At 35.4% G+C, this 72,089-nt stretch overlaps 1 pseudogene; it reads right to left on the bottom strand.

The window, feature by feature from the left end:
• Nucleotides 1–39,452: 39,452 nt before the first annotated feature.
• On the bottom strand, nucleotides 39,453–50,540 carry LOC108534215 (putative inactive deoxyuridine 5'-triphosphate nucleotidohydrolase-like protein FLJ16323; annotated as a pseudogene).
• Nucleotides 50,541–72,089: the final 21,549 nt, after the last annotated feature.

The raw sequence follows: 72,089 nt of genomic DNA, 5'->3' as shown, positions 1-72,089 counted from the left end.
AATGCTTTATATGTATAAGGTGCTAGATTGGCAATGTGAATAAAAAGTGACTAAGATTTTGTTCATGTTTTGAGAAGCTTGTAGAATAGTGAGGGAGATAAAATGCAAATATAGCGTTTGGGATTTTTGATAGGTGCTGAGATAGAATTAGAAAAAGTGAAAAGTAGAAAAGGTTGGCAAAATACAGCAAGAAGAGGAAAGTTCACCTTGGCTGAATCTCAGTAAAGTTAAGCCTTGCATGAAAAATAGTAATTAAGGGGAACTAATGCCAGTTATTAGATTGTGCAACTCAAGAACCTGGATAAAGAGATTCTATTGAGATAACTCCTAATTCATAAGATGGTAATTTAAAATTTCAGAAAATATCAGGAATAACTGCAGATGAAAGCTCTCCTTCAAGAAGTTCTTGATTAGGGTGTTCATAAATTCCTTAAAATGGTAGGTAACAAATTGTATACATAAGCTGAAGAGCATTTTTATGGGTAAAAGGTCCATAGCTTAGATCAGAGTCTCTAGGAAGTTTATAAGGTTAAGAATTTTTGACCTAGATAATTTGGCAACCCATATGTGTCACTATTGAAAGTTGAGTATTAATTTCTATCATTAATTTTACATTTTAAGAAAAAAATGATCTGGAGTATGGAGTACATGAAGTTGTAGTGATTTATAAATCTAGTAGGTCAAGATTTCCACTATTCCCGATCTGTTTTCCCCAAAAGTAACAGAATGAGATAATTTTATTTTTTGACTTTTATACCTTTTGTACCTTTTATTAAAATAGTAGAACAAACCTATAGTTTGATTTACTGTCCAGCAGCTGTGAGACTAACAAAATTTTCCTTCTACTGATGGCTCAATAGTTAAGAAAAAATAATTTTCTGTATTTCTTACCTTGAGAATAGTATCATTTTATGATAGTAATAAATTAATTCTAACATTGCATTTACCTATTACTGGATGGTAAATGTTTACTATTTTCTTCTCTGTTCCTTCTTACAATTGAAATTAGGTGATTTAAATTTTTTCTGTAACAGTATATTCTATTTTCTATTTTTACCAAGCCTTTGTATAAAGTTATGGTAGCAGAATTTTTATGATTGTGTTAATGTGCATCTTTATAATTAAAACATAACCATAGGATATCAGGCAATTAGAGTATGAAGTTATTAATGTATTGAGAAACATTATTGAAATTATGGCCCACCTGGATTTGTTAAAACAACACAAACCTTAGGCTTCAGTAATTTCCTATTAATTTCGTTCACCATTTTATACCAGTAGTATTATTAGTTTCATCATCAAAAAAAAAAAAAAAAAATGCAACCATATGTTGAAGCAAATGATAGTTTCACTCTGCATCTATTAGTAAAACTTAGTCCATGTATGAAATAGTTCCCAGATGGATGTTCCCTCCTTTTAAGTTATGTCTGAATCAAATGATACGGCCAATTGAAGTGGGACCTAGCATGGCACAGCAAAACAGTACAGGCTTTGAAGGTCCTGTCCTACCATTTACTGCTATGTGGGGCTTGGGAATGTAGTCTCTCTCTCAGAATCAGATTCTTCATGTATAAAAATAAAACATGGACAATTATAATCATTATTAGTAATGCACATAAAGTATTCTAGTATTTTACACATACTGATTTTTAGTAATATTATTACTATTTATTGTCATGTAGAGAGAAACAATTCCACTGATTAAACAGAATGGTACCTAATAAAAGTGTATGACAAAGTCATCCATTTTCTCTAGACTTTAGTTTTGTCATTTACAAAATGAAATTATTCGAGTTTCTAGTATGTCATCCAGCTCCAATTTTCCTACTTTTCTAAAAAAAGCAACAGAATATGCATCAGTTGAATTCAGCTCAGTGATTTAGATCAATAAGGTAGATCTGATCAAAGGCTAGGAAAGTATATTGTTCACGTAGATTTAAATGGATTGTTTGATACCAGAAATCAAAAATTTTTAACTAAATGTGCTTTTAAACATAAATTGTTTAGGTATGAGTTAACCCATTTTTCTACTATAACCTATGGAAAAATAATACACTTTCTTCATTGTGTCACTTTTAAAATATATTTTCAGGACTTAGGCTGTTCCATGTCTTACAGTGTAACTTGGGAATGTTCTCTTGACAAAATAAGATAGTTATTAAATGTCACAAAAAGCCAAAAGACAGAATCAAGTTTACTTTTAAGCAACCATTGAGTATTAGATATATTTGATTTTTGCCACTATTCCTTATTTGGTCTTGGACAATATAATGCTCCAGGAGGCTTTATTTAGCATGACTTCCTCAAGAAAATGGGCTGATCCTCATTGTTTTGATGTGAAGGTAGGTGAGTAGCAACATTATCAAGCCAACTTGATAATGTGTTGTTTCTCCTCTCAAGAGACTCCCAGGTGAAAATAAGTTTTCACAGCAAGTAAAGAAATGAGAATCAAATGGTGCACTCATTTCAATCAAAGTGACTTATGGAAACACAGGTTTATTTATTAATGATTATTTTGGCAATGAGGTTACTGAATGTATTAATATAATGTGAAATAATACTACATTTCCGAAGCAAGAGGTGACTTTGTTGAAGAAAATTTTCTTTTTTCCCTGTCACAATTTTGATTTCTCTATGTATTTATAACTGTACTTAATTTCAAATTAATTTTCTTTATCAAATGAATAGTTTAGGAATAACTATGGAAATGTTAAGAACTACTAAATATAAAGTGAGTCTCTCTTAGCTGAGGGAAATTCCCAGAAAAAACCCTAATGAATCAGTTCATGAAAATATATCATTTTACTCTTTACTAATTTGTTCCTTAATTTACAGAAACAAACAAAAATATTTCAAGAAGGGAAGGATTTTCATTTGAATAAAGGGGGGGTTAATTTAAGCTTTTGTTAATTGAACTGTATGGACTTATTTCAAATGATAAATGTAGAACGTGTCCAGGGTTTTGAATTAAACAGATCTACAAAGCTGAACATAAAAACCAGCAGATTCTTGGTCAAACCCATGGTGACTATCTGCTTATCTCTCCCTTCCTTCCTTCTTTCCTTCCTTCTTTCTTTCCCCTCCCCACCTCTCCCCTTCTTTCTCTCCCCTCCCCTCCTCTCCCCTTCCTTCCCCTGCCCTTCCTTCCCCTCCCTCCCCTGCCTTTCCCTCCCTCTCCCTCTCCCTCTCTCTCCCTCTCTCTCTCCCTCTCCCTTCCTTTCCCTTCTCTTCCTTCCTTCCTTTCCTTCCTTCCTTATTTCTTCATTCCTTATTTCCTTATTTCTTCATTCCTTTCTTTTTCTTTTTCTCTCTCTCCTCTCTCTATTTCTTTAAATTGCAGACATATCTTTCAGGGTTCTCTGTCCCCTTCCTCCAATCTAGATTGACTGATTCCCAGGCCTTCTGCACATCTGTATTCCAATAACACTCATTTTCTGATGCTGGAAATTTCTTTCAGCTCTCATTGTTACTTGAATCTACTTTTTCTTTTTCCAGAACTCCTGCTTTGCCCTTTTTTGCTCTTTTTTACCTCATTTCTAATAGTTTCTTAAGACACAGTGCTTTGAAGGTAAACATTGAATTTATCCTAATACACAATTGCTACTTTGGCTAGGGATAGAATTCTGAGTTCAATATCATTTCCATTTAATTTTAATGGCATTGATTTTTTTAACTTCCAGAGTGCCACTGAAGAGACTGATAGCATTCTAATACTCAGCCTTTTGTATGTGATGGGATTGTTTTTCTTCCTGCAAATGATGATTGGTGTTCTGAAATATCAATGATGCTTCTTTGTGTGTGTATGTTGTTATTTGTATTTCTTTTATTTTCTTCAATTGACCTTTTCAATATGGGAACAAATGTGTTTTAGTTTTGGGAAAGTCTCTCATGTTATTTCTTTCCTTTATCTCCCATTTTTTGTGATCTTTCTTTTAAGGTTGTTAACTAGTCTGATGTTGACTCTTTTGAATAGAGATTATTTTATTTATCTCCTGTTTTCCTCTTGTCTTCTCTCTGGTTAACTCTCATACTTTTAAAGGCTCATGTAATAAAATTGAGCTCACTTAGATAATCTTTGAAGTCAGCTGATTGTAATGTTAATTTCATCTTCAAAGCCCTTTCATAGATAGTACTACCCAAATTAGTATTTTATTAAAATAACCATGGAGTGAGATCCCTGAGGTGGGTATCTTTGGAAATGTGCTCGTATATATTCATATCTCATCAGTATTCATCATCTGAACAGTGGAGACTTCCAGATTTCCTACAGTAGAATTTCTCTAGACCAATTGCTGTTAGACTACAGTGTGTGTCAGAAAAATCTAGAGAATTTTGGGCTCAGAGGCCCAAGTTTTTAAAGTAGCAAAAGGCCTGGCCCTTCATATTTTTACCAAGTTTCCCTGGTAATTCCAATACCCACCAAAGTTTGCTCAACCTTGGTTCAGAAATACAAATACTTGGGGAGCTTTTAAAAACCCCGACTTATGGGATACACCCAGACCAATTAAATCACAGTCTCTATGGGTGGTGATCCATGTTTCAGTATTTTCTAAAGCTCTAAGGGAAATAGTTTTCTGGACCAGCACTTCTCAAATGTTAATCCATATATAAATGACCTGAGAATCTTGTTAAAATTTAGGTTCTGATTCAGTGGTATGTTGGTAGCTAGTGAGACACTGCATTTCTTCTTCTTCTGTTTTTTTTTTTTTTGTATTATAGAAATTTATTCTGAGCCAAATATGAGTGACCAATGACCTGTGACACAGCCTCCAGGTGATCCTGAGAACATATGCCTAGAGAAACTGCATTTCTATCAAGTTTCTGGTTCATGCCATGTGTGCTGCTGGCCCAGGGATCACACTTTGATTAGCAAGACTATCGCATATTTTAACATTCTGTATTATCCAGAAACACTGCTAGGGTTTCTGTGAATATTTCCTTTTTAGCAAAATTGGAAATTTAATGTGCCAAATTATAACTCCAGCATTAGGAGTTACCAGGAGACTTGGTTTAAAATTTGGCGGAGCTTGCAGTGAGCTGAGATCTGGCCACTGCACTCCAGCCTGGGTGACAGAGCGAGACTCCGTCTCCAAAAAAAAAAAAAAAAAAAAAATTTAAGCAAAGCTTAGAGGTGGCAGTAAGTTTAATTATGTGTGTGGTACACAGTTGCAGGCATACATATGCATTTACATGCTTTTTTTTTTCATTCAAATACATTCTAACATCTTGGAAAACACACGGTAGTATTTGGTCTCAGAACAGCCATACTCTCTAATACCTACTTTATCAGTTAAAACACAGAAATTCACCTATTGCTCTGTACTCCTTTGTCTATAGAGTTACTCCGTGTGATATCTCACACTTAGATATCTCACACTTAGATATTTAGCTGTCATGGTATTTGCCATTTATACAAAGAAAAAAATGCAATGTAGAACACTTGTGGTAGGTTGCTGAAGTTATATTTATAAATCCAAGCTTATTAAAATAATATTATGGATGTTTTATGATAATTCATTATTAAACAAAGATGTTGAATCTCTGCTATGCTCACATCCCCTAAGTTAGAGAAAGATTCACAGGTAAAAAAGACATGTTGCACCAAGTGCTGAATAACTATTGGAGAATGAGGTATTTGCCAAAGATATATATATATATATATATATATTTTAAAAGACTGTGGAAGGGTTGAGAAGGGACTTATCAAGAATACCTGAAGAGATCTAGCATAATCAGATAGAGGAAATGGCATTTGAGCTGGACTTTGATATACAAGTAAGATTTGGACCACTGACTATTTATGAATAAAGGTATAGAGAAGGGAAAATGCAATATTGTATAATATAAGAAATAGTCAGTACTGTAATTACATCTAGCATGGAATGACAGAGAAACAGTAAGGGATGTTTGGAGCCAGCATTGGCAAATTTTTAATGGCAATCTTCAAAAACCTTGGACTTTATTTGCCAGACAGTGGAAAGAAATGAAGACTTTTAAGTAGAGAACTGATATCATCTGACTGTGCTTTTAAAAAGATCACTCTGACAGCATAGAGGATGAGCTGGAGCAGTGCTACAGAGCTGACTTCACTAATCCAACACAGAACTCCCTACTGAGCCCAGGTGTGTTCTCAGAATCTTTCTCAAGGTAGCATTCTGGGCTTCCATTACCAATTAATTGGAGTTGGCACAAGGGATGAAAACAATTGACCATTCTGGAACAGGAGACAAGGGGGACACATTGGGAGATTATTATAGGAGTAAAGATGTAAGGAGGGCATTCACAGTACCACCATAATACCAAAATCCAATACAGGGATGGTTCTATAAGAATGTCCTTAGATGTGAAGACCTATAATTTAAACAATCCTGCATATTTTATATCTAAAGGAAAACCTATGAGCAATGTGATATCTGTGTTTAAATATATGGGACAGATTTTGACCAGGAAGATTCAATTTGCACTGACATTTGAACTAAATTAAAAAGAGGAATCAAAGAAATGGTTTGAAAATGTGGCAAGAAAGGTAAATAGCTGAGAGAGCTATGTGAAGGTTTTATATTAATTCATTTCTAAGTTTTTATAATTTGTGCACTGGTAGGTACTGCTATGGTCAAGAAAACAAAACAACAACAAAAAAAAACATATGCAAAAGTTCAAGTGAAGTGGAAGAATAAGCCATTTAAAAAAAAAAAAAACACTTTGGCAAATGTTGAAATAGATTATGGAGAAGGTTTAAGATTTCTGGAGATAGTAAAGATAGGCCAAAAAGTCATCTTCTACATGTTTTAGTTTACATATTGTCCAAAAGCCATAGGGTAATTGAAACTTCATAGCCATGGTTTTATGACATATATTGCCAATGGTTGATGCATAGGTTAGATATGAATTCTTGTCTGGCCTCCACCTCTGACTGGTAAATGTCAATTCAATTGCACTTGTTAGAGCTGAATATAATTCAGATTTCAAATTTTGTTTATCAACAGAATCATAATTAAGAGTAATTCAAGACTACTGGATGAACTTGGCTATTACAAGAATTATGAAATTTCATAGCTTCATATTATTAACAGAGGTCAAAAAAATTGAGGTTAGAACATTAAAATTATAATTTAGTGTAATTTAGATCTTGCTAGAAATATTTACCACATATTTTTATCATTAAATATTGTAGTAACTATAAAAACCCATAAAGCTGAATGTATTAACCATATCCAAAACATACGTGTGAAAGGGTCAACCAGTTTTAGATTTTTCTTTATTAAACTATTTTATCCTATTACTGATTAAATATTAAATTAGTGATTTGTGCTGAAAACTAATAGGATTTGTGTTGTTCATTACACCACAGAACCAAAAGTTATTTGTAGTATAGAATTACTAAGGGCCAAATACCTAGGCTCATTCTTCACATTCCACATTGTGCAACTTTAGACACTGTCCATAGTGACCTTATGGAGTATAAAGCATGGCACAAATAAATGTTCAAAGCATATATTTCTATTTTTAATCTGTTTTTTCAGTTGAAATGGATACATGAGCATTTTATCTTTTTAAGGTGCATATTGGTAATATCTAATGATATTACCAGTATATCTAATGATATCTAATGATATTAACAGTATCTAATATCTAATGATATTAACAGTAACTCATTAAAGAGATAAAGGGTTCTGTAGTTGTAATAGTCAAATATAGTTATTAGCAAGTGATATTTACACATTTGGGGAATAAACTCTGATGGATATTAAGAATATACAACATTATGTATTCATAGAAATTAGATTTTATATTTCCAAAGTGTCAAATGCAATCAGTAAATATTTAGAAATATGCTGAGGATCTTTCACAAACTATCCATATCATATTTCTATAAATAATACAGTAATAAATTTATAAAAGAGTTTCTTTTTTTTTTTTTGGAGACAGGGTCTCGCTGTGTCACCCAGGCTGGAATGAAGTAGCATGATCATAGCACGGTATAGCTCTGTCTCTCAGGCTCAAGCGAACTTCTGGCCTCAGCCTCCCAAGTAGCTGGAACTTCAGACATGTGCCACTACACTTGGCTACTTTTTCAAATTTTTAATAGAAAGCAGGTCTCACTATGTTGCTCAGGCTGGTCTCGACCTCCTAAGCTCAAGTGATCCTCCTGCTTCGGCGTCCCAACGTGCTGGTGTTACAGGCCTGAGCCACTGCACCTGGCAGTTACTCTTTTTTGTACTGCTCTGTTGATTCAACAATCTTGTCATTCTAGCCAAAAGGGAAAAGAAAGAATGATAGGAAAATTTTATTTCATAAAACTTAAAACATAATTCTTGAGATCACTCTTCAACCTTCTTTGTTTAAATTCTTTAAAATAGAAAACTTAGATTATGTAATGTGAATAAAATAAGCCTGATTATTCCTGTCGTCTTGAAATTTCAGTCTTTGTGTTATTGGAAGAAGTTTGTTTCAGTTTCAATATAAAATGGTAAAAGAGAAATTTAAAAACACTTAAAATGAGTCTCCTTGAATTTCCAAACATATAATTGAATTTTCTTGCAATATCAAGTAAGAATGGTGGAAAAGAAATTTCAGCACTGTTATAAACTCTTGAAAAATGTGGTTAATAACGAAAGTGCTAACCTACTCTTAAACTATGCAATAAAATCTTACGTGGAAACATAGCTGAAGTAGAAATGAAAGGAAAACTTTTTGTTATATTTTCTAGAATGCCAAATATTTGTAATGCATTGCTTATATAAGAAAAGCAGTTTCTTTAGAGCAGTAACATTTAGTTTTAGTTATTTAGCTTTATTTTTTGCCCAATAGTTTTAGCTCTAGTTTGCTTAATAGACATTCTAAGTGGATTCTTCTTCTTTTCTTTATGAATTAAAGATGTAAATACATGGCTATGGCAAGACCGTACGCTATATATGCAGAATTATGTCTGAAAGAATATTTTTCTTAGAGACAACATGATTGGAAAATTGTATTGGGAAGATGGAATACATACAATTTGTATCTACATTTCTGAAAGGAAAACAATTAAAACTGGATAATGGTGAGATATGAACATTTAAAATTGTGTTTGATTTTTGCAACAAATTTTGGCCTCCTGAAAGTTACTATTTGCAATAAAAGATTTGATTATTTTTGGCAGAAAAAAATAATTTATTCAGTCTATATTTTGATCTTGTGCTTACATGGAGAAGCTTGTTGAACTGATTTCATTTTGAATTAAATCCATCTTTCAAATGTCTTTTTTATTTCTATATGATCAATGGAGGTTTGGAAGTATTTTTCATATGGTCAGTTTAGGTGGATAAATTTAGAAAGTGGGTTATTTTCTTTTATCAAAAGACCGTGCTTCTGAATCAAACCATCAAGAGATGTGAAATTAGATAAATGCTTTAGTTTTGTTTAATAAAAGAGTGATACAGTTTTCTTAATACAAGTTTTGTAATAGGAATTTAAAAAGGAATACTTACTAATAAGATACTAGGAGAGTGACTTTTTATTTATAATCTTGGATACAAGTCCTGTCAACTTATTAATGAGGCAGCCGGGTGGGAGGGCATCCCCAGAAAAACTCCAACCACGCTGTGCACTAGAAAGAACGCACACTGGGGTGGAGCCACAGAAGTTCGCACTGATTGCAACCAGGAGGAACCTGGTCCTTCCTCTACCTGTGTGGAACCTGGAATTCAAACTGCGAGGTGAGAAGTGCACTAGCAGGAGCTCTGGCCTTGTGGAGAGTCCCTGTTCCCTCTTTTTTCTTTTTTGCCCAATAAACCCCATTATTCTCACCTTCAATTGTCTGGAAGCCTATATTTTCATGGCTGTGGGACAAGGACCCCATCTTTAGATGAACTAAGGAAAAGTCCTGCAACATTATTTAGCATCAGTTTGTGGGATTTGTTATATAGGCTGCCTACTTTGAAATGAAAACAATTTAAAGTTGTTTACATCTTTTAAAAACCTTACCATCTCATGACTGCCAGTTTTCTTCATAAACTGTTTCATTTCTTTTGATGTAAGGGATATTTTAGCTCCTTTTCTGACACTTTCAGCCCTGTTCCTAGTCTTCTACCCCTCTGCTAATCCCTCTTCTTGGTCACCTTCTCTCCTCCAAGACTGTTCTAGAAGAAGAATTGACCAGTCTGATTGTCATAAGATGGGCATTAATTAGCCCCATTTTATTAGTGGTTGGGATTAGTGTGCCTCAAATTTCAAACCAAAGTTCAGACTTATGAGGGAATGCTCATTTCCTTTCTGAATTTTTAGGTTAAGCAGCTCTGATCATCTTGGTTTTGAGAGAACACAGAATATTTTGTTCTAAGCTGCATTCTCCAGTCCAGCTTTTATTTAAGCACATTGTGTTGGGTGAGGATCATCCTAGGAATGTCTTGGCATGTGTTCAGCTACTAAGAAATCAATGAAATGCTCCCCATTAGACAACCTGCTCTCACGTTTTCAGTGTCTTAGAGGATATATGGTAGAGTTCAGGCACCAAAAGCCCACTGGTTCCACAGGTTCTTAGAGAAAAGGCACATTTTCGAAGGGTACAGTCATGTAAATAGGGAAAGAACCCTCTCTATTCCCTTTACTTCTGATTTGTTTAAATATCTTATGCTTTAAATAAAACATAAAAAATAGGAAATATCCAGTTTTGTTTTTTATAGGACTGAAAGTAAACTGCTTAAAATATATTGCCACTTAAAACGTATTTAATATCAAATAATAGCAGGAAATAATTCAGGGCAAAATTTTAAAAAATTAGGCAAAGCTAAAAAATGCATTCATAGATCATTTTATTGCATTAAGATTTAAAAGGTAGATTGAAATTTTTTGAATATAAATAAATAATATCATGAATTTAAAAGATAGTTACTAACACTGTATAGAAACATATTAATCATAAAACATGATGGTTTATATAGACACACATATATGTCTTAAAAATAATTTTTCTTGGGACTTCATTCTTGGAGAGATTTGATTCATAGCTTGGATGCAAAAATTAACATAATGGATGATTTCCCCAGCCGTGGACAAACTTTTAGAAGAAACCTAACTCAAGCTTCCTTATTTTATAATGGAATCAAATATACTGATGGGAATTCTGTTTACATTTTTAAGTGTTTCACTCAATACTTAAAAGTGTAGGCTGGGCATAGTGGCTCACGCCCATAATCCCAGCACTTTGGGAAGCCGAGGCCGGTGGATCACCTGGGGCTAGGAGTTCCAGACTAGCCTGGCCAACATGACGAAACCCTGTCTCTACTAAAAATACAAAAATTAGCCTGGCATGGTGGCATGCACGTATAATCCCAGCTACTCAGGAGGCTGACACAGGAGAATTGCTTGAGCCCAGGAGGTGGAGGTTGCAGTGAGCTGAGATTGTGCCATTGTACTCCAGTGCCTGGGCAACAAGAATGAAACTCCATCTCAAAAAAAAAAAAAAAAGAATGTAGACAGAGTATCTATTCACCGAATGCCTATTTTGTAAGGCTCTGTGTTGGAAATAAAGTAGAGAAGAAAACTGATCTAGTTCCTGCCTTTATAACATATTTGTTAATTAAAGGATAGAAAAGTGGCAAGCACAAGTCTTGAACTCTTTGTTTTCTAATGCAAAACTAAAGAAGAAATTAATGAGAAGACTAATTCAGTGGTGGAAACCAAAAGTGGAAAAAAAAAATCCTACAAGTTAGTGAAAAGAAACACTAAACATGAAGTTGTGTGAGAGACATTGTGAAAGTGGAATAACTAATCACATTTTACTGAAGATAGTAATCCATGCTCTGCATGTCTTAAGGAGACATGCATTTGAGACATATGTGAGCTGCTTTAGAAAGAGTGATCTCTCAAAGAAGATCTCTGAGAGACACTTGCATCTGCTTATTTCTCAGGATCAGACATTAATCTATAAATTTAAAGAAATTAGTTCTCCAAGGATGTTATAGAAGTTAGTAGCATTGTAATTTGTAATTTTCTACTGAGGAAGTAGGTGGTTAAGGCATCAGAACTCTAAAGTGGTAGGTGTAATGTTCTTCCTACACAAATTACAGGTATTTTCAAGTTAAAACTTTTGACTTTCAAAGTGCTAGTTGCTTGTACTGCCCACAAGTCTATGGTACCTGAAGTACATGGGAGCAGAGATTTGTGTTACTGTTTATTCATGCAAATAGCTTTTAGAATAACAGAAGTCAAGGTAATTGAATGCAATTTTGGTGCTGCTGTGTAAACATAGACAATACATTTAATCTCTTTGAATCAGTTTTCCTCAACTATGAAATGAAAAATTTAGATATATCACCTTCCGGATCACTTTTATTTAGGCTACTGTTATTATTCTGTGACTCTGCAAATATTAATAAATTTATTCTCTTATTTATTTCTGTGAAAGCTATATTGATCCAAAGTATATTGTTTAGTGACAAGCTGTTCCCCTTTGAGTTTGATAGGGGGTTATTTATGTCTAAGTCTAAATCTAAAAAATGGATTTGTATACACCTGGCAGAAGGAAAGAAAGAAACAGTTGAATAAATTTAGATAAAAGAAAATAAAACCAGGAATAAAATCAGTATGAATTAATACCATATATTCATATATTATTGTTACAGGTGGGCAGCAAATTCGGCTCTAATTTTCCAGTGGCCAATGAAATAAAGAAAAACAAGGATTTAAAAGACTCATTGAATAAAAAGGTATGACTTTTCCTGAGGAAAAAAGCTTTTTTTTTTTTTTCTCAAAGAGAACAGTGTTTAATATGGTAGATAACATCCTCAATATCTCAGAATTTTATACAACTGAGTCTCATAATATTTTCAACAGCTTGACAGTGAATGTAAAAGCACTCATTTGGTGTGACATTATACCACTGAGCTAGACAGGATTTCTGCGCATTAGCTCTAATGACATTTTGGGCTGGATGATTGTGGTATAGGGCTGCCCTGTGCATTGTAGGATGTTTGGCAACATTCCTGACCTCTACTCTCTGTATTCCTGTAGCAACCCTCCCTCAACCCCTGTTGTGATAAGCGAACATGTCTTCATACATTGCCAAATGTCCTATAGGGGGCAAAATCACCCATAATTGAGGACCACTGAACAGCAGTAATTAACTAATTTCCAATTATTCAATTACAATGGTAAAAAATGCAACAGTCAAGAAATAAAGAAACTGGTTTTGGGCTTAAGAAATGCTTGTCTGAGGAAGTAAGACCCAGTTTCCTGAAGAGGGAGGAGTGGTTAACTACATCAAATGTAGGATAAGGAGTATTCCAAACAAATGTAATATGTAGAACATGCACTGGCCATGAAGTGGGAAGGCAGATGTGGCTTGCCAAGAAAGCAGTGTTAATGACTAGGATGACAAAAGCAATCTCCTTTTATTGTGCAGTCAAGAAATGTTGACTGAGCAGTGGTCTCCTGGTAGACTTTAGGAAGATGGTGTCTAGATTTTTTACCTAGGAGCTTACAATCTGGTAAAGAAAGCAGAATGACATCAACAACAACAACATAAAACTGGGTAATAATCAAAGCTAATTTATGAGGTACTTCCTCTAAGTGCAATGGGATAATAAAACAGAAAGAAGCCAATATATACTGGGGAGATTAGGAAGGGTTGTGATGAAAATTGCTGCTTGAAGGACTAGTCTGATTGTCACAACTGGATGGTGGAATAAGGGTGTTTAGTAGGACAGGAACAACATAAAGAATGACCAGAGGTGCAAATGAATTTATAAACTGGTTAAGGACACAACGAATTCCAGAAATAGTTAGAAATTCTGGAAGTTTTGAGCTTCCAAAGCCAGCACTATCTATTGCATGGCCAGGAGAATATGACCTGATTTTTTTCATCATTTTAGAAACAGATTAAAACTGATAATGAAGGTTAGCAGTGAATGGGGAGGAAACAAAACAAAACAAAAAAGCAAAATAGCTGCTATGTTAGAAAGCTGGAGCAATGGTAGAATCTTTACAGTACTGTCTGTCTTAGTGAAGTTGATAAATCAGTGGGCTGAATGAATGCATAAAAGTTTCTATCCCCTTTTTTAGGTAAGATCCTAATACTGAGATCCTAACACTGAAAAGCTTGGGGTGCAGAGCAATTACATTAATTACTTTTCTCCTAGAGATGACTCAGAATGAAAGTGGGGTGATGTATTAGGTACTGGTCAAAATTGGGGTGATTCTCTTTATTAAACTGAGACTAACTTCAGTTTCTAAAAATATAAACGGGCAAAATTTAAAATAAAAGGACCTGGAGACTAGTCAGATGCTTTTTGAACCAACTTTTATCCGATCCATAAAAGTTTACTATGCAGCTTTCAGATATTGCCAAATTGGTTTCAGCTCTAGCTCTCTGCTTTTCAAGTGGGAGAGTTGGGACCATCACATTTTTGGGAGAGTTGATACAAAGAGCTTTGCTGTTTTAAAGAAAAGGAAAGATGTTAGCCCTGTCTATAACCTCTTCTGTGGTAGAAATGATCAACAGTGATGACATCCAAAACATAGGCCATTATTTCACATAAGGAAATTTCAGTGAGCAGGTGACTCTCTCCTTTCAGTTATTACCTTAACTACCAGAAATTTTTAACAGTGATTTCTCACAAAGATTTTACAATAATTACATAGGTAACTTACTGCAAATATGTGGAATGTATCTTTTAAGCAAAATGCACACATTTTATGTGACTTAGGAATAATTTTAATAGTCAAATTATTTCTATTTTTGCCAAGGATTAAAAAACATTAAAATATTGTGATAATCAAGGTTCTTCATGCCTATCAACAGGAATTGATGAAAAATCTTTTTGAATAGACAGTTAAGACAGGAGTAGGTAATGAAAATACTGAAAATCAGAGAGGTGAGTTTGAAAATGATTTGATGGGCAAGAAAGAAGCATTGATGTTTTCTGACTAAAGTAAGGAATACAAAGTTTAGGGGAGGTAACCTGGCAGGTGCTCATGAAGAGAGAGAGTATGAGGACAGGAAAACCTGCTAGTATGCTCTTGAAATAATAGAGTTTTTTATTTATGAGTTCAAGGATTACTGGAAAGTATTGGGAATGGGAGTAGAAAGGGATTTGAATTGCTGTGTCAGTACAAATACCTCCCTAATTATGTTTTCTGGTCTGATTTCTTAAATTTTGTTTTTGTTTAACCAATGTTTTGTTAGATGTTGTGTCAGTCAAGGTTTTCCAGAGAAACAGAATCAATATGAGAAATGTATAAAAGGACATTTGTGATGCAGAATTGACTGACATAGTTATAGAGGCTAAGAAGTCTCATGATCTGTTGTCTGCAAGTTGAAGACCCAGAAAAACCAGTGTTGTAATTTGGCACAAGTCCAAAGACTGAAGAACAAGGGAAGCCCATGGTGTAGATTACAGTTTGAGGGCAGGAGGAGATGAGGTGAGATGTCCCAGCTCAGCAGTGAGGCAGAAATAAAAGGGGGCACATTTCTCCATCTTTAACCTTTTTTTTTTTTTCTATTCTTTACCTCAATGTATTAAATGATACTCAACCACATTGAAGAGGGTAATCTACTTTACTGAGTCTACTGATTCACATGCTAATGTTATCTGGAAACATCTTCACAGACATAACTAGAGATAATGTTTAATCTGGGCACTTTGTGGCCCACTCAGGTTGACACATAAAATTAACCATTACAAATGCAATCTCTTTATGTTGTATTTCCTTCACACTCACTGTATCTTAATCAAAGCTGATAGGGGTAATTGGTTTTTTTTGGCTGGAAGTAACAGAAACCGGTTCTGGCTGCTTTAGGCAGGAAAAGAAAATCCAAAAACGTATTGCATAGGCAAGCCTCAGAAAGTAGAAAAACAGGCCATCTTTGGGATGCTCAAGAATGTGATTTGGTGAACCAACCCCTTAGCATGCTTTCATTCTAATCCCTCAGCTATCAAGACTCTACTCTTTCTATACAATTGGTTATCAAATTCAGGGAGCAAGACTCTTATTAACCCAGTGGAGTCCATGAAATTTCACTATAATATAGACACATGACTGTATTATAGTCCTGCTGAAAATCTAATCCCTCTTCAGAGGAGAAGGTAATTTTCAGAACAAGAAGGCATTTTGAGCGTTAGAATGACGACCACATGCTAGAGAGGGTGGAGTGGTGAATGGAAAGGAAATGCCACAGCAGCATGTTACCTGCTCTGGGTACACAGTACATCTAGGTTTACAGTAGCAGCATGGAAGAAAAAACACAGGGGTGTCAAAGAGCAAATACTATGTATCTTTTAAGATTTCTCAAAAGCTTTCTCAGAAGCTGGCTGGCAAACACAGACTTTATTCTAGGTGGCAGGGTTCCCTAGACTCATTACTGGACACTCATTACTAAAGAAGAAGGATAGAATTGATAATTGACATAAAGAACTGACAGTTTCTGCCATACCTGGGAAAGTAAATTTTCTGTATATGCATATACAAAGACACATAAACACACATACATATGCATAAATATCTGGTTTTACCAGAAACCATAAAGACTGAAAAAAGTCACTTCATGATTTGTAATTAAATCCATATTTATCAATATGTTTACTGCAAATTCTGGTCTAGGGTGATGCATCATGGAAAGGAGAAGGTGGTTAACTCTTATAAAGAAATACTTTATATAGTAGCCGCCAGTACAGATTCATAATGCACATTAGCATATTAAAAGTCATGGGAAGTTTCTGCAATAAACTAGCTTACTTACTGTTAGCCAGAATATTTTAAATAGATCATGGAACCCAGTTTTTCTTCTGTAAATTCCTATCTTTACGTATGTATGTTTCGGAAAACATTGAGCTAGTAAAACCAAACTAGAAATCAGATTAAAGAATAAATTGTTAAATTCATAAATTTAGAAAGTATAGTTTAAGAAACATAAGATAGTAACCATATTTTGTGTTTAATCATATAAATAATATTTCTCTAATATGCTATTGTTGAAAATACAGAATTACAAAGCAGAGAATAACTGCTTGGTTTTATATCAAAATTTTTATTTTATTTAAATAATTTGCATAACAATGATAATTTATTTCCAAATTATTTCAAAATCAAGCTTTTAAATATTAAATCTATACTTTCATTTAAAGCCAGCTGAAACGTCGAAACGTAGTTTAATATTACCTGTACAAATTACCTGAAAAAGAGTTGTAACTGCGTGTTTATAGAGACAGCTCTAAGAATTTAAAAATGTTTGTGTTCATGCACTATTCTTTCTGCAAATCATTTGTCTTTAGTGGTCCTTCATCATTTTAAGTGTAAAAGTCTCATTGAGAAAGCTGTCCTTTAATTTTCTTTAACAAGATGGAAGGGTCATTAAGCTTAATAGGTCTTAAATGTCCCTGTACCTCACACCTTTGGAACTGACAAGGAAAACTGGTTTAGTGGTCTGAAAACTCTGAAGACAGTATTACATTAAATGTATGCTTTGTAATTGCTTGTGGCAAATTATCCTATTGATAGAGAAATATATATCCAAGTTCCATGTGGATATTAGTTCTTTGAACATTAGAAATGATTCTAAGTGAGTGTCTTCAAAGTAATCTTTTGAAATGGGTCAGCTATGTCTTTAGTTTGTAAATTACATAATATGTACTATTTCCAATCAGTGACCACTAGAAATCAAAGAATTCATATATCAGAAGGATAATTTTCAAAGTTCACTGCTTGAAAAATCACCTAGAAATTAGTTTTGTTTTATCTTCCCAGACACAAAGGTTTTTAAAAGATGTGATATTATTAAAATTATGTTTCAGTTTTTTTTAATCAGCTTTTTCATTTTCTTTAACTTATGTTTTGTATCAGCATAATATTGGGAACAGACTTTATAAAAGCTTGAAATTCCTAAGTGAAACCTCATGTAAATAAATCTGCAATTAAATTCTGAGGGAATGTCATTTTTTTTGGGGGGGTAAGACCTAAAAAAATGTTTTGTTATTACTCCTATTTCCAAAAATATTCATTGACATAACTATAAAGCCATGACTGGAATTTGTGTGGGTTTTGTCTCTTTACTCAGAAGGTGTTTCCCTTGCCTCAGTACATATAATTTCGTGAGCAGAATCAAATATTTCCTTGATAGCATTAAATTTTGTGATATTTTAGAGACATCAGGAATTCATTGATGTAAATGTCTTTGACTCGAAGTCGAGTCTAATATTTGAGTTTTGGATTAGCCACTGACTGGTTATTGGCCTTGAGTTCTGAATTAGATCACCAATTGGTGACCACTTCACCTCTTTGATCCTCCACTTAATCATTTGTAAAATTAGATTATTCATCTCTGAAGCCCTCTCTAAACTCAAATTTCCGAAGACTATAATTGTTTATATTGTTAATTTGTAGGAAATCAAAGATTTGAAAGATTGTGACTTAGGTTTGGACATCCTTTAGAAAACTTTTTTTCTAAATAACTACTCAATATTAATTGATATTCTTATGGTTTCCTTTTCATCTATATGCATAATGTCACAAACAATGTAAAATGCATATTTGAGTAATTGAAGATTTGTTAATTTTAATGCTGGTGTTATTGTAGCTTGTCTATTATACATTATATTAGATCTAGTTAGCAGTAGTACAAGTTCAAATCAAAGGGCCTATACTTGCACATGGTTGTAAAATAAACAAGATATATCTTTGGTATGCTTTCTACTGACCTTTAGTGTATTTCTCACTCCACTTGTGAATTATCAAAGTTAGCTCTTAGCAAAATACCAGCTGTAGATGACAACAGTTTAAACCATTTTATTTCTTAAAACTAAAAAGATGAATTTGCAGTGTATTTTCTGGTAACAGCCAATGTATGAAAATGACATGTTTTAGGCAATGTACCTTCCTTATTTTTATTAATTATACAAATTGCATATGACTTACAAGGTGTGTGTTGTAAAAATGCCGGAGATAAGCACTAAGTAAGACATATATAGTCCTTGCCTTCACATGACCTCAAAAAGCTTACATCCAGTGAAGAAGAAAGACACTGAACTAAGTCATCATCACAAAGCATAATGACTTCCATGCTGGGTATATGACTTCTGTGATGGTCTGATACAGGAACACACACAATGATACTTAATAATTCTATGTTCCTGGTACTTAATATTTTGTATAACAGGAGAAGTTATAAGGCTCTTCTCTTCTGTTTAATGTTAAAAAATAAAAACAATAGTAAAGAATATTTTCATCAAGGAAAATATCAGTAATTAGACCACCCTGAATTAACAACTTTTCATGTCTTTGCTTCCTTTTGTAGGAGCTATATGAGGTTATATATATTTTATATAGTTATTAACACAGCCTAATTGAAATTTTTATATGCTACTGCTTTTGCCAAATGTTTTTTTCATAAAATATTATAATAATATCTTTGTAATTATTTCTTTTCGTGTGGACATAATATTACATTATGAGGGATGCCATAATCTCCTTGAGCAATGCTGTTTTGTTAAATATTTACACTTTTCCTAATAATATTGCCCAGTACAGAACATCATCATGAATACAGCTTTATTTTTCTATTGAACTATTTCATAGAAGTTAAATTACAGGGTCATGGGGAATAAGCATTTTAATATCTCTTGTTATAAATTGTTGCTTTCCAAAGAAGTTATACCAATTTACTCTGCCATCTTGACTATATAGTTATTGTATTTTGAATAAATCAATTATTTTATTCAATAAACATTCTCTGGATACTTAGTATGTCCAAGGTCTGGGGTTGAACAAATTAGTGAGATTTAAAGCTAATCATCTTTGGGATTATCTGAAGGGGTGGGACAAAATAAAGAATAAAGGCTTTTTGGAGCTATAAAAGAATCCTGAGGACACAGGGGGAAGAATTTGTGAGTGTTTTGGAAAAGACATTTCACAAACTATCACAGTGAAGCATTGAGACATGATCTCTTTAAAGTCTGGTTCCAGACAACATTGACCTCTACGCAGCATTCCGGTAATCCATCTAGCCTACTCTGTTTCTCCCTGAGGACTGCTCATGGTACAATCGTCTTTTCAAAGTGCTCTGCCTGTTTATTGATGTCCTGTCTAAAAAATTCAACAGGTAAACATATTCCTGGCCCAAACAGTGATAACAAGGTGGCATGGCTGTAGCTTGGCCAGATTACTTCAAAATAGTCTGGGAAGCTATTTTTATTTGAGGGAGAATCACCAAATAAACAGAGCATCTTTCATATCAACAGCTATGGTGGGCCAGTCCATATACAAACGTTGCACTAATTTTACCCTTTTACATTTTCCTCTTGGGGTTTATTAAATTTCAGGACTTTACATATGCTATCTCCCTTAATTCTCACAACCTATGGGGCAGTCAGGTCCTTTATATAGATAAGAAAAATGGAGGCTCAGAAAACTTAAGCAATCTGTTTAATATCATTCAGCTTGTAAATTGTGAATCTGTGATTTAGAACCAGAACTGGCTGATTGAAAATCCTTTTCACTGAGTGTCACTGCTTGGTTTTCACTTTAAGGTTCAGATGATGTTTTCTTAGACACTTTCACATTTATAAAGTGGCCTTTGCTTTTTATCCTACTTTTCATTTATTCTCCTACTTGGTGAAGTAATCACTATCTAACGTTTACTGAATATTGACTGTATTCAAAGTCCTAAACAATTGTCTCATTTAATACTGAGAACAACCCTGAGAAGTAAATACTGTTATCATGACTATTTTATAGTGGAAGTTTTTGAAACTAATGCTAGGTGTTCAGGCCCACATAGAGGATCAAATAATTACATTGATCACCATTTAGATGAATAGATTTGGGGCCTTGACTACATTATCTTTAGCTCCCAATGAGGGCTGAAGAGGTTGGCCAGCCAGGCAGCAAGTAGCCTTGGACTTAATCTTCAAGCAACTTTAAAACATTGCTGAGATAAACCAGAAAAATAACTGTTGCCAATTAACTCAAGTTTCTACCTATGACTGCTACAAGCTATGCCACAAAAGTCACAGTAGATACATGAGACTCATCTGATGTTTGCATGAAATAAAATTTTGAAACTGAATAATGAATAATGCTGTTTATATAGAGTGAGATTTTAAAATTTCATTTCTATAGTTATATATATCCTGAGTTAGAGTTAACTGATGATATCTAATTAGGAGTTAATAAATACTGAACGACAACTCCAAATATAGTCATGTGTTGCTTAATGATGAGATATGTTCTGAGAAAGATGTTGATAGGTGATTTTGTCATTGTATGAACATAAAATAGTGTGTTACACAAATCTAGATGGTACATTCCATTATACACCTAGGCTATATGGTATAGCCTACTGTTCCTAGGTTACAAACCTGTACAGCATATTACAGTACTGAATATTGTAGGCATTTGTAAAACAATAGTATTTGTGTATCTAGACATATCTAAGCATTGAAAAAAATACAGTATTTTAATCTTATGGGACCACTCTCTCAAATGTGGTATGTCATCAGTTAAAACATTGTTATGAGGTGTATGACTGTAATTAAAAATGTCATGCTGAGTGTTTATAACATATTCCTTTTAAACATAAGCAGATTCAACTTTTTATTAAAACAGGTAATTTTTTCTATACCTCAGCAGACAAATTTTGAATATATAATTTAAAACATTTATTTTGTAGGTCATTAAAGTATCACCTTGCCCAGTAGGCCTTGACATCTTCACCAGATGCTGTTCTTGGTAACAAGGAATTTGTTCCACCCTCTCTCATTCCTCACACGGTTCAGTGATGCCCACTGCCTGCAAGATATGTGGAGTCCAGGTTATGTTCTTTCTTGTTAAAGGGAAACTTAGAATTCCCTGTTTGAAAAGAATCAGAAAATATGAGATATTAGACTCAAGTAAATAATATGCAAATAGAATCAGAATTGAATTAATGTCTGTAAAAACAAAATGCTGAGAAGTTTTAGAAAGTCATACTATCCACTGGCTTAAATTTTTTATCCTGGGATTCACTTCAGTCCTACTACAAATTTCTTAATGCCTGTAAAGTACAAGCCCCTGAACCAGGCATCACAATGGATACATTTAATAGAATCTAGTTCCTTCCAGCCTGGAACTTATATTCTAAAGGGTTTGACAAAAACAACTGGTGGATCAAGGAGAGCTTTTCAATTGCCAGTTGGAAATGCAAACAATGTGCTGCATAAGGAGAAAAGCTGTAGAGATAATTTACATTGGTCTGAGTAGGGAAGACAGCAAAGCAGGCTTGGAAATATATCTTAAAGGACATGGTATTTACTAAGGCTCAAGTTGGGGGGCAGAGTAGAGAAGTGAGAGTAGGAAGAGAAGGATTACTTTAGGTGGAACATTTGCGTGAGCAAAGTCACAGAAAAAGTAACTGTGCAGGACTGGCTGGGGAAAGGCTTGTTGTGTGTGGTTGGGAGTGCTTAGTAAAAGGAGGCAAGACTTAGAGACAGTGGGGTAGTGGCTTCTTGGGTTATATTTGTTTCGTAAGGCCATGGAGTGATTCCATGCCAAGAGTATTTGATTTTCTGTTTTTCCAGCAATGATAGTGCAGTCCCTTATGGACTGCTTGCCAGATGGGAAGCCATACAATAATGGAACATAAAAACAGATGTTATACTTCCCTTTCTTCACCTTTCTGGAATAGTACTATTTAGAGAATCATTGAAATGCTTTTGTTGTATTCCAGCCCCAACGATTTCAAGGGCTGAGCCATAAACACCCAGCCATTCTCTTTTTCTATCCATCCAACACATCTTGAGTACCCACTGATTTTCAGATTTTGTGCTAAATGCTGGGGTTTCAATGAGAAAGGCCCTGACCTCAAGAAGTTCACAAGAGTCTACTGGCAGAAACAGATATGACACCAAATAATTAAAATGTGGATGATGTTTCATGGAAAATAGAGGGGGGAAGTGCATAGCTATGATTCACAGGAAAGGTGACCTTTTATTTGAGTTATGATGAATAAATAGATATTCTTTATATAGAGAAGGAAAAGAAAGAATGAAAGTCATTGATTAAACTTTTTTAGAAAATAAAGAATGAAAGTCATTGATTAAACATTTTTATATGATAAACACTGGATTGAGGTTCATTTAACATAACATTTAGTTAATCCAGGAGCAGTATTATCATCATCTCCATTTTATAAATGACAAAATACAGAATCGGAGAGGTGAAGTGACTTTTTTTAAGATAATATGGGCAGTTCTGTAAGAGCCAAAACATGTTCCCAAATCTCCAAAATCAAGAGGCTCATAGTATTTCCACTATGACATCCTGAAGAAGGGAATATCATTTTTCCAAGTATTGTTTAACTTGAACTGAAAGAAGAAAACAAGAACAAGAATGACTCTCAGATATGAAGCAGTCAGAGTTTATCCAATTCATGTCACTAGGTACAGTGGTCCAGAATTGCAGCCCTGTTCCAAACCAAAGAAATGTTCCATGATCTAGACTCGTCAGTGTTGCCTTCAATGGAAGCATTCGCCTGTCATGTTTTCCATTTACTCAAAGTCTGTTGCTCTGCCACTATGGTAATGGAGCTAAAAGTTTTAAATAGGCTAATCTGTAAACAAATCAGGATCAGTACAAATTTCCCAAGCTAGTATCTTTTCCATATCAAAATCATTTCCCCAGAATAGCAATTTCCAGTCACATATGTAAATTTCTATTCACTACAATACAAAAGTTTAAAAGGCCAAATGAAATTAATTTTATTAATAGATTCTATTTAATCTATATCCCAAGTATTATTCCAGCATGAAACCAGCATTAAAATTATTATTGTGGTATTTATACATTCTTTATTTCCTACTTAAAGTCTTTGAAATCTAGTGTATACTTTACTCTCACAACACCTCTCAATTTGGAGTAGCCACATTTCTGTACATACACATTTGTGTATCTAAACATATCTAGGCATAGAAAAGGTACAATAAAAATACAATATTATAATCTTGTGGGACCACTGTCCTATATGTGGTCTGTCATCAACTAAAACATTGTTATGAGGCATGTGACTGTAATTTAAAATATTATGTTGAGTGACATTACTGTATTTATTTGTCAATGAATACAGCCTGTAGGAAACACAAAATGAATTGTTTTCATGGTGTAATATAAAGCACTAGAGCAAGCTAGTGGAAGGGATGGTTTTGGCCTGGAGTGCTTTTCTTGCTTCTCATATCACAAGTTAAGCAGTTAAGGCTTTTAACCTTAGCTGAACTTTAAAATTACTTGGGGAGCTGAAAAGTCCAAGTGTCCCACTGAAGTTCACATTCGGCTGGCCTAGGTTGGGATTCAAACACAAATGTGTTTTCAAAACCCTTTCAGATGATTCTGATACGTAGCCAAGGCTGGGAATCACTGAGGCACTGAAGTGAATAGAAGCAGTTCTTAACCTTGTTATGACAGGTGCCAAGGATCGGGACAAATTGAGGAAGAGCAGGAACGTCCTTATTATCTACCATAGTGAAAAATAAGCGATGACATCTTTCCTTGGAATTTCTACTGACTTGTCATGCCAATATTTGCTCTGGTTTGAAGATATTGAATACCCATTATGGATTATATAGTTCAGTGATCCCATCCTTACCAACCTTTTATTGATATTGGCTTTTTTTTTTGTAAAAATCAAAATAGAATGGACTCAAATCTAAAAAAAGACTGTGTTGTAAGTATTTGATGAATTACTGAACTAAAAGGCTCTAGTTAGATGATCTTTAAAAATTATATATATGCATATAATATATACATGTATGTATATATAATTCAGGAGTATGTAGACTTCTGCAGGAACTTATTTATTTAACGTTGTGGAAAAATAATGCTTCAGATATTTGCACTTCACATAAAGCAATTCAGCCTTCTGCGTTTGTACTTCTCTGCTCGGTCTGCGTGGTGTATGTTTTGTGAGTTGATGAGGAGCAGGAAAAGGCAGGATGCCTACTGCCTGTGCCACAGGCCTGATCCATAACAGAGCATAAAAATTCATGAATGTTCTGCATTTCATCCTTAGCTAATGTACCATTTGTGTATACTGTTATAGATGCTATTGTAAATTACCCTTAAATTAAGGATTGCAGTCTCTCAATAGCAGGGTCAAGTTAATAACTCGAGTTTAAAAGGAAGACATCAACCTTCCTGATGCTGAAGCAAATACTGTCCAAATGAGTAGACCAATATGACTTTAAGTCTTCATTAATATAGTAAAATTATTAGTACCTGGTTACTTAGAGCCTATCTAACACCGACATGCAATTGCTTTTTTATGATTATTACAATAGTGATTTATTCCCTCTTAACTTCTAACCATTCTCTTTAGAGAGTACTTTCTTCTAATGTGTGTAGAGAAGCCTTAGGCTCATGACAATGATATTTACTACTCTCAACATTAGGATATTCTCCATTTTGTACCCATTTACAACATTCATAAAACATCTGCTAAAATGCTGAAATCAGCTTTGGGAGAGTAAACTAATGGTGCCCTGTGAAATGAGGAGGTTTGAGAGTTTAGGATTTGGCACACTATAATTACTCCAGTTCTCACACTGTAATCTGTATCTTTAGCATTGGTACACATGGTGAGTTGTGAAATGAAACACTGATGCCCGTGAAAAGTCTCCTGTAAAGGAAGCTACTGTGCTAAATGTAAGCCAGGCTGAAACCTCTGTACAGATGCACACAGACACATATGTGTGCATACACACACTCACCCACTTCAGCAGCAGAATTGAAAATACTTTAAAAGGACTTTTGAAGTCATAAGCTTCAAAACCCACAGTCATCCCGTCAATAGTGAAGTAATGTATTATTAGTGATAGCCTCTATTTTCTTTTTTTGTACTCTGATGACATTTGCTAGTGGTGGTCGTATGCCCAAATCAAGAAATTAGAAATCAAAACTTTAAGAAAATAGTTTCCTTTCTTAAATTTGCAGAGAACCAAACATAGAAACATGCTATGACAAGTAGTCCATAGTCTATAATATTATGATGTAGCCAATCAGATTAGGGACAATTTAATATAGCAAGAAACCAGTCAGCTGCATTGAGTCAACAATCCCCAAGGGTTCTATTAAAATCAGATGAATCAGAGCAGTATGGCTGCTAATCTTGTGCTCATCCAAATTGTATGTGGATAGCTTGAGTCTGCAGATTCAGGTTGAGAAAAACCTAAATGCAGTTTCTCAGATATTTAACATATAAGCTGATTGGTACATTTTAAAATGGGCCTCAGTTAGATTAACTGAACACATTTTATGAAGAGCTTCCTGGTCTCTTTCAAACACACATTTGAAGAAGTTTTCAGTCATTTTTTGAGGGTTTTTTTTTCTCTGTTTTTTACATTTGATGATTCAATAGGAAGTTGATGTAGGGAACTTACAAAGATTCAGTCCGTTTCTTCAGTTGGTTTGGTCTTTCGGAGTATGCCTGAGTCCATCAAAGGTAAAACACAGCTCTAAAGTGTTTTGTTTTGTTTGAATACTTGTTACTGTGTTTTTTGGCATAGACTTCATCAAGTCTCTTTGGATTAATCTTCTTTCAGCTAACAACTGTAAATCATGGCACTATAATCATTAAAAAAGATTTTTTTCCTTGTGGAGATGAATATCTATTTGAAAATGCAGCAGCGTGCATTGGGAAGCATTCTTATCAGCAAGGATAATGGAAGATTTCTTTATAAATCATTTCATGGGAGACAAGCAGTCAGAGTTTAGCTTTGCAAAGAATAGTAGGAATTGAAGTAGCACTCAGGAGAGTGCTAAGGTACATAGGATACTTAAAAAATAAAAATATATATCATTTTTTCATTAAGTACCCAATTGTGGTATATTACAATGCAAAATTCCTATTAATTTTAAACTATCTGAAGTATTGCATAGATTTAAATTTGATTTAGGCCTGCATGTACATTTTTTGATCCCTCAGAAGCTGATAATATTGATGAGAGAAAACATATGTAGAGATTTCTAGGCAAGACACATGACAAATCTCACAATGGAAAATTCAAAAGTGTTTTTTTAAGTCAAATTTGCAACATTGTCTTTCATTTTGCCAATATTGTATCTATAGCAATTTATTTTAAGGGAAAGGCACTTGATGTATGTTAATTTTAACAACAAGTGATTATGTTTTCAATCTTTTAAACAGTCCTTGTTCTAATCTTGTAGAAACAAATTGATTTCTTGGTTTCAAAATCTAGTTTAGAATTTATCATCATTGGAATGTGAAAGAGACAGAAAACAGTGATTCTGAGAGAAAAATAGCATTTTTTGTAGATCATCTGCTTTGTACTGAAATTACAATACATATTTTCATGCAATTATCATTTCAGTTTAACTGATGAGGGATATGATATCCATCTCAATAAAGAAATACAAGATTTCCCAATTATATAGTGTAGCAGAGCCAAGATTTATCTAGAACCAGTATTTTGGTTAACAGGCACTGTATAAGGGCACTAAATTTGAATTTCTAAAACTCTAGCTTTATTTTTGACCAATTTCACTTAAACCAGCATTTACTGGGCAAATATTTTGTGCAGGGTGCTATGTCCTCAGAGTTTACACTCGAGTAGGTGATAAGATAATTATGAAAATAACATATGCATGTATATGTCATAAACAAGGGAACATTTCCTGCCCCCCCTCCAACGTTTGGATTAAGTGCACCTTCTATATGTCCCGTACAAGTCAAGATAGTTTATGTTATGCTGCAGTAACAAAAATCCCCAGATTTCAGATGGTTAAAACATTAAAAGTTTATTTCTTGCTCATGCTACATATTTATCATTGATCTGTTTTGAACCTTATTCAGCCTTAACTTCATTTCAGAACCCAGGCTTCCAGATCAGCCACCCTTGGGAATGATGTCAGTTACTTTGGGGTCAGCTGGGCAATTTAGGTAATTTTCCAGTTTCTGGCTTCAAATCTCAAGAGAAAACAACAATGACAAACAAACCTTGGGCAAGTCCCACATACATTGCCATAAGAGATATTGCAGAAAAAAAAAAGTCAACTAAAAATTCTGATACCATATAGACAGTGTCTGAGTTTAACCTTGGAAAATGATTGGAAAATCTCCACCCATCTTTCATAAAATGATGGTTTATTTTTCCTGCTTGTCTAATCGTGGTACACCAATCACATATAAACAGACTCATCCAAGGGACATTATCATCAATTACAGAGCGTTCTAACAACATTCTATCTCGGAAAGCTTCATAGCTTTCTCAAGTGTGATTTCTTTCCCCTTTTCATCTTGAGATGAAACACAGATCAGTATAGTCTATATCAGTGCTGTTACTCGGCAGAAAATCATTTTCTGTCTCACCATTACCCTATAAAATAATCTCATTATTGCGTGAATTTTAGAATTGACTTTATCCTTTTTCAAACCTCAGTCCCTTAAGGCAATCTTTGGAGTAGATTTTAGTACTAAATAGTCTTTTTAATATTTGTAAAACTTTAAAAATTTGTCACATTTACATGAGATAAAGTTAAACATACTAATACAAAGGTCAAGTTCATTTGCTTTAAGTTAGAATTATATTAATAAACTTCATAAACCTAGTTGTTTGACAAAAGTCTCTGATTAGAAGTTGTAGATGTGATTAAGAAAACTTTTGGAAAACAAATTCTTACAGATTTCAGATTATTTAGAAAACAAATGTTTTTAAACATTGAGATTGGCAAGAGTTGTATATATGATGTGAATGCTACACAGAGGCAACTTCTGATTGATTTACAGCGACAAGAATGCTTGCTAGGTAGGGGATGGAATGCTTGAGAATGTCTGTCCCATTTGAACCTCCTTCTCAGAAACTCTCTCCTGTTGCTCATCTTTGTTGAGTGGGTAATAGGTTGTATAACCCAGTGCTTTTGACCATAGATCATTGAAGAGAGAGTGGGAGAAAGAAAAAGAGAGAGAGAAGGAGGAGGAGGAAAACAAGAAAAGGAGAGAGTGACCTTACTAGAATACTCTCTTAGAAATAATGAACTCTCCTAGACCATTTAAATGGAAAAAAATATGTACTAATCCTGTTAGGCAACATATCTTGTAGACAGTTGTTTCTAGACTGGATTTTTTTTCTTGCCTCTTGGCACATTCTTATGGTAGTAATTTTGTCACTCATACAACACTGAGATTTGTTATAATATATTCTTTTTTTTTTCTTTGATATAGAGTCTTGCTCTGTTGCCCAGGCTGGAGTGCAGTGGCATGATCTCAGTTCACTGCAACCTCCCCTTCCTGGGTCCAAGCAATTCTCCTGCCTCAGCCTCCCAAGTAGCTGGGACTACAGGCACCTGCCACCAGGCCTGGCTGATTTTTGTATTTTTAGTAGACACGGAGTTTTACCGTGTTGACCAGGTTTGTCTCGAACTCTTGACCTCAAGTGATGTGCTCGCCTTGACCTCCCAAAGTGCTGGAATTGAAGATGTGAGTCACCGCGCCTGGCCGATTTGTTGTAATAGATTCTTCTTTACACATATTCAAGGCCTCTAAGAAGAAAAGAAGAGAAAAGAGAAGAAAAGAAAATACAAAAGCAACAGCATTAACACACTCCCCCTTACCCATAAACAACTGGCTTTGCTTGGCTTAAAATGAGTATGACATTGTATTATAAGCTCTACAAGCAATAGCTCTGGGTTTTCATTTTTCTTATGAAATTTGGGTTTCTCATTAGTAAAGTTTTAGAAACATTTGTTTAGTTAAAAATAGGAATAAGATGAATACTAGCTAATATTTGGATCACATACTATTTTCCAGGTAACTGTGCTCCCAGAACTGTAATTTGAGAAACTGAGGCTAAGTCACATTAAAGATGTGCAGCTAATAATAAATGCTGGGCTTAAATTGGAAGCCAGGTAGTCTGACTCCAGAGCCCACCAAGCAGCTATGGTTCCTAGAATATTTGACCATGTATGCCTCTAAGAGTCTTTAGAGAGTGCTAGAACTCAAATATTGACAGAATTTTTTGTTGCATATTTTTAACCATTTATATATCTGAGGAAGTTAACATGTGTGTTTTATATTCTCAGGAGTAACCTCACTTTCAATTTTTTCCTTTTATTAAGCATAGGCTTTTCACATATTTCTTACAGAATATGAATCCCAATTTTCAGATAACCCAGGCCTAGCCAGTATTAGTAGAAACATGTCTGTCTTATTCTAGATTTAATCCGTTTTTGAAGTAACTACAATAGTGTCTCATTAAATTCCCACTTAGAAGGTCAAAATGAGAAAATAATTCAGAGTCCACTGTACTTGGAGAGCAGCTTGGATGTATTTACTCATCAAGCTAGCATAGCCTCTTCTTCACAATTGACCTATTTAAGTCTTACATCTATCCTCTTATTTTTTTTTTTTTCCAATATGGATCAAAGTTTTAGTCTGTAGTATTGGTAAACAATGACAGCTGTTCATAATATGGATCAATGTATGGAAGGATTAATAATTATTAAGAAATGTTTAAAACCATTGCTTTTACCTCTCTTGGAGTAGAACAGAAAGTGAAGGTTAATTGCTTAAGTAATTGGTTTGACTACCCCGGGTAATAAAAAACAATTATTTCTTCACTTTGCAACTTTCAATGCAAGGCCAAGACTTTCATAACTCATTAAGTCTAAGTAACTGGCAGTTTACAAGTCACCAAGAATAAACTTCAATGTTCTCTGTAGCCCTCAAGATATATTATGTGATATATATGCATGTACTCAAAGGACAAATAAATATTTACATGTGTGTCTTTGAATACTCTTTCTTTTTAGAGACAGGATCTCACTCTCACCCAGGCTGGGTACAGAAGCATGAACACTGCAGCCTTAAATTCCTGACCTCAAGTGTCCCTTACCTTCAGCCTCCCAAAGTGCCGGGATTACAGCTGTGAGCCACCATGCCTGGTCTGAATACTCTTTTTATATGAAGAAATTTCTTGATCTTTTGAGAAAAAAAAAAAAAAAAAGATCACTTGCTTACATCTTATCTTACAGCTGGAGAAAGGACAACAAAAATAGTCCTTAACTTTTATCTGTTTGTTCATTGAGAATTTCCTGAACGTCTGCAGGGGTGGTATTTACACAGTGGTCAAGCATGTGGGCTCTGAGGTAACAGAGACCAAGTAGGATGTTGCCAATTCGGGACCTTAAGTCCACGGGCCATACTCTCTACTTCTCAGCCTCCCAACTTACAAAACGGGTTTAATAATGTGACTGATTTTGGGTAGTTTCGAGATTGAATGAGATCATGTTCTAAAAGCCCTTATCAGATACTTGTGGCAAAGAGGAAGCACTCAATAAAATATAAGTGATTATTATGCTAGAGTCTAGAACACATCAAATGCTTAATACAACTCTGAGGAAGAAGCTACTCATGTGAGGAGCTTATGTTAAGGTCCGTGTAGAAATAAGATGCATAAAAAAATAGCCCCTGTGTTCTTGAAACTTGTGCTATGAGACTGACGGAATACAAATAAGGTGGAGGGTGGAGAGAGAGAAATAAAATACTGTATGAATTTAGGAAAAGAACCAGTTCACACATCTGGGTGAAGCTACAGGGAAAATTTCACAAAGGTGATTACTTTGAATGGAAACATGAAGAAAAAAAAAAAAAAAAAAAGAATAGTATTTGTATTTGTGGAAATAACACCCTGAGAGAATGAAGATTTTTCCCGGGGTTCTTCCTGCAGCTGAAGGTGTGTATAGTTATGATACCTGGAAGGAAATAAATATATCTTTCTAAGAATTCGCGTGAGTTCCTCACCTAAGTGTAATGGTTGTAGGAATTACACAAATCTGGGGAGTTGGCTAAGACTTTTATGGACTTTAGTTAGGAAAATTAAAACCAACATTAAAAAATGTCTTTCAGGCTGGGCGCGGTGGCTCACGCCAGTAATCTCAACACTTTGGGAGGCCGAGGCAGGTGGATCACGAGGTCAGGAGATCAAGGTCATCCTGGCTAACACGGTGACACCCCATCTCTACTAAAAATACAAAAAGAAATCAGCCGGGCATGGTGGTGGGTGCCTGTAGTCCCAGCTACTTGGGAGGCTGAGGCAGGGAAATGGCGTGAACTTGGGAGGTGGAGCTTGCAGTGAGCCAAGATATGTGTATTCACTATATATATATATATATATTGCCTAAAAAAGCATAAAAAAGATAATCAAAAATATGTCTATATATTCAGACCAACAATTTTCCAAAATTACAGCTAGAGAATTTTTGAAAAAGTTTTTTTTTTTTTTTTTTTGGGAGATGGCGAGTCTCAACTCCTGTCCACCGCAGGCTGGAGTGCAGTGGTGCGATCTGGGGCTTCACCTGCAGCCCCACTCCACCAGGTTCACGGCCAGTCTTCCTGCCCTCAAAGGCCTCCCGAATAAGCAACTGGGACTAGCAGGTGCCCGCCAACCAGCCCCAGGCTGAATTTCTTTTTGGCATATATAGCTAGATATATATTTGTATATATAATGATACATTATATCTAATATTATATATATTTATAGTATAATATTCATAGAATTTTAGTATATAATATATCAAAAAAAATATATATACTATATTATATATTCTTATAGATTGAATTATATGTATTATATATAAACACACATATAGAATATATAAGTGTTTTTATGTATGTATTATTACATATTATATATTTTATATATATGTATTATATGAGGCATAACCTAAGTAACTTGTGCAAGTCTCATACCAAAAACTGGCAAGGGCAGGATTGAAACTCAATTCTGATTTTAAAGAATGCATTCTTAATTACTGTATCTCCCAGGTTGCCTGTGAAGGAATTACTCTTAAAAAAAATCACACAGTATATTCATACATGTATACATTTACATAGGATAAAGTTTTCTTATTTATTTTCATTGTAATTTAGCTGTCCACTTGTTTAAGAGATCAAAAGAATCTTTCCCATTTTGATTGAGTTTTAAAAATCGATTCTATACTGGTACATTTTTGCTAATGTTCAAATCAGAATGTTTTGAGAGAGACTTGGAAATACAAGGATCTCTTTATTTCTGGAGAGATGTAAGTACATATAGCTGATTGTGACTTAGCTAGTAAGTATAATCAACTAAACTGTTGAACCAGTGATGCTGTTTATCGAAATTATCCGGTAATTCTGTTTTGCTGTATCTTCATGTACTGGCCAATTCCCTGGCAGTTCTGGTTCCCTCAAGGGACAACGTGGTGCAGCAGAAGGGGCATGTCTTCAGCTGAGAGTCAAGTCTGGATTTAAGCCCCTAATAGTTGTGTTACTTTCAGCAAATTATTAAACTTCTTTATGCTGCAGATTTCTCATCTACTAAGATGGGGTAAAATATATATTTTATAGTTATTCTAAAGTTAAAGCTGATATTCCATATGCAGTACTTAGTAATATATTTGGTACATATATATTTTAATAAGGTACTTAAAAGTGAAAATATTGTTTTTTTTAACCTTGAACTTCTGTTCCACTTTTGCAACTTTTCTTACATACTTATATTTTGTAACAAATAATAACTACTTTGTTTTTTTTGTAATGACTAAATATAAATAATAAATGTAGACAGCCTAGCACCTGTTAGAGTGTCTGTGAACATTAGACCCCTTCTCTTCTCATAATTCACGTTAAAACGAATTCTAGTCATCTTCATTTTTTCCTTATTTGTGTATATATCTCTACTGTCTATGACAATATGCTTAGCTTGTATGCAACTTGAATTTTCCAATTTTTAACCTTAATAGTAAAGGAAGAGAAAAGCCCATGCTAAATGCAATCTTAACAGTAAAGAAAGGAAAAATATCATGCAAAATGCAATCTCAACAGGACAAGAATAAGCCACTTTTCAGGCAAAGAGATGATGAACTTAAAAGGTAGGTTCCTTTTCAATATTTCAGGAAAACATTTTGCATATGGTTCTGGGAATGTAGCCAAAATGAGAAAGCCAAGAGTTATATCCAATAGATATTATGAGAGGGTAAGAGGAGTCACAGGTATCCAATTACTTCTATAATATAATTACAACATCTTATACCTTTCTATCCACATCTTTGTTTTAGAAGAAAAGGCTAGGGGTGGAGGCTATGAAATAAATCTTTACAACTTATTTGAAAAGCTTCTCTCTTTTTCTGTTACTCTATTCCATTTTATAGTGCAGGCTGAAGCTAAAATGCAAGGAGAGTCCCAACCCAGAAAATTTTCTTAGGAAGTTTTCTGGAAGCAGATTTAATAATGCACATCCATTCATTCAGTATCTGGTTTGAGCACTTACTATGTGTCAGGCAGTATTAAAGTTATTGACTATTCAATCAAGGAATTGGGGGAAACTTTCTATGTGCTTACACGCTGAAACCACCAGTACAAGGGCACCCATACCCAACCACCCTCCCTTTTTCCTGTTACAGTGAAAGAACTCTTCCAGTTCCTACCCACAGTCTCCTCCTTCACTTGGATAATATGTCCCATCCTCCATCGTGTTCAAGGACTTCACTCTGGTGATTGTCTCCTATAACATCAATTTTCTTTCCTTTTGTAAACGTGCTTATTATGAAATACATGCCAGTAACCTCATAGCCCTCTCCACTGCAGTCCCATCTCTCTAATCTCTTTTTTGGCAAGATCCTTTGAAAAAGTTGTGTGTATTCCACTTTCATTCCTTACAAACTTTCTTGAAACTGTTCCATTTACCCATTCAACCCTACAAAACTGCTCAGATCAAGGTTATCAGGCACTGCCATATTGCCAGACCCAGTACTCCATTCACAGTTCTATTACTTAACTAATCAGCTGCTACAGACCCTTGGTTTCCAGGACCCCACATTCTCCTGGTTTTTCTCCTACGTCAGAGAGGAATCTCTGTCAGCCTGCTCTGCTATTTTCTCATCATTCTCCCTAGAACGAAATGTTGGAGTACTCTGGAGTCTGTCCTCAGATCCTTACTTTGTTTATCTTCCTCATAAGTGAATCCATCCACTGTAATGACTCTAAATGGCATCTATATTCTGATAACTTCCAAATGTATATTTCCAGTCTCAAAACTCTTTCCTTAACTCCACACTTGTTGGTGTGTATAGTCAACTGCTTACTTGGGTTTTCTGTAGTTGAAGTTTTACCTATCTCAAACTGAACTCTCAATTTCTAACTCCTAAACTTTTTTTTTTTTTTTATCCTAGTAGTTCCTAACCTGGTCAGTGCAATTCCAATCTTTAAATTTCAAATGCCATAAAAGTTGGAATCATCTTTGGTACTTTTCATTTTGTTATGCCCCCATCCAATTCCTCAGCAAATTCAGTCATCTCTACTTTGAAAATGTATACAGAACCTGACATCTCTTCACCTTTGCAACAATCATTATATTCTATGCCACCAGGATCTTTCACTTAAACTACTGCAATAGTCTCAACTGTTCTCCCTTAACCACCCCCTACCAGGCTATTCTCTACATAATGGGAAAAGCAATCCTTTTAATACATAAGTCAGATTCTGTCACTTTCTGCTTAAAACTACATTGTTAATCCCCCCTCACCCAAGATAAAATCAAAGGTCTTATTACAGCTTCACGATGCCCAACAGTCCTTCAAATCTCATCTCTTCTTTCTCTCCTCCTTGCTCACCATGCCCTAGCTATAAAGACTGATTGTTGTTTCATGAACACACGCAACAAGTTCTTGGTCTTTGTACTTACTGTTCCCTCTACTTAGAATTATCTTCTCCTACTAGTTATTATAGGTCAGTACATCAGGGAGCCTTTCCTGATTATCTTTGATGAAATGGAATCCCAATAACTTTTCATTGTTGCAGCCTTGCCACTCTCCCTTTATTCCTTTGCATTGCTATGTGGTTCATAACATCACCACCTGCATTTTTTTTGACTGTTTGTTTCTCACTGCTAGAATGTCGGTTCTTTGCTGTATCCCAGTGCCTAGAACAATGCCTGGTGTCTACTGGTGCTTAATGAATATTTCTGAATGCAGAAGAATACAGAAATGGTTTCTGCCCTCACAAAATTTACTTTGTAGTAAGGACTAAAGGAAAATACAAGTGAGCAGACAAACAAAATAGTATGCAAATCTTGAGGAGTAATTTTCAGAAGTACTTTAAAAGCAATGCCTAAGGCAATCAGATGGAAATTAACAGGGAAAAATAATTTAGATTGGTTAGTTGAAGGCGCTTTTCTAAGAAGGTGACATTTCATGATGAAAAGGAGTGAACCATTCCTGAGTTAAAGAGAGAGTATTCTATTTCCTGCAGATGCAGAAAAGTGTGGTTATTATGAACATCCAGTCAACAACCTTCTCACAGCACATGTGCACATAGCATTCAGTAGAAATGTGTGTAAAAAGAGAAGAGTAAAGAGGATGCTTTACTCTCAGTAGATAGTAGAGAGAAAGAAGATTCTGGACACCAGAAAGAGGACTGCATGCATAAAGGGGAAATTCTAGCTTGAGATACACAGCAATTATAAACCTTGTCTGAGCTCAAGGTGTTTGCAGCCGATCTACATGTTTTGCATGCCTTTGGGAAGGAGACTATCTGAAATTTATGTACGGAATAGAAATAAAATCCTTCCTTTCCACTACATGACCCCCAACCCCATTGGACATCAGAATTGAAATAGACATCCATTAAAAGAATGTTTGAGAATAGGAATTAATTAGCAAAAAAGAACCAATACTAATGGGATTTCATTTCATCAAAGGCATTATTAACAGTAGCCATCATTTATTGAGTACCTGGTATGAATCTGGTACCCTACAAAACTGTTTTATTATGGTAACTCATTCGGTTATTATGTGAGTTATTATAGAGTAATTTTGTGAGAGAATTCATTTAACATGCTTAGCACAGCATGCAGCACGTATTAAATGCTTATTAGAGCACATATTTTAATAGTAATAATATCAACTATAATTTATTTATTATCAGCCACTTATTACAAATGAGAAAACTAAGCTGATGTTTACAAATGATTACAGAAGGACCCATAGTCATATATTTTATAATATATAATCTGATATAAAAATCATATTGACCTGATTTTCAGTATGTATTCATGTATTATTTTTCCCTTCCTCAGGTAATGATTTTGTTTCTCTACTTTCATTCTTTTCTGTACCTGATACTTCAATGTAATTGATACGACATGAACTAAACCAAGCTGCCTTTTCAGAAATGTGTTACCTAGCTGGCTTTCTTAATTAAGGCTGTTTCTCCTTTCATCCCCCTTCTCTTTCCTTGCCTTTGTCCTGCCTTCTGTTTTGCTTATTTGCATCATTGCCCTGCCTCTGTTTCCAGTCCCATGTCCACACTTCAGCCATCCTTGTATACCTCAGAAATTATTGTTTGGTACCTCCATAAAAGCTCATCTCCTTCTTTTCACAGGCAGAATTTTTCTAGCTGGCACCACTGTCTTGCAACTTGTTTCCCCCTTAGTCTTGGTGCACAAGTGCCAATCTCCACTGGCAGCTCTTTGGGCCACCATTTGGTGCCAGCCTCCTTCCAATTCATGTAGAGCCCCAGTGACTTGCCCTGAACTATTCCCAGCTGCCTTTTGACTCCTGGGGCTCCCCAAAGTTTTCTTCATAGCAGCTAAGTATCTAATATTCAGAAAATTTCTCAATGACTACAGATAGATCTGTATTCCTCATGGGATTTGTCCTTTCGGAACCACTACTAAGCAGAACTGTGTGAAGAAATTAGGCTATAAAATGTTTATGAGGAGTCCAGTTTGGTGTTTCAAATTGTAATTGCACCTGTGTTTATGAAATATATTATTTAGTAGAGTTTACTTTTGAGACCGAACACCGATCTCCTGCTTTGTCTCTGTACTCATATGAAGAGGCAAGAATGCTTCCCAGATTCATAGTAACTTTAAAAAGTCTCAGTATTATAGCTAGCCAATAACAATTTTTTCCCAGTCTATTCACCCTTGTGATATGGGTACTACGGCATAACAGATATGATAGTTTTAGATTTGAAAAGACTTATGGCTGAATCCCAGCACCATCATAAACTAGCTGTGCTATCTTAAGAAACTACTTAAATTTTTCTATCCAGGTTTTCTATCTGTAATAAGGAGTAGAGGAATTTCTTTTTTTGTAGTTCTGTTGTAGGAATTAATTGAGGCATCAAATATGTATTGGGTATGAATCCAGATGTATCCAGGGATGGAAGCAAACAAGCTTTCTTCATTTTCTTTAACTCACTGTAATTGCTGACTGAAATCTTCTTCTGTTAGGCTGTTAGGGATAAAAGATAAAAACTCAATGTAATTTGTACCTGAAATTTTATACCCACTGTCTTTGGGGAGCAGTATATACTACTTGAGGATATTATACAGTGCTAAGATTTTGGCTGTCAGATCCTGGTTGGGGAGAAATAACTTCTGATCTGAAGTCATAAGTTAATACTGATGGCCCCTGAGATATTCACTGCATCGGTGTGCACAGCCCCTTCAGATCCCAGGGCTCTCTAATTTTCTCTTCTTTGCAAAGCTTGAGTGAAGAATCTTTGATGTGGTTCCCAGAGGATCATCTCTTAGGTGCCCCTTCTCCAGTTCTGTTGCCTTTGTCTCTGAAACCCAGGAAATAGGTTTCCTCTGCTCTCAGGATCCATAGAATTTTCTTTCTTCTTTTGTTCCTGACTCAAGCCAAAGAAAAGCTTTTAGTGTTACAGATATGGAGAGAATAGGCTTGTACCAGATATTTAGTCTGTATAAAGTACAAATACCCTTTTCCCTATGTTTCTCTGTATATTAGTTCCTTGGTAGGTATGAAATTCTGAAAATAAATTACTCTTTCCCAAACTTTTTTGAAGAAAGCAAACAGAAATTCTGTCTTCAGTACTGAATGGAGATTGGGAGGAGTGGGGATTAAAAGGAGGAAAATAAAGAGAAAGAAAAGACTTAAATTAATATTTCAAAGTATTGTCCTGCATTATTAAAGAACTGTCACAATGCCTCTCCCACTATAGGTGCTCAAGAAATTGAAGTTATTACTGACATTTAAATTTGACTCTCAGGCTAGATATAGTGGCTTATGCCTGTAATCCCAGCACTTTGGGAGGTTGAGCTGGGAGGATTACTTGAACCCAGCAGTTCAAGACCAGCCTGGGCAACATAGGCAGGCTTCATCTCTACAATCAATCAACCAATCAATCAACTTGATTCTCTAATATTGTTCTTTTACCCTTGGAAACTGGATTTTTCCAGTGTATTTCTTTTTTTAAATGTTATTTTATATTACTTTAAGCTCTGGGATACATGTGCAGGATGCGTAGATTTGTTACATGGTGGTTTGCTGCACCTATCAGCCCATCACCTAGTTATTGAGTCCCGCATGCATTGGCTATTTATGCTGATGCTCTCCCTTCCCCTGCCACCCGCAAAGGCCCCAGTGTGTGTTATTCTCCTCCCTGTGTGTCCATGTGTGCTCATTGTTCAGCTTCCACTTATAAGTGAAAACATGCAGTGTTTGGTTTTCTGTTCCTATGTTAGTTTGCTGAGAATAATGACTTTTCCAGCATCTTTCTTCTGGAATGTCCTTTGACTCTGGGCAATCATGTTCAGATGGCTGGTTGGGGTCAGAAGAGGCACTGTAACTATGAAACTGAGAAAACTTAATTGGCCAAAGATGATAGAGGGGTGGAAAGGGATCATTCCTAGCATTTAGGTCTCCTGAATATTATGGAGTTCGGCTACCAAGAAGACATTCACAATATCTCAAAAGACACCAGAGATGAGATCACTTTCCAGGAAAAACATAAACTACTCATGTAATCACCTGCTAGTATATTTTTGCCTCTTAAGTCTTGTTAGTTTGTGAAGGAGTGCTAACGAGCATGGCATTTGCTTACGTGGACAGACTAAAGATGAAGTGGTCAAAGGATAAGGAGGTGATATCTAGAAGATGTTGCAAGTGCCAGACTATTTTATGCTGCTGTAGAAAGCAATAGCCAGAGTCCTGCAGAGCACAGAAGCAAGACTGTCTCCTCAGGTGAGCAGTAACAACTCATATTTGTGTGGCACTTTTCACTTTTGTAACACTTTTGTGTATTTCTTTTTTTCCCTTATACGTTCACAGCATTGGTCTAAAAGTATGTAGGTAGTTCTTTAATTGTTACCTTATAGATGAAAAAAAGAGAAACCTCAGAGGGACTTACCTGAGCCCAAAGAGCTAAGAAGCAGGCCAGAACTCAAAAGAACTATACTTTTAAAAATGACACTCTATCATGTCTTGAAAGTGCCTTGAAAGGATCCCTCTGCCTCTGGTTTTCAATCTGAAATCTTAAGTTTGATAAAAATTTTACATGCAGTGTTGCCTATCCAAAATGCCCCTTTATGGGACTTCAAAATTTCCATTATCTTTGCTCTTTATATTTCCACTTATATTGCTCCAAGAAATTCTAAAAATTCAGATAAAAGGCCTTGCTTGATTCTTTAAGGTTGTTTGATATTTGGATCAATTTGAATGTTGACCATAGCTGTCTATTTTATAATTTGTTTTCTCCATGCATAAACTATTATCTTAACCTTGTTCTGTTTTAGTACTATCTTCTATTTTGCATGATACTTTTAAATGAGAATCAGGAATATAAGGAATTAAAAGCTGTGGTTTTAAAACCAAACCTTGCCAAAAGCAAAGGTGACTGGTTGGATTCTGCCTTTCTTATCCTCCTCCTCCCATTAAGCTCCTCAGACACTTAAGGAATCTCCGAGCAGATTTCTTACTTAATTTCCTTTAAATCTCTTGAACATAAACTGAGACAACTAAGACTGCCTGATAGCCCAACATAAAAAAGCAATCACTGAATATGGTATGCCAGGATAACCACAGACATCTTTTTAAATTCTAAAATATACTCTCATAAAGCAATGAAGCAACATAGTTTCTGATTTCTAGAGTGTGGACAGGACCATTTGGTCAGGTCCTTCTCATTCCTTGGAAAGCAGAGGCACTAAGTAAGCACACTGCAAATTTCTCATGTACTCTATCTTGCAAGGTATCTTTTAACTGGAGTCAGAAAACTTTGGTTTGTTCTCCTCCCTCTCATATTCTGTAAATCATAACGGATGATAAACTGAAGTGATAAAGTCACTCTATTAATCAAAGATACCCTAAGGCTATTAGCAGTGAACATGTGGAACAAACTCTGCCTATCATTGTCTGGCTATAACCCCACTTTCGTTTTACGTCTTTATTCTTACCACTCAGATTCTATCTTTACCTTTTCACTTGGTGTTCAAGACTCTCACCTCTTCCTGGAAGACCTACACATGCTCCCTCCATCTTCTCCTCTTTCAGATGACCTGAGGTAGCAGAGCTTATGTTAGTACAAATACCCTAACATTCTGCTTTGATTTTGACCATTTGGCTAGCAACCAGGCCACCTACTCTATTTGGAAGAACAATGAAAAGGATCTCACCTTACAGACAAACCTTACAGTGAGTTGAAGTAACAGGTTTGGAATGCTTCACATTTTGCTGGTGCCATTTTTGGACAAAAAAAAAATAGAAATCCCCAATGTACAATAATTTCTAGAACATGAAAGATAGAGCAGCACTAGCTAAGGTAATGTTGACATCAAAGTAATACCTAAAACAGAACTATAAGCAAAATGGGGTAATTTTGAATGAATACACTGCTTTTCTTCAATTAAATTGCTTGTCCTGCACTGTGAGTCTTCTCAATCTTTCAACATCAGGCGAAATTGGCCTTGTTTTTATTTAATTTTATGGGTTTTTTTTTCTACTTTGGCTGGTTTCTTTTCTCGGTTGTAACTTTAATAGCCTATGCTACAGAATTGTTGAGATTATACATTGCTACACTCACCCTCAGCATAGTTAATAGCTTATTCATTACTGCTGAGTCCCAAGGTAACAGCAGATTTGTATCTAATGTTGAGACACAAGGCAAGGAATGCAGAAAGCAATGCAAACTCATCTTATATTCTTTAATAACAGAAACAATTCTACTGGAAAAACCACAAACACTGAGACATTTATCCAAGTATCTTCTAGGTAAATTTTTTCTAACATAGTCAATATAATGAAAGCTGTATATTGATTTATTTATGCACTGTAACAATAATAATGAGAAATGAAGGTGTTTGATTTTATAATTGATGAAAGACTACAAGTGAATCTTTAGAACCATAATTATTACTAGTTCTGCTAAAGAAGTATGGTTTCCTATATTAGAATACATATAAAGCATTTTGCTTTTCAGTTTAAAAGTAAAAAAAAAAAGTATGAACTCTCTTACAGTGATAATCTGTACTATTATGAATATCCTGATTTAGAAGTCAACTTGAGAGGCCATTATTCTCTTTCTTCATCTTACAGTTAGACTAAAACCTTTAGGAAGGTCTTTATTATACAACATGCTAGTTTTGTTTTCAGCTCACATGTAATTGAATGGCCAATTTGTTATCCCTGGAAGGTGCTGTATCATTCTATTTGCTATCATTGGATCAAAGCATAGTGTATCTCATTAGAATTATACACTTAATATTAACCCCTTCTGTAGGCTAAGGGCTATTTGTACCCAAATATTCTTGGATGTTTATTAAAATACAAAGTCCAGAGCTGCAAGTTTGCATTCAGATAATTACACTAGTATATTTTAGTATAAATGTTGACATTTACCAGGTAAAACTACCTGCATATGACCCTAGAGGTGGATCACATATTATTATTTATAATTTGCCACTTTACCGAGTCGCAGATTAGAATCATGGCACTGGATTTAGGGACTGAGTCATTAGTGAGTGTGGGAGAAAGTGTGGTTACTCTCTGAATCTCACTGTAGCATTGCCACTTTCTACATTAACACTGAAGAAGCTGCTGTACTGCATTTAAGAGGTAAATTATATGCTTTCCTAATGCTTGAAAAGTCTCAAGACTCATGAATTTCAAGACTTTGCTATTTTGTATCCCAGACTTAAAATACTTTTAAAAATGATTTTCTAAATTTTCGTTTTTATTTTTTGGTTTTCTCCCTAATAATCCGCATGCTGTCTACAGAGATTACAATATATGTAAAGCACAGTTACCTGCACATACAGAAAGATGACACATACTATGTAGAATCACATGCTATAATTTAATAATCTATAATGAGTTATTTCATATGCAAGCCGATGATACTTTTCCAATGTTTTCTAATGTTACCTTATTGTTCTCATTCAGTTCACTGTCCATTTTGTTGCCCAATCTTTTCTTTCTTGCAATTTTCTAATTATCTCTCTCCACTGTAGTAGGTTTATATTCTAAATTATTTTTTTAATGCATCACTTAGTACTTCTCAACTTCATCTCATCTTGTTATTTCTTGCCCCATATGTCTAATCTTTATTTTTCCTTCTTTATGATTGCTCTTTCCTTCCTGGCACTGGTAACACTTCTAATTTAGTATGTTCTATAATTTAAAAAAATTCTTTTTACCTCTTCATGCATATCATTACTAAGTGCTTAAAAATAGCATACATTAATTTTCACTTCTATGACTTTTTCAGTCACTTAATATTTTGCAAGTCCTTGCTACTGTAGGCTTCTAGTCAATGTGTGTGTGTGTGTGTGTGTGTGTGTGTGTGTGTGTGTGTGTGTGGATTATATATACATATAATTATATGGGGCATACTTATATATTAACAAGGCATACAGTGTGTTAATTTTTCAAGGTAGAACAAACTAGGTAAATTGGGACCAGAACATTTTCTTCAGCTCTTGAGTTTAATATACATCTAAGGAAACCAATTTAACTTGCTCAAATTTACCTATGTAGGAAGTTTATGATTTATTTGCTTTGCAATTCTATTAAAATCCTGTAGTGTGTGTGTGTATGTGTATAATATTTTTATTGATTTCTCTACCCAGTACTAATTGCCATTATTATTCTTGTCCTTTTTAGAAAAGGTCACATCATTGTAGCAAATAGCCAACAAACACGATATATGATAGGAATGATCTGTACTCAAATGTGAGAAACTACTTGACTAGTTCCAGAATTAGTAGTATTCCAAGGAGCTGTTATCAACCTGACATCCGAGGTACTGGCCTGCTTCCATTTACTCTGTATGGGTATGAAATCATAGAAGTGTACAAAGACTAGGAAGTTACAAATTTATTGGCAGTAAGTAAATAAAGTGCAATGTGTAAATCCCAATGCTCGGTGAAGAATATAATTCTTTTTCATTTATCCTATTTGTAATTTAATTGACATATTCAGAAAGATCTCTATGGCCAAATCAATTTAATTCAATGAACATTTACAGAGTGCCTGCTAGGTATAGAGCATTATTCTAGGTCAGAAGTAATAAGTATTGTTCATATTAAAGATATACCAGATTTAAAATTTTTCCCCAGTAATGTACATCTCATCAAAATTGTCACATGATAAAATGTAAAATGTTACCATTCCTACTTCTACACTCACTAATTTGTGGTATATTTTATTATGGTCTCTTCATTGCTTTTAAGAGTGCCTGGAATATACTAGGTGTTTACCAATTCATTGAACTTCCACTGTGTTTTATTAGTCACGTGGGTGACAGCCCACATTCAGTGTTAATTATATATGCGTGTGAAATACAAAGAAGTGAGGGTCTGTATTAGTCAGGGTTCTCTAGAGGAACAGAACTAATATATGGAAGTTTATTAAGGAGTATTAACTCACATGATCACAAGGTCCTGCAACAGGCTGTCTGCAAGTTGAGGAGCAGGGAAGCCAGTCCAAGCCCCAAAGCTGAAGAACTTGGAGTCCAGTGTTTGAGGGCAGGAAGCATCTAGCACAGGAGAAAGATAGAGACAGGGAGGTTAAGCCAGTCTAGCCTTTTATGTTTTCTGCTGCTTTGCATTCACTGGCAGCTGATTAGATGGGGCCCACCCAGATTATGGGTGGGTCTGCCTTTCCCAGCCCGCTGACTCAAATATTAATCTTCTTTGGCAACACCCTCACAGACACATCCAGGATCAATACTTTGCTTCCTTCAATCCAATCAAGTAGATACTCAGTATTAATCATCACAAATCCACCCCTTGTCAACTTGAACCCATGCACATCTCCTGAGATCATATATAATCTTCAAATAAAGACAATAATAAGGTCATAATTACACCTAACATAACTATCCTTCCTACAACCAGAAATGAACCAAGCCCCAATCTAAATGCTATTATAAAGTTAACAGCACTTAAATGCTGATATGAAGTAAGTAAATCCTATGTCATGTGATAAAGGAAAAGGAAATAAAATGAAGCTTTTCTTAGTACAAGTGTATACATGCACAAACATGTTTTAACAAAAGGAGTAAATACTCATGAAAATTACAGTCATCTTTTGCAGGTGGTTACATGGTCATAGCTGGTATTGATGACTACCCATTCTGTATTCCCTTTGCCTTCAGCAAGCACCTCAGCAGGTCATGGTTTTTTTTCCTGGTGGAGTGACCCCAACTTTCATTCCTGAAGGGTCTGAGCCATTTGTAGTCCTGCCTGGATTGGGTTGTTATAGTTTCCCATTGACCTTAATCACAGGGCATGGTAATACTAAGAGACACCCTAATGGATCTCCAGTATTCCATTCATACTTTTCCTTACCTTCATTGTGGAGTAGTAGACTGATTTCATCTTGATACTCCAGGTCAATTACCCCAGCCAACACTGTAACTCCATCTTGGCCTGTTGACTTAATGGTAGGAGGAGCCCAAAGTGTCCAGGTGGTGATTTTAACATCCAGTTTAATGGAATTTTGTTATGTCTCCTGGTAGCAGTGTTTCTCCCTGTGGAACAAAGACCTCTAGGCCAGCAGAACATAATGTTGTGGGAACAGGAAGCAAACATTTTGCTAGTGGATTACTAGGGGTGATGGTGAGTGGTGCCACTTCCACTTCCACCCCTTGATTCCTGGACCTGTGAATCCTGGCTATGGGAGAAACAGTACCATATATTGGATGCTGATTCAGAGCATACACATCCTTCTGGAGAATTTTGCCCCAGCCCTGCAAAGTATTATCACCTAGTTTGTGTTGTAATTGTGACTTCAAAAGGCCATTCCACTGTTCTATCAATCCAGCTACTTCAGGATGACGGAGAACACAGTAAGATCAGTGAATTCCTTGAGCACAAGCCCACTTCCACACTTCTTTAGCAGTAAAGTGAGTGCCTTGGTCAGAGGCAATGCTGTGTGGAATACCATGATGGTGGATAAGGCATTCTGTGAGTCCATGGACGGTAGTCTTGGCAGAAGCATTGCATGCAGGATAGGTAAACCCATATCCAGAGTAAGTGTCTATTTCAGTTAGGACCAACCTCATCCCTTTCCATGATGGGAGAGGTCCAATATAATCAACTTTCCACCAAGTAGCTGGTTGATCACCTTGAAGAATGGTCCCATATTGAGGGCTCAGTGTTAGTCTCTGCTGTTGGGAAAGTGGGCACTCAGCAGTGGCTGTAGCCAGGTCAGCCTTGGTGAGTGGATGTCCATGTTGCTGAGCCCATGCATAACCTCCATCCGTGCTACCATGGTCATTTTGTTCATGGGCCTGTTGGGCAATGACAGAGGTGGCTGGGGAAAGAGGCTGAGTGGTGTCCACAGAGGGGTAATCCTATCCACTTGATTATTAAAATCTTCTACTGAGGTCACCCTTTGGTGAGCACTCACATGGGATACAAATATCGTCACAGTTTTTGACCACTCAGAGAGGTCCATCCACATATCTCTTCCCCAGATTTCTTTGTCACTGATTTTCCAATCATGCTTATTCCAAGTCCCTGACCATCCAGCCAAACCATTGGCTACAGCCCATAAATCATAATCGCATATCTGGCCATTTCTCCTTCCATGCAAAGTGCACAACCAGGTGCATTGCCCAAAGTTCTGCCCACTGGGAAGATTTCACCTCTGTCCTTCCGAGATGTCCTAGAAAAGGGCTATAGTGCTGCAGCTGTCCAATTTTGGGTGGTGCCTGCATATCGTGCAGAACCATCTGTGAACCAGGCCCTAGTCTTCTCTTCCTTTGTCAACTGAGCACAGGGAACTCCTCATGAGGCCATTGGTGCAGGCTGGGGGAGAGAAGGCAGGGTGGCAGGAGTAAAGACCGTGGGCATTTGAGCTATTTCCATGTAACTTACTTGTACCTTCATGACCTGCTTAAGCCGGATCACGTATATACCACTTCTTTTTATGATGGAATGCTGCTGTGCATGACCCATGTTATGGATAGATAGGTCAGAAAGCACCCAGTTCATGACAGGCTGTTCAGGTCTCAGGGTGACTTGATGACCCATAGTCAAAAGGTCAGTTTCCACCAAAGCCCAGTAACAGGCCAAGAGCTGTCTCTCAAATGGAGTGTAGTTATCTGCAGAAGATGGCAGAGCCTTGCTCCAAAATCCTAGAGACCTCTGCTATGATTCACCTATGGTGGCCTGCCAGGTGCTCCAAACAGCATCCCTATTTGCCACTGACACCTCAAGCACCATTGGATCTGCTGGGTCATATGGCCCACGTGCAGAGCAGCTTGCACAGCAGCCTGGATCTGTTGCTTCCAAGAGCCTTCTCCTGTTCTGTACCCCAGTCAAAACTGGCAGCCTTTCAGGTTACGTGATAAATGGGCCGAGTGAATAATAAATGAGGAATGTGTTGCCTCCAAAATCCAAATATGCCTACTAGGCATTGTGCCTCTTTCTTGGTTGTAGGAGGGGCCAAATGCAGCAACTTGTCCTTCACCATAGAAGGAATATCTCGACAGACCCCACACTACCGAACCCCTAGAAATTTTGCTGAGGTAGAAGTTCTCTCAATCTTAGTTGAATTTATTTCCCATCCTCTGCCATGCAAATGTCTCACTAATAAGTGCATTGTGTTTGCTACTTCTTGCTCACTGGATCTGATCAGCACAATGTCATCAATATAATAGACCAATGAGGTATCTTGTGGAGGCGAAAAGCGATCAAGGTCTCTTTGAACAGGATTATGACACAAAGCTGGAGAGTTGATATACTCCTGAGGTAGGACAGTAAAGGTATATTGCTGGCCTTGTCAACTGAAGGCTAATTGCATCTGGTAGGCCCTAGGGACAGGAATAGAGAAAAGGGCATTTTCCAAGTCAATGGCTACATAAAGGTACCACGAGATGTGTTAATTTGCTCAAGCAGTGAAACCACATCTGGTACAGCAGCTGCAGTTGGAGTCACCAATTGGCTAAGCTTATAATAATCCACTGTCATTCTCCAAGGTCAATCTGTCTTCTACACGGGCCAAATTGGAGGGCTGAATGGGGATGTGGTGGGAATCACCACCCCTGTATCTTTCAAGTCCTTGATGGTGGCACTAATCTCCACAATCTCTTCAAGGATGCGATATTGTTTTTGATTTACTAGTTTTCCTAGGTAGAGACAGCTCTAATGGTTTCCATTTGGCCTTTCCTATCATTATAGTCCCCAACCTATCAGTCAGGGAAGCAATGTGGGGATTCTCCCAGCTACTAAGCATGTCTATGCCAATTATGCATTCTGGCACTGGGGAAATGACCATAGGATGAGTCCGGGGACCCACTGGACCCACTGTAAGTTGAAACTGAGCTAAAACTCCATCAATTACCTGACCTCCATAAGCCTCTACTCTAACTGGAGGACCACAATGATGTTTTGGGTCCCCTAGAATCAACGTCAGCTCTGAGCCAGTGTCTAGTAGTCCTGAAAATGTCTGATTATTTCCCTTTCCCCATCGCACAGTTACTCTGGTAAAAGTGTGGAGGTCTCCTTGCAGAAGGATGGGAAAAAGATTAATAGCATAAATTGTTGGTTGTACTTCCTCAAGGGGACCTGGCCTCCCCTTCACTCAGGGGGTTCAGGGTCTGTAAATTGACTCAAGTCTGGAAATTAATTGAGGGGCCATGATTCTTTGCTTTTATAATTCAAATTAATCTTTTGTGCAATCAACTTGGAAGTTTTCTGCTTATATAAACTAAGTAGAAATCCAGTAGGCTTCCTATCAATTTCACTTCTAGGAACACCGTGATTAATTAGCCAATGCCAGAACTCTACATAAGTCAGACTATTATGATTGCTGCTTTGCCTCTGCTGTCCATTATGGTAGCTACATCCACCTTGCCTTTGAAGGTTGAGTGCCTCCACTTAGCCTCTGCTACCTCAGGATCCAAGTATTCCCATTGCATTTAAATTTTGTAGTTGAGTGACTGTGGTTCCCACCGTTAGATCTGGCATTTAGAGAAGAGCAATCACAGAACTTTTTGAAGATGCAGGCGCTGCCCTCATAAATCTATTTCGCAAAGCACTGGTTTAGGGTATATCTTCTGGACCCTCCCAGTTGGGATAAGTAGGTCTCAAGTGACTAATCCACTCTAGCATCCCAATCTCCTCAAGCCTTTGGATCCCTTCCTCTACATTAAACCAAGGGAGATCAGGCATTTCTAACTCGCTCACAGTGGGTCATCTTTTAATCCATATTTCAGCTAACCAAGCAGATAAACTATTGAAACCCTTTTTAACTGCCCAAGCTGCAACACTGAATACAGAATCCCTGTTTAGTGGGCCCAAATAAATAAATTCAGCCTGATCCAACTCTATGTTCCTTCCACCATTATCCCACACCCTTAGTATTCATTCCCATGCCTATCCTCTAGATTTCTCCTTATCTAAATTAGAAAACTCAAGCAGTTCTTTTCAAGTGTAGCATATCTCCTCGTGGGTCACACCTCGAACCTCACCTCTAGGGGCCTGCTAGGACTTTAATCTAGTTATAGGTCTAGAAGCAAACAGAGGTGTTGGGGGTGGCTCCTGAGGAGAATCAACATTATCTTGCTGGAAACTGCCTCAGGAGAGGCCATCACTTTTACCTCAGGCAGCACATGGTTTATCTCCTCAGCAAAGGTGGAAAGGTTGATGGCAGTATGGGTTGAGGAGGAGATGTTGCCACTACTGGGGATGGGGAAGCTGTTTCTTTTGGCAAAAAAGCTTCATCAGAGTTTACAAACTCAGTGTCCCTAGCTTCATCAGGGTCCTCCCACACATCCCTATTCCAAGTTGTAGGGTTCCATTATTTTCCAATCAATGCCCTCACTTTAATAGTAGACACCTGGCGAGACTGTGCATGCACCTTTCATTGCAGGTCAGCCACTTGCATAATAAGAACTTGTGTCTGATTTTCCACAATTTCAGCTCTTTCTCTATAGCAGATAAGATTCTCACTCAGGGCAATCTTAGCAGATTTGACATTCAGTATCTGCTTCTGAAGCCAGGAGTTAGAATCCCCAAATTCATCATTTTCTTTTATCGCTTTGTCCAGTGAACTTAGGAGCAACCAAACAACTTCATTATATTCCTTGGTTCTCCACATATAGTCAAAGATATTGTGTGAGAGTCACTAAATGCCTCTCATGAGCCATGAATCAGGAGTGTTAAATGCATTTATTTTGCATGACTCTCTAAACAGTTAATACCAAGGACTATCAGTGTTCTCCATACTATTAGAAGTATAGTCCTTAGCATTTTTGGGTCTAATCATATTAAGCAGCCAACTCTAGAATCCCCTAAACCATAAAGGAACTCCATTCTTAATATTCTGTTCCTCTAGAACCACTCCTGGTACCTAAATCTGTATTAGCCAGGGTTCTCTAGAGGGACAGAACTAATAATATATATATATATATAGAACACTGATAGTCCTTGGTATTAGCTGTTTAGAAAGTTACACAAAATAAATGCATTTAACACTCCTGATTCACTGCTCATGAGAAGCAAGGAGTTTAGTGTATATATTTATATATACACTAAAGAGAGAAAGAGAGAGAGAGGAGTTTATTAAGGAATATTAACTCACATAATCACATGGTCCCACAATAAATCATCTGTAAGCTGAGGAGCAAGGAAGCTGGTTCGAGTTTCAAAGCTGAAGAACGTGAAGTCTGATGTTCAAGGGCAGGAAGCATCAAGCACAGAAGAAAGATATAAACTGGGAGGCTAAACCAGTCTGGTCTTTTCACGTTCTTCTGCCTGCTTTTTACTCTGGCCATGCTGGCAGCTGGTTAGATTGTGCCCACCCAGATTAAGGGCGGGTCTGCTTTCCCATACCACTGATTCAAATGTTAATCTCCTTTAGCAGCACCCTCACAGACACACCCAGGATCAATACTTTGCATCCTTCAATCCAGTGAAGTTGACACTGAGTATTAACCATCACAGAGATACCTGAGATACTAATACCTGGCATAAGCAAACAAAAACTAAGCTTATACCATAAAAAAAGATTCTAATAGGCTAAAAACAAACCAGGAAGCGGACGCCCATTGTGAGTCTTCCTATTCTAAAAGTAGAGTGGTGACCTCTACAAGTGGAGAACATCTGTTCTGTAGCGTCTCAGGTATTAGATTCTCCTGCTACAAAGCCTTTAGGGATGTTGTGTAGGCTGGCCACCACAAACTGCATCTGTATACTCAGAAGATTATCTAGACCATCAAATTCTTCATATTCGTCAGAAAAAGACAAGAAGGGCAGTGTATTTGGGCCAAGCCCATCCTACTTACATATATGCTGTCCTGCTTTCTCCCAGTAGGGATTCCTTGAAGCAATGAGGACATATCAGGCAGAGCATAATGTCAACTGAGAAGGGTAATTTGACACTTATAGCTGCCTTTTCTATCTCCCTTCTTCTGACCCAAATCAAACCTTCAGCTGTCATTCCACCTCCTCCTGCCCTCCATATCTAGTCTACTAACAAGTTTAAGCAAATAAACCTGCTTCCTAACTTGAATCCATCTACTTCTTTCTGTTTTTATTGTCATCATAGATGAAGCTAATATATCTGTTTACTGAACAATGGCATGAGCTTCATAATTCTCTCAGCAACAACTTTTATCTTTCTCCAGGTCATTCTTTAAGAATAGTCAGCACTTAGAAACGCAAGTTCAATAATGTTGCTACTCTGTTTAAAGCCCTTCATTAATTAATATAAGAAACAAAATATTGATCAAGATCTACATGCTCTAAATTATCTGGCTTCTCTCTTTGCATCCAAGACGCTATTTTGCCTCCATGCCCCTCTTTGTTTGTGCTCCAGCCTAATACCTCTCGTGTAGTTCCTTAAACGTTCCCATGTTCTTTCCTCCCTCTAGGCCTTGGTAGTTCTCTTCCTACCATTTCACCTGGTTGACTCCTCTGTATCTCTCAGATATCAGCCAGTTTGTCTCTTCCTCATGGGAGTCCTCCTGGGCTTTGGATTTACTCAGGTTTTTCAGAAATACTCTCTACATTTTCTGTATTTTTTCATCATTGAATTCATTACAGTTTATAATTACACATTGGTGTGATTTTGATTATTATTTGTTTCCTAAACTAAACTATAAGCTCCAGAAAGACAGGTCCATGACTATTTTTGTTTTCCATGAAATCTCCGGTATATATAATAGTTGCTTAACAATATTGAATAAATGAAAGCATGAATAAAACTCAACTCATTTTATTCTCTTCTTGAAGTTTGAAAATATATTTTCTTTTTCTTTTATTTCTAATTGACAAATTATGTTGTCTGTGTTTATGGGGCACAGTATGATGTTTTGATATGTGTATACGATGTGGAATGATTACATAAAGTCAATTAAATGTTCTTCGCCTGACCTACTTAATACCCTTTCTTTGACTTGGCTTCAGGTGTCCGATAAGACCTATATTCTTAGGGAAGCAGTAAGTAACAAGCAAAAGCTAATTATTGTGTGAAATATTATAGCTGATCAATCTCCATCTTCTCTCATTCCTTATCTGACAGTACCTTTTTATCTATTCTTTTCAGAACGAGAGCTATTTATGATTTTCTCCTTTCCGTTTAGGAAGTCCAAACATAGTGCTAAAAGGAATCAAATTATGTTGAACATTAGAAAGCAAACTGCCTGCTGCATGTGTATCTTTTCCATCATATTGAAACAACGTCTTTTCAGTAATTCTGGTGTGCCAAATTTCTATTATATATCCGGCACTATTCTTTCTAAAATTTTCTTTTCATATATTTCAAAAGCATGTAATAGGAATTCTTTAAGAACTGTATTGATTATTCCCAGACTGGAGTGCAGTGACGTGATCTTGGCTTACTGTAACCTCTGCCTTCCAGGTTCAAGTGATTCTCCTGCCTCAGCCTCCTGAGTGGCTGGGATTGTAAACCTGCACCACCTGACCCAGATAAGTTTTTGTATTTTTAGTAGAGACAGGGTTTTGCCATGTTGGCCAGGCTGGTCTCAAACTTCTGACCTCAAGTGATCTGCCTGCCTCAGCCTCCCAAAGTGCTGGAATTACAGGCATAAGCCACTGTGCCTGGCCAATTATTTCTGTCTTAAAGTAAGACTCAGAAAATTAGGTAAATTCTTTGAAGTCACACTGGCTTAATGTAGGTTCCAGGATTGAAACCTAGCTCTCTCTGATTCAAAAACCAAAGACAGAACAATACTCCTTAAATTGGGCTGAATCTGGAGACCCTATAGAACACATGGTCTCCACTTGTAGAGAGATCATCACTCTATTTTTAGACTAGGAGGACTCATAATGGGGTTCTGCTTCCCGGTTTGTTTTTAGCCTATTAGAATCTTCTTTTATGACATAAGCTTAGTTTTTGTTTGCTAATGCCAGATATTAGTATCTCAGTAACTGATTATTTTTTTCCATGTTCACTTAGAGACTATTTGGGAAATGCAAAGAGAACATGTCAGGCAAATTTATTCTACTGGTCAATATAGCATTACAGTCAATAAAACCTCCAGGAGCTACATATAAGACTATGAAACTTATGCTTTGATGTTTCTCTTTTCATGAAGATCTCAAATAAAGTCACTTAGATTCTATCAGGTGGTTCTACCCTGGACACATCCACCTTTCCATAATATTCTCAGTCTCTTGTACTGCACTTAACAAGTGTCAGAGTTTCATGCCAAGATGCTGGTATGAATTTCCTTGGGCTCTATGAAACTACGTAAATCTACATTGCCAAAATGTTCTCATCCTGCAATCCCACCAAATTGTGTTCTCCATTTTAAACTGTTAACAGTGAATTCCTCTTTCCAACCAAAATTATCTTTCAAATCATTGGCTTCAAATGATGAGATTACTGGGAGTTACTTCCTAGGTCCCAGGAATTTCTAAATAATATCTTCATTACTGAAGTCTCTAAGTGCTGTTAAACCTTTTGCACCAGTTCATTTAACTGCTCTTTTCTTTTATGAAAACTAAATATATTTAACATATATGACACTGTGGAAAGGACTGGCACCTGTGGTCATGATCTCAATATTTAATAGATTTCTTCCCCCTAAGAAGCTAATAATGGGAGACTGAGAGAAGTCACTTAACTTCTCCAGTGTCACAGTTTCTTTATGTGTAAATCAAATGGTCTGAATCACTAAAGATTCTTTCAGCTCTAATGAATTCTATTCTGTCTCTTTTCTCAGTGACGCAGGTCATAACAGGTCATAGCTACTAGGCAGTCATGAGAAACAACTAATAGAGTTTTTAAATGATAAAACAAAACAACCAAAACACTCAACATCATTTATCTAGCACAAAAGAGAATTTTTATAGCCTCTAGCAATTCTTCTTCTTGTAGTTGAAATTTTAGTACCATGCTTTTCAGGGAATCATACTGGAAGATGAAATAAAAGTTTTTTTTCCCCTAAACTTATTGATCAACAGAAATGTCTAGCTAGTCCGAAGTGCAGAAATACACATGTAATGTGGCTCTACAAATGTAAAGTATAAACATTTTGATAAAACTAATGAGAATTTATTTTCCCTTGGCATGATATCCATGTAAGACATTCATTTGCAATTTTTTAGGAAGCTAAAGAATGAAAGTAAAATCAAATAACTTGTTTTTTAGCTTTTCCCTGTATGAGCCTGCAGAACTCAGCAGTCAAGATGCCATTCTAGACTTCTCTCACTCACCAAGAATAGTGGTACCTTGGGAACAGACATAGACCTCAGCTCTTACGTTTCTAGGTTCAGATCCTGTCAGTGCTACTTAGTCCTTACAGCCTTTGAAAATTTACATCACTTCTTCATTCTTAATTTCTTATCTGACTCCTTTTCAAGATTGTTACATGATTCAAGTTATATAGGTACACATGTTATAAACACATATTTATTTGCCCATTTTTCCTTCAAGTCTCTAAATCCATGAAAAAATTATAATGTCATTCTATGCACCATTGCACCTAAAGGGTCATTTACAGTGACTGGAAATAGTATACTGTCAATAAATGTTTGTTGAATAAGCAGTATTTTAAAGAGCTTAACATGTTGTCTGATGCTTAGCAGATATTTGAAAAAATGAGTCATTTTACCTTTTGAATTTTCCCTCGCACATAAACTCATGAAAAAAATTCAAATTATATCTAAATTAGGCATGTCAGTTATTTTCCTATTGTCTGAATTCCAAACCCACACTTCTAGATTGCTTTATGATGCTGCAGCTAGAACTCTGAAAACTACATTCCTTAGACTTCCTTGCCCAGTGGCTTCTGTTTTTTGAGTTCTGTTGATAAGAGACACTAGAGGAAGATTGAAAGACAGAAGCAAGGCAAAAAGGACATTTCTTTTTTAGATTCCTGCTTTTTCAGGATTCCCAGTGCCAGCACCAAATGCTCCCTCAAAGCTAGCAGGAGCAGCTAAGTGGTATCTCCACCTCAGAGGTCTGAGAATAGTTCTGTCTATAGAATTTCTTCTTTGAGCTTCTAAGTTTTGGCGATTTCACCTCTTCTCTTTAGTTTCCTAAACACTACAGATAATAGCTATTATCTTCAATTACTATCTTGGAATTTACTCAGTATTTCCTTTAGGCTCTTTCAGCTTTCCAATGCCTGTGTAACCAGTTCTTAATATTAAATTCTTTCTGTTGATATGCCTGGTAAGGTTTTCAGTTTTCTTGAATAGGCCCTGATGGATGCAGTGTCTACTTACTTTTTCTAAGTATGCCCACCCCTATACAATTTTTTGTTCATTTCCTTGAAATATTTTTTCTTAAATAAATTTGTTAAGATTATACAGCTAATTATATAAGATTATATCAACTATATTATGGTAAGCAATTTTTTAAACTTCACTGGGTCTCACGTTCTTCAGTTTGAGGTGGATTAAATAATACCATGTACTTTGCAAATCTGTTCTAAATTTAGCAGTGTTCACAGAATAGTACATGTACTCATTAAAATTTAGTTGTCATTTTTACTAATTAAATAATATTTTATTCAACAAATATATTTTGAATGCTAACCATATGTCTGGCAACTGTGTTATGCTCAGAGATATAAAGATGAATAAGGTACCGCCTCTATTCATTAGGAAATAAAAATCTGATCAAATTACTTTACCACAATAAAATTGGATGTACATACAGATGTATCAATGAAGTACTATGGGCATACAAAAGGTGGAAAAATTATTGAAATCTTGGTAGATGAAGAAGAAATATCTATTACAAATTTGAAAGACTAGGTGGAGAGTTTTTAAAGAATCTTAAGGATAGAATAGAGTTTTCAGAAAACATGGAAGTATATATGACAGCATAGATAGATTTCTTAAATAATATTTCTATTATCTTGGGAAAGGAAGAAGTAATCTTCAATAAAGTTAAAATGTTAAGGCTTGAAATGTTTCCTTTAAATGAAGAAATTAGACAAACGCTCATTCTTTTAAGTAAGTGCTTCCTTGTTTTGCTTCAGTGCTTATAAACTCTGCTTCACTAAGATTGAGATATCTATCTTGATAATAAACTAGTCTTAGGAGTTAATAAACTAATTCTTACTAAGTTATGACTTCTGTACCATAATTGAATAAGAAGGACCAATAATGAGAAAAGCCTCTTTATATAGACAGAGGCACATACAAAGAAACTTAACCAATTGAGCAATGATCATAAGCTTGGCCTGAGAAATGTTTGTCCTACTTTTTAATTTCATGCTCTGAAACTCAGCTCAGCCCCTTAGACCAGCTGTGAGAGACAGAGGCTAAGCAATAGTCAAGGCATTGTCAAAGAGAAGTCACTAATGTTATATTCTCTGACAACTGGAGTCTCCCACACAATGGGAGTATTTTAGTTTGGAGATTAGATGGTATGTCTCCTGACAAATAAGCTTCCACTTTTAAACACCTGAATATACAGAGTGACAAATTTAGTTTGCCTGTACCAAGCTAAATTTGGTTAGTAATACAAGAAAAAAGCTGTTTCTACTACTTAAGCCATTAAGTCACATGAGTTAGCTTTTGGTCTAAGGATATATACTATAGTATGTAAATTGAGAGGGTAAGGTTTAGTGTCTTACGCTCCTCCAAAAGAAACTGATGATAATATAACACTATAACACCCTTCCTGCGCCTTACTTCCATCAACAATGCTTAAGACTCAGTATCATAAGGGATATGTGTGAGTTGTCCAGGGTCTTTCAGGGACAGTGGCTCATACTAAAACTCCTCCATTACTCTGGTTAATTTGGTGCAATTAAGGATACCACAACCATAAAACACTGTTTATTTGTGAAACTTTATTATTTGTATATAGGTTATTATGTTTAATGCATAGAATATATTTGAGTCAGTGATAGAAGGAAATGTAATGAAGAGGTAAGTAAAGACCAAATCTTCAAGGATATTGCAGGCCAAGCTAAGGCTTGTGAATTTTATCCTTAAGCTATGGATAGAATGGCCATACATTTCAGTTTGACTAGAGCAGTTCCAATCTATGCCTTTTTTTATAGAGTAATGTTTAATATCACCACTTTTCATTCAAAAAATTTACTGATTTGGAGGATCCTAGCGATATGTTGGTAGTAGCAACACAGATTTTCAACGACTTCAAATCCTCATGTAAAAACAGACAGATCAATCAAATATCAAGATCAACAATGGGTAAAAAAATTTGCTACACAATGAGGTGAGAAAGTATCCTTGTGAATCACAGATTACAAGATATAAGGGATAAAACACTAATAGCTACATGACTTTTATCATATTAGAGTCTGTGCAGGACTTGAGAACAGGAGATCTGTGAAAGGATCGACGGGTATTCCACAGAGATCCTCATTGGTGAATCTGAGGCCGGAGTCTTAGGAAATCTTATCAGATCTTGAGGTAATTTGGGAAGAATTTTGTCCGATCCCATACCGGGTGGTTACATGGGATACTGATGAGATTTGAAGGGGCTAAAGCATACCAGTCCGTGATTCCTAAACCTTAACCAGCCTGGTTTCTCTTACATGATATAGGACCACATTGAGGAGTAGTTGCTGAAATGGTATCAAAATTAAGTCAAATAGGGACGGGACAGATGAAGGAAAGAGAACACCCAAGTAAAACTGAAGGAGAGTTACAAAGGTAGGAAATTTTAGAAAGCTAGAAAGCAAGGAGGTTTTTTGTTTGTTTGTTTGTTTGTTTGTTTGTTTTAATACTGTGAAAACAGAAAATGGAGCTTTGTGAAAGCAGAAAAGGTATCCTTAACAAATCACCACTTAAAAGTTCAGGAACGGCCGGGCGCGGTGGCTCAAGTCTGTAATCCCAGCACTTTGGGAGGCCGAGACGGGCGGATCACGAGGTCAGGAGATCGAGACCATCCTGGCTAACACGGTGAAACCCCGTCTCTACTAAAATACAAAACTAGCTGGGCGAGGTGGCGGGCGCCTGTAGTCCCAGCTACTCGGGAGGCTGAGGCAGGAGAATGGCGTAAACCCGGGAGGCGGAGCTTGCAGTGAGCTGAGATCTGGCCACTGCACTCCAGTCTGGGCGACAGAGCAAGACTCCGCCTCAAAAAAAAAAAAAAAAAAAGTTCAGGAAATACATTGAACAATAGGAAAGTACTGAGGTAAAATTTCCTTTGAAGTCATCATAAGGAAAAAGAAAATTAAGAGTTAAATGGCATTTCTACCATGAAAGTACTACAGAAAGCATAGAGGCACACTCAAAACAAATCCATACTGTAGCCTATCATTTGTTAAGTTAACTAAAAGATATTAGAAAAATAATACAAAACATGAAAGACCAACATCAACCAGAAAAAAACTTCAGAAATGAGATAAAAGTCTATAAATAATTAGAAATGAAATAAAAATTTTTAATAAGTGATTACTAAACTAGAGAAAACACATGACCAAATAAATAGAACAGAGAGTGACTTAAGAGAAATAGAATGTGAAAAGGGAGAAATTTCTAAAAATGAAGAGAAATAACTTCTTCTACCCAAGATGGACTAACAAGAATTGAACTTACATTCTTAGTATAAAAAATATATAGAAAATAAAATAAGATACATTAAAATTCATTTTAGATATTAGAAAACAGGAAAAAAGAAAACTATGATTCCTGAGAGAAGAAAAACAAGCAAGGTAGCCATACAGTTCTTTTGGATTGCTGCCTAAGGTACATTCTAGACCATGGTGCATGAAGGGGTATCCTAAACAGAGCACAGCAGTTTTACTCAGTTAAGAAAACAGAGGTCAAACTTTAAGAAGTTGAACTGACTAAATATTTTAGATCAGAGTTCCAGAAAAGAAGGAGCTACAACATTAAAAACAAAACCAAAAACAAAAAATAACCTAAAAATTTGCACTGGGACATCTTGGGACTATGACTCAGGAATGCATAGCATGAAATGCCACAGGGTTGGACAAAAATTGACAGGGCAGCTCTAAGTTTAATAATTTTCAACTCTCATTGCAAAACATGAAATTAATGTAATGTTAGAGCTTCAGTAAGTCAGGGTCTGGAGTCCTCACTGATCAACTACGGTTTGTGACAGATTCCCAGAATCATCATGCCCTATTTTTAGACTACAACTAGCTTTAAAGTAGAGCATAGTCTAAACTCTACAACAAAGACTAAGAACAAACATCAAATTAATAAAGATGAGCTGCAAGTAGTTTAACTGCTTGTGAGATCACAGCCAAACAAATTTAAGAGAAGAAAACAAAATTGATACACTCTATAGTGTCATATTTGCAATGCTTAACACTCCACCAATCAAATATTGACTAATCAAAACTATTTTTGACAAAACTGATAGTTTTGCCAACAAGTGGGAGAATGATAGCCCCAACTGGGAGAGATATAAGTGATGCCTCAGATGTAACAGAAATGATGGAATTTCAGACAATTATTTTATTTTATTTATTATTATTTATTTGTTTTCAGGTAGGGTCTGGCCCTGTCACCCAGGACAGTGGCATGATCTTGGCTCACTGCAACCTCTACCTCTGGGGCTCAAGCCATCCTTCCACCTCAATGTCCTTAGTAACTGGGACTATAGGTGCATACCACCATGCCCAGCTAATTTTTGTATTTTTGGTAGATGGGTTTTTGCCATGTTGCCCAGGTTGGTCTTGAACGCCTAAGCTCAAGTGATCCACTCACCTTGGTCTCCCCAAGTGCTGGGATTACAGGCATGAGCCACTGAATCCAGCCCAGGCAATAATTTTAAAACAGTAGTTATAAATACAATCAATATCCTCCAAATTAAATATGAGTATAATGAAAAACCAAATGAAACTGCAAAAAAAAAATGGAGCCGTTAGAGATGAAAATACAATATTTATAATAAAAATCCCTGCATGAGATTAAAACAGAATACACAATAAAAAAAAAATCAGTGCCCTTTTAAATATAAGCAAATAAGCTATCTAAAATAAAGTACACTTAGGAAAATTAAGAAAAACAAAAGAGCAACATCTCAGTGACCAGTGGGAAAATTATCAAGTAATCAAAAATTCAGATAATTGGGATCTCAGAAGGGGAAGAACTATGGCTTCCTCTCGCTTTCCCAGTTCTACTAAATATAAAAAAAATACTGATTTCACACAAACTCTTCCAAAACATAGGAAAGGAGGGACCAATTACCATGTCATTTTATGAAGACAGCATTACCCTGATACTAAAAATAAATTTAAAAAATCAAAAGGAAAGAAACCATATATCATTTTTGCTCCAAGCATAGTACTAAAATTTTTTAACAAAATATTACCAAATTGCAGCAATATATATTTAAAAAATCACACCATGCTCAAGTGGAGTTTACCTCCAACATCAAAAGTTTGCTTTATTTTAAACAAAAAATCAATGCAATTATTATATTAACTGAAAAGGAAAAAAAAGTTCATCTCAATAAAGACAGGAAAAGTATTTGAAAACTTAATATCCATACATGAGGAAAGCTTTCCTCATGCTAGGAATAGAAGAGAATTTCCTCAATCTGATAAAGAGAATCTACAGAACATCTACAGCTAACATCATCTTTAATAGTAAAAAAAAAAAGGAATGTTTTCCTCCTAATATCATAAACAAGGTAAGTATATATTCTCTCATTTTTCTATTAAGCATTATGCCGAGCATCCTAGCCCACTAAAAATTGGAAGGGGGGTAGTAAAAGCCAACCGTTTTGAAAACATAATTTTCAAAATTTTAGGTGACATAGTCATATATGCGTATGTGCTAAAAGTCTGCCAAAAGCTACAAGAATTAAAAAATTAATTTACTGAGCTCATGGTGTACAAGGTCAATGAGAGAAAGTCTAGTTGTATTTCTTCATGCTGGCAATGAATAAGTAGAAATTAAAATTTTAAGATACCAATTTCAATGGAATAAAACTGAAATAACTAGGCATAAATTTAGCAAATTATTTAAAAGGCCTTGAAACTATAGAATTTTCCTCAGAAAACTTAAAAAAAGACCTAAATAAATTGAGACTTACCATCTTCAGGTAAGATTTGGTAATTTATAAATAAAGAAGGTTTAGTTAACTCACACTTTTGCATGACTTGGGAGGCCTCAGGAAACTTAAAATCATGGTGGAAGGCAAAGCAGAAGCAAGCATCTTCTTCACAAGGCAGCAGAAGAGAGAGTGGGAGCAGGGGGAAGCACCAGACACTTATCAAAATAATAATAATAATAAATAACAGATCTCATGAGAACTCCCTTACTATCACAGAACAGCATGAGAGAAATTGCCCTCAAGATCCTGTCACCTCCCAGCAGCAGGTCCCTCCCTAGACATGTGAGGATTACAATTTGAGATTAGATTTGGGTGGGGGTCACAGAGCCAAACCATATCAGATGTTAAATTATTCTATAGATTCAACACAATTTCAATAAACACACTAGCAAGCCTTCTTGAAGATATTTATTTATGAACTCTGTATGAAAATACAAGACACCTAGGATAGTGAAAACACTTCTGGGAAAAGAACATAGTTGTCAATATACATTAATATTTGGCTTAAGGATTCAAAAAGAGATAGGTCTGAAATAAGCTCAAATATATTGGGTACATTGATTTTTTTTTGTTTTGTTTTTTAGTTTTTATAAATAGACAAGGAGTAGAGAAAATGGAAATTATTGAATATATGTGTGAAGAAGACCCTACATATGCATAATAGATGTATCAGAAGAAAGTTAAAGTACAATTAAAACAACAAAATATGTCATTTGATATATATAAACATTTTATATATATATACACACACATACACTCACACATATACATACATGTGAAAAAACATACTTCATACCTGAGAATATTGCCCCAGAATGACCAACATCAAGAGATATTCTAGTGAATAACTAGTAAAATAACTGGAAAAAATATCCTTTGGATATCTAGGCAAAAAGAAAAGGTGACTTATAAGAAAATGAAAATTTAGTAACTTTTAGTCTTGTTAACAGTAATACTTAATTCGAGATGACACATTTAAAATACTCAAGGAAAAAAAATGTGAGCCAAGGATTTTATATTTAGCAAAATCTATATTCTAGTATAGTAGGATCAAAAAATTATCAAAGTAAAATGAATTAGGGAATATTTACCCCATGAACTCTTCCTCAGGAATCTACTAGATAATAAGCTTCAGACAACCAAAATAATAGAGAGAGACAGACTTAAGAATAGGTCATAAGTATCAACTATATAGTTACTTATAAAACTATGACTAAATGGAAGTTAAATTAATAGAGACAGAGTACAGTATGTGATGGCTATATATTTTATGAGTTAGAAATAATGATATATTGAAAATGGGGAAGAAGAAGGTATACAAAATGTAACTAGTTTCAGGTATTATAAAAGATATAGTAATATTAATATTGAACTTTCATATCCTTTTTTTTGGTATTGCAGAATGTGGTAGTTTGCTAGAGCTGCCAAAACAAAATACCACAAACTGGCTGGCTTAAACAACAGAAATTCATTGCCTCACATTTCTTCAGTCTAGAAGCCTGAAATCTAGGTGTCTGCATGACTGGTTCCTTCTCAAGTCTCTGAGGAAGACTCTGTTCCATGGTTTCTCTTAGCTTCTGGCTAGGCCCAGGTTTTCTTTGACTTTTAGATGGGGTTCTTCCTGTGTCTTCACATTGTCTTCTGTGTTTCTCTGTCTTTGTGCCAAAATTTCACATTTTTATAAGGACACAGTCATATTTGATCAGGGCCCACTCTAATGACCTCATCTTAACTTCATCATCTGCAGAGACCCCATTTCCAAATAAGGCCATATTCACAAGTATTGGCAGTTTTGACTTCAACATCTTTTGGGAGGCACAATTCAACTCATAAAATGAGATAAAGCACATTATTAATAATGGAAAATTGTAATCTATTGTAACTTTAACCTAGAAAACCAGGATTCTCAGTGTGGAAAAATGGAGACACAGATCTAACATAGTTGTAAAGCTTAGTGTCCCAATTTTGTATCAGTTTAGACTCAAGTAGGTGTGTGTCCCTGTGTGTGCTCTGGCATTTTCATTATAAAAGTATACCCTGACTATATAAATCCATAGCCCTAGTACACAGAGTATATTTAGCATTACATTTACCTCCTGAAGCATATGTGCCTTTGCAAATTATCCAGTTATTAATACAATTTAGTAGTGAACACTGTGGCTAAAGTGAATGCAGAAGACTGTCTAATAGTTGCCATCTATTTTGCAAACTTATTTGATTGGGCTCCTTAGCTTTATAGTACTTTTCTCATGTAGCATGTACACCAGTCCACTTTAAATATCTTAATTTAGTAAAGGCTGAAAAAGAAGACTTTAATGGATGCATGGATCAGTATCAGGGACAGAACTGAAACCTTTCAGGGCCTGAGACATGCATTTCACTGTTCTATGGTGATGAATTCATGAGTTTGGATCCAAAGTGTTGATTTTATGATTAAAGTTTTCTTCCCCAAATGCTATCCAAATAATAATAGAAAGTATAGGAAAAGGAATTTTAAAATGTGCAAAAAAAGTGAACGTGTCTTATGGTAGATCTGTAAAATATAGCATGGAATTTTCTTCACAGAGTAACTTTTGAGAATAAATGGGTGTAAGCTTTGAACTCTGCGTCACTCAATCCAAACACCTAAAAAAGAAAAAAAAAAAGTCTGATTTTGGCTGCATCTATACACAAAGTTTGATGATTTGCCCAATTGTTTGTTATTTCCAACAATCTACAGTACAATTGGTCACTAATATGTAGAAAAATTCATATATAGCAAAGTAGGAATACATCTTAGCTCTGATGTGGAATTAGGATAGTGCTAGAATAGGCAGAGTTCCTTATCTGTCATGATGAGCAAGTTATTTTGCATGTTAGAGAAGCAATATTAGCAAATGTTGCTCACCAAACACTAAGTTGTCTCACCCCAGCATACCTCAGTAAGAAACCCAAAGAAGACACTTTGGGAAATTTATTCAAGAGGACAATTTAGTCTTTTAATATTAACTAATACTAATTATGGGTATCTCAGGTATCATGTTTAGAGATAGAAACTCTAGTTACTGATTATTGATTACCATAGTCTTTTCTTATCTTTAAATCCTCACTGCAATTCCTTTGTCCTTTTCTTTTTGTACATTTAATATTTTCTCTTAAATATATGTATACATGAATTTTATGATTATGTTATTGGTATATATCATTTTTTGGGTATTATGTATTTGGCTTTCTTTTAAAATGATTCTTAAATAGCACCCAAAACCATCCTCTGATATGGGTATTATTTTATTCTCATTTTAAGTTGATGAAACTGAGGCATAGAAAATATAGGTAATTTGCTGAAGTTCACAAACAGACAGACTGATATCATTTTGAGAGTATAATTAGAGTTTTACCAATTTTTGTATACCCTATATTACATTTTTGTATATCCTTGCTCCAAGTTGTTACTTCAAGATCAATACTCAGGAAATGTTCTGGGTAGGCTGATTCTTGATGAATAAGTAGATGTTTTCCAGGTTGACAGAGTGGGAAAAGACTTCCCAGGCAGAAGCAATCACAGAGTCCAGCAGATGAAAACTGTCAGCTGCTTTATTCTAGTGATATAGATGTATACTAGATGCATGCCTATTATTACATTTAGGAAAGGAAATATTTATTTATGAAAGTTTTGACATGAAACAGTAATATTATAGCTCTATATAAATTGTGTCTACTATCTACTAGGAAAAGACATAGAGGAGAGTTGTAATCTCTTTCAGTCTATGAAAATAGTACACTGAACTTAGACTATTTAGATTACAGTTGATTTGGGATAGAGATGGAATTACATTAAGATGTTAATGATCATAATGGTTGTGCACTGCCTATATATTTCATAATGCAATGAATATAATAATTACATTTGTCATTCTAACAATAGGACACATATGGAAGGAATATCATTGTATGTGCTTAATAGAGAGAGTATTAGTTTAGCTCAAAGTATCTGATAAGGATATATTAATTCATGATGTAATTAAGAAAGTTATTCAAATATAATGATTTCAAAATTTTCTAAACATTCTGAAATAAAAATATAACAACCCAAGCTATTTTAAATGTAGTTTAGAGAATTATTGTGTCTTTTTCTCAGTAAGCAAATACACATACACATTTATTATTCATCTTAAGAAGGCGAATTGACATGTCTGAACTTGTAAGTTATTCAATGAAAAACAATATAATAAAGTAACTTTTTAAATATTGGGCTATGATCAACTCTTAAAATTAAGTCCTATTTTTTCCATAGATAGAGCATCATGGGAATTCTTGAAGGATGCCAAAACTAATAACCATTCTAGTAACTCATGAAACAATAGCAATATATGATTTTATTCTCATTAAATCTTGTACTAGAGTAATTGAAATGACATTGAACAGCAATTACCCCAATAGCTCCTAGGAATACCTAAAGAAAAGACACAGAGTAAATGTTCTTCAGGCATGAAGGGTAAGTGGGAAGGCTAAAAGTGGCAGTAGATATTTCAGGAATGAAAAAAAGTTTATAGTGTTGGCTCAAGGGCAGTTTGAAGTTATAATGAGTCATCATAAAAAGTCTGATGCTGTGTGTATACAAGTATTTTTTCATATAATAACTGTATTGGTGTTGGGAGAATTTCTTAGACATTTTCAGCATATAATCATGATGTTCAAACTGTAGCTTACACTATTTTAACTCATAGATTTTAGTAGACACGTTTGACTTAACAAGGTAATGAAATTACATTCCATTTGGTGGTTTTGGTCTTAATTTACTACATGAGACCCTACCAGATTAAAAGAGTTAATGTTGCTTCTTTCTTCTAAAATAGATTCTAAAACTCATTAAGTGGGGGCCACTTAAGTAAGGATAAAATAGAGAAACAGAAAATCCTAGCTTCTGTGTATTGTTCTGCCTCTTATTTAACCCAAGTACTTCATTAAACACTTTCAGATCTTCTGCATCCTTATTTTTTCTTTCCCCGCAATCTTTACTAAAACCTGCTTTCCGGAATAAATCAGATAGTAGTGATTTAAAGCAATGTCTGCATGAAGACAAACTGGGTACAAGGTAGAAACATTTAGGCCCTGTTGGAATCCATCCAAATATGCTTTTATATGTCTATGCATTAAATGTCAGTAGAAAATTAAGTCCTTGTGTTTCCGTCCAAAGAATATTTGCATTTCATTATGCCTGCTGAATAAAAAGTTTTGTTCTTTATAGAAATAAATTTATCAACCATTAATGAAAGCAGTCCAGTATTTGCTTCCTGTTACTCACAAAATTGGACCAAATGTTGACGCTCTTCACTTGTGCTTTTTTATCTAATCTAAGTTTCTTCTATCAGCAAATAAGGTATAGATTTTTGTTGCCCCCTTTTTTCTTCTTTCATAAACTATAGGAGAGCTTATAAAACTCTTGTCTTTTTTCCATATTCTATCCAAGTCATGAAGACACATTTACTGCCTTAAACTGTGGTAGATAGGGCATTGAAAATTAGTGCCTAGGCAGTGGATGAATTTTGCTGCATGAATGGAGTATTTTGGGCAGACTGTGGTAATCCAACCAATGTTTTAAGTGAAAACATTGGTTATCATAGGAAAGATATAGTTGTATTAATTTACTTTATAGGACAGTATGGTCAGAGCCACAAAACCATATACCCAGTTTTAGAGCAAACATACATTCTGTTTATTCCTCTTCATTGCTGTTATTGGAAGGATTGTTCTGTGGTCTTGATATATTTTTCACATTCGATCTTTCTAGCTGATTCACATAATGGTTGTCCTCTGCTTCAGTGCACGTTAGCTTAGTTTAGTGTTTTTGTTTTACTATAGGGTATATAGCTTTATTGAAGAAGACATGGAAGGTTTAATAATTAAAAAGGAGATTAAAACAAAATGGAAGAAAGTTTTCATTGAATTTTTGAGAAGTTTATGGAACCCATGTTATGGAAGATTATGAATGACATTTCATTCTCCATGAGCGCTAATTATTCTACCTTCAAATAATTTTTTGTGCTTTCTCACTTTCCAGGAATCCTTAAAATAAACCATTGTCATCTGAAATAGTATGAGCCCCCTGCTTCCTTGCAATCTGACAGACAGAACTAAATGCAATGATGCTTCTTCCTTCATATTCATTTTCTGTCAACTTTCCCTCCCACTGGACAAAAGTTATCCACCTTCAATTTAAATTTTCAATTGTATATTCACGAAACTGAAAATTCTATGTATTCAAACAACTGGGTTATGTTATTTGAAGGCAGTAGGTGCAAGTATATGCTTCCTTGGATGCTTCGATGACACTGAATGTTCTGTATCTTTCTAAGACCTCTATGTTCATTTCTGTTTTGGGTTTTTTTTTTTAATTTTTTTTCATTTTTGAGACAGTCTCATTCTGTCCTCCAGGCTAGAGTGCAGGGGTGAAATTACAGCTCACTACAGCCTCAACCTCCCAGCCTCAACCTCACTCCCATTTACAAGTGAGAACATGTGGTGTTTGGTTTTCTGTTCTTGAGTTGGTTTGCTGAGAACCTCCCAAGTAGTTCGGACTACAGGTAGGCGCCACCACAACCAGCTACTTCTTTGTTTTGTTTTGCTTTTGTAGCAAAGAGGTTTCACCATTTGCCAGAGCTGATCTCAAACTCCTGGGCCCAAGCTATCCACCACCTCAGTCTCCCAAAGTGCTAGGATTAAGGGTTTAAGCCACCCTGTCTGACCTTCGTTAATTACTCAATATCTTGAAAACATAGGGTTAAGGTTAAACAACTTGAGTTGGCACCCTCTTATAATATCTTTGATATTGTCTTCTAGCTACTACTTGAATGCCTATAGTGAGGGGAGATCACTTTTTAAGAGGTAGATGATGATAATTTGTTTCCTTCACTAGTTCTGAGCGCTCTAGAAACTGAAAAGAAATTCACTCCCTCTTTTACATGGAGAGTCTCAACTATTTGGAAAATGTTGTTAGTTTATCTTAAGTGTTTTTCAAAGCAATATCTTCAGCTCTTTTCGTTAATTTCATTTAAGAATATGTGAATACTGATTATTTTAATGACATTTATTTATATTTAGATGCTTTCTTGTCTGTTAATAGTCCTGTTAAATGTGGTACCTGGTTTTATATCTTTAGAGAGAAAAGAAGCTAACGCTGAGTTCCAATGATACACCAAGCATTGTATGCTTTCTATATGTCATTTTACGAACTCCTTTTTTTTTTTTTTTTTTTTTTTATAGGGGAAGCAGCATGGTTCATGGAGGTACAGCTTACATTTAGCAAAATACATTAATCTAAAATGTGCCGCTCAATACATTTTTACATCCTGGTAATCACTACCCAGATCCAAATGTAGACTATTTCCAGCCTATCTGAAATTTCCTAGCGCCTCCTCCCAATCAAGGCCCATCACCCCAAAGGTAACAAGAATTCTGATCTTGATCACCAGAGTAAGTGTTGTCTATTTTTGAACTTCATGTAAAAGAATCATACAATATGGACCCTTAGTATTTTTTTGTTCTACACTTTATCTCTAAGATTTACCCACATTTAGTCATGATTTTTAGTAAGCATTAAAGTAGGAAGTGTCATCCTCATTTTGCAAATGAAGATACTTAGACACCTGGAGGAGTCATTTGTCTAAAACTAGTCAGAACTTGATCCTTAAATATACCTAGACCTAAAATCCAGGACCCTTTCACTAAACCATACTGCCTCTTGGGTTCCCTGAGCATTGTTTTCTAAGTATTCTCCTTCCAAAATTCCAAATTCGTTAACTAACTAAAATAGCAATTAGGGTATTGGTTTGAATTTAGTTAATTTTGTAAGTCAATTTTGAAACCAATGATCTCTTAAAATATCAGANTCCTCATTTTGCAAATGAAGATACTTAGACACCTGGAGGAGTCATTTGTCTAAAACTAGTCAGAACTTGATCCTTAAATATACCTAGACCTAAAATCCAGGACCCTTTCACTAAACCATACTGCCTCTTGGGTTCCCTGAGCATTGTTTTTCTAAGTATTCTCCTTCCAAAATTCCAAATTCGTTAACTAACTAAAATAGCAATTAGGGTATTGGTTTGAATTTAGTTAATTTTGTAAGTCAATTTTGAAACCAATGATCTCTTAAAAATATCAGAGTTCCAGTCAATGAAAATGTTATATTTCTCCATTTATTAAATATTCTTTCAGTAATGTTTATCATTTTCAGTATACCAGTCATATCTTTTAATGATGAATTTCTAAATATTATTTTTAGCATAAGTAAAAACATTTTCAATTTAACTTTAAAAATGTTTGTTGACAATTGAAAGAAGCACAATTTTTTTGGCATATTAACCTTGTATCTAGAGAATTTGCTAAATAAAATTTACTTATTTTTTTAGTTTACTTATTTACTAATTTTATTTACTTATTTTATTTAGTAGGTTTTTCATAGATTCCTTAGAATTTTCTGAAATGATATTCATGTTGTCTGTGATTAGATAAATGTTTCCTTCTTTTTTCTTAATTTTTATGCCATTTATTTCTCTTTCTGGACTTACTGCAGCTTGCTAAAACCTCCAGGTAAATATTGACTTGTTACCAATTTTAGTGACTGAGTGTTCAGGTTGCCTCAGTTATTATATGATGATTATGATGTTAACGATAGGTGAATAATAGGTTTTTTATTATTATTGGTTTGAGAAAATTTCCTTTTTTACAAAATTATTATTATACTCTAAGTTCTGGGGTACATGTGCAGAACATACAAGTTTGTTACATAGGTATACACGTACCATGGTGGTTTGCTGCACCCCTCAACCCATCACCTACATTAGGTATTTCTGCTAATGCTATCCCTCCCCTAGCCCTCCAACCCCTGACAGGCCCCAGTATGTGATGTTCCCCTCCCTGTGTACATGTGTTCTCATTGTTCAACTCCCACTTGTGAGTGAGAACATGTGTTTGGTTTTCTGATCTTGCATTAGTTTGCTAAGAATGATGGTTTCCAGCTTCATCCATGTCCTTGTGAAGGACATGAACTCATCCTTTTTTATGGCTTCATAGTATTCCATGGTGTATATGTGCCACATTTTCTTTATCCAGTCTATTGTTGATGGACATTTGAGTTGATTCCAAGTCTTTGCTGTTGTTAATAGTGCCACAATAAACATCCGTGTGCATGTGTCTTTGTAGTGGAATGATTGATAATCCTTCGGGCATATACCTAGTAATGGAATTGTTGGGTCAAATAGAATTTCTAATTCGAGATCCTTGGGAATTGCCACACTGTCTTCCACAATGGTTGAACTAATTTACACTCCCACCAACAGTGTAAAAGTGTCCTATTTCTCCACATCCTCTTCAGCATCTCTTGTTTCCTGACTTTTTAATGACCGCTATTCTAACTGGTGTGAGATAATATCTCATTGTGGTTTTGATTTGCATTTCTCTAATGACCAGTGATGAGCATTTTTTGATATGTTTGTTGGCTGCATAAATGTCTTTTTTTGAGGCGTGTCTGTTCATATCCTTTGCCCACTTTTTGATGGGGTTGTTTTTTTCTTGTAAATTTGTTTAAGTTCTTTGTAGATTCTGGATATTAGCCCTTTGTCAGATGGATAGATTGCCAAAATTTTCTCCCATTCTGTAGGCTGCCTGTTCACTCTGATGATATTTTCTTTTATTCCCACTTTACTGAGATTTTGTTTCTAATTAACGGGCTTTGAATTCAGTAAACTTGTTTCTCCATCTACCATTTATTTTTGATGGTAAACCAACCTCAGCTTTCTTAGGTAAACCCTGCTTGGTCACGATAGAGGTCCTTTTCATATATTGCTAGATTCAATTTGCTAGTATTTTGGCACTTAGGTTCATGATAAATATCAATCTGTAAGTTTCATCTTCTAATATCTCATCAGGTTGTAGTATCAGGTTATGCTGGTCTCACCAAATAATTTTTGAAGTACTCTCCCTTCTTTTATTTTCTGAAAACTCTCTGTAATATTGAATTTCTCTCTTTTTTATATCTTTGATAGAATTATACAGTGAGACCGTCTGGACCTAAAATTTTCTTTGTAAGGAGGTCTTTAATTATAGACCCAGTTTCTTTTACAGATACAGAATGATTTACATTTTCTATTTCATTTTATTTCAATTTCATTAAGTTGTGTATTTTCAAGGCATTGGTCCATATCATCTAATATATCAAATTTATTGGCATAGCTGTATATTATACTATCTGCTTATTATTCAATGTAACTTTCTAGCTATGCTTACTTTTTAACTTCCCAATGTTAATAATTTGCACTTTTATTTTTTTGTCTCACTCTTTTTTGCTTTTATCAATTTTGTTAATCTAGTAA

The sequence above is a fragment of the Rhinopithecus bieti genome, unplaced genomic scaffold (assembly GCF_001698545.2).
Source record: "Rhinopithecus bieti isolate Rb0 unplaced genomic scaffold, ASM169854v2 scaffold_19, whole genome shotgun sequence".
Classification (NCBI taxonomy): Eukaryota; Metazoa; Chordata; class Mammalia; order Primates; family Cercopithecidae; genus Rhinopithecus; species Rhinopithecus bieti.
This window is presented reverse-complemented; position numbering and strand designations above follow the sequence as displayed.